Source organism: Astyanax mexicanus, chromosome 4, assembly GCF_023375975.1.
Source record: "Astyanax mexicanus isolate ESR-SI-001 chromosome 4, AstMex3_surface, whole genome shotgun sequence".
In the NCBI taxonomy this organism is placed as follows: Eukaryota; Metazoa; Chordata; class Actinopteri; order Characiformes; family Acestrorhamphidae; genus Astyanax; species Astyanax mexicanus.
In genome coordinates this window covers 56,128,750-56,200,838 of record NC_064411.1, presented here as the reverse complement: position 1 = coordinate 56,200,838, position 72,089 = coordinate 56,128,750, and the positions used below count along the sequence as shown (strand labels likewise).

At 39.0% G+C, this 72,089-nt stretch overlaps 2 protein-coding genes across 11 annotated transcripts in view; both read left to right on the top strand.

Moving 5' to 3' along the window:
• Positions 1-21,416, top strand: part of ptprfb (protein tyrosine phosphatase receptor type Fb) — a 189,703-nt gene extending 168,287 nt beyond the window's left edge. For all 10 annotated transcript variants that reach the window (XM_049478911.1, XM_049478913.1, XM_049478909.1 and 7 more), the window contains 11 exons: positions 584-707; positions 1,255-1,430; positions 5,346-5,465; positions 5,985-6,139; positions 7,341-7,626; positions 9,199-9,377; positions 13,556-13,682; positions 14,175-14,300; positions 17,166-17,320; positions 17,588-17,723; positions 18,876-21,416. In XM_049478911.1, coding sequence (XP_049334868.1) covers positions 584-707; positions 1,255-1,430; positions 5,346-5,465; positions 5,985-6,139; positions 7,341-7,626; positions 9,199-9,377; positions 13,556-13,682; positions 14,175-14,300; positions 17,166-17,320; positions 17,588-17,723; positions 18,876-18,944 — 1,653 coding nt within the window. In that variant the 3' untranslated portion in view covers positions 18,945-21,416. The remainder of the gene's footprint in view (positions 1-583; positions 708-1,254; positions 1,431-5,345; positions 5,466-5,984; positions 6,140-7,340; positions 7,627-9,198; positions 9,378-13,555; positions 13,683-14,174; positions 14,301-17,165; positions 17,321-17,587; positions 17,724-18,875) is intronic.
• Positions 21,417-26,070: 4,654 nt separating this feature from the next.
• Positions 26,071-68,221, top strand: kdm4ab (lysine (K)-specific demethylase 4A, genome duplicate b). Its single transcript, XM_049476625.1, has 23 exons — positions 26,071-26,182; positions 28,891-29,040; positions 29,263-29,438; positions 32,272-32,386; positions 32,543-32,736; positions 39,073-39,122; positions 39,221-39,324; positions 40,246-40,383; positions 41,448-41,662; positions 41,785-41,930; positions 42,170-42,208; positions 42,296-42,588; positions 43,929-44,040; positions 44,141-44,382; positions 44,484-44,667; positions 45,880-45,956; positions 47,659-47,714; positions 49,304-49,412; positions 50,630-50,818; positions 55,879-56,049; positions 60,640-60,759; positions 63,424-63,516; positions 63,615-68,221. Exons 2-23 carry the CDS (start codon positions 28,906-28,908, stop codon positions 63,753-63,755), a joined length of 3,099 nt encoding a protein of 1,032 aa, XP_049332582.1. The 5' UTR covers positions 26,071-26,182; positions 28,891-28,905; the 3' UTR covers positions 63,756-68,221.
• Positions 68,222-72,089: the final 3,868 nt, after the last annotated feature.

Here is a 72,089-nt window from a genome sequence, read left to right as displayed (position 1 = left end):
AAAGCCTCTCCTGAAGGAAGATTCTGGTCCTGCTGAACGCAGGGGTTCAGATCTGGTGCGGGGAAAAAGAGCATCTCTTTCTTTTACCTGAAAGCAGTGTAAGAGGAATATAGAGAATGCTACGTGATACCAAATACTCGTGCACCCTTTAGTGCATTCATAACCTACATGCTAATGTAGTTTGTCTAGTCCATAATAATGAAGTCTTGCCAGTAAGTCTTGCAAACAGAATAAATGAGACTCTTTGGAGATGCTAAATAGAGAGGCATGGCCTTGTTGGCATCATGCTTAATGCCAGGCAGGTGTGCTTTTGTGTCCTCTGGAATTATGGTTGTGTTCTGGCCCGTACTTTTTTGTTAGCTAATTTCTTTGAGGTTGAATTCAATCAAATCCTTAAATAATTGCAAATACACCATCTATTAGAAAGCATCACCTATACATGGGTTTTTTTTTTAGTAGCCATAATTTCCTTGACTGAAGCATGAAAAGAGGAGGCGTGTAAATACTTTTGACTGTTTTCTCACGCTCTTACGAGTTTTCTCTGTTAATGTTCTCTGTATCTCCCTCTCTCTTCCAAATGTAGTCCATTGATCCCGGCCAGCAGTTCACCTGGGAAAACTCGAACATGGAGGTCAACAAGCCTAAGAACCGCTACGCCAACGTCATTGCCTACGACCACTCCCGAGTCATCCTGACCTCAGTGGATGGTAAGAGTCTTAAAACTCAATTTAGTGTGATGAAAATTAGTAATATTCTTCTAAAGGTGTTTCCAAACTTGTCCTGAATAAGCGAGTCCACACCCAGGAAGAAATCTAGGCTTATTTTGTGGGAGAAGCTCATTATCACTGGTTTGTTTTCCAAATCGATTGCACAGTTCCATTCATCACTTATCGGCATGTAGGTTCACTAGGTTCACTGCTTTTTTGAGCATTAGGTATTATTATACTGATACTGATTATACAGAAATTGAAGTTATGCAGTAAGTGGAGGCTTTACATTACAAAATGAACTAATCATGTAACCACACAAGCAGTACCAGAAGCAGATAACTTCTACACCTTACGCTTGAATAAAAACCTCAGACCACCAATTCCAGGAGGACCAGAGATCAGTACTTTAGACCCCTCACTTTAGACCGCTCTGAAAGTACACTTGACCAAACATTCCTAAACCAACAGAGAAAGCTCAGGAAAAAAGACTAATGTGAAAATGCCGTAAGAGTCCTTTGTTTGATAAAATTGCTTCTCTCTGCAGCTGTTCCAGGTAGCGACTACATCAACGCTAACTACATTGACGGGTATCGGAAGCAGAACGCCTACATCGCCACCCAGGGCCCACTGCCAGAGACCCTGAGCGATTTCTGGAGGATGGTGTGGGAGCAGAGGACCAGCACCATCGTCATGATGACCCGACTGGAAGAGAAATCAAGAGTAAGTCTTTTAGCATTTAGCAGTTTTTGACTTCAACTTTTTGACCTTTTTCTGACATATGTAATTTAGAGCATTGTGTTTTACAATTATTTTGATACAGCAAGACAGTGGTTAGCTGACAATTTTGGCCCTTGATCATAGGATTATGGGTTTGATATCCAATCTATCTCATGACAAAGTTGTTGGTTCAACACTAAACATAGGGCTTTAGGTTTGATACCCAGGTCTGATAAGCTGCCACTGTTTAACTCTTGTTGTAAAGTTTTTGGTTCAATAAAAAGACTGTTCCCTTGAATACAGGGTTGTTGGTTCGATACCTGGGTTCAGAAAGTTGCCATTTTAGACTAGCAATCACAGTGTTGTTGGTTCAATAGCTGCTCTCTTAAATACAAGGTTGTGGGTTTGGGATGTGGGTCCACTAAACTGTTGGACCCTTAATTGCATAGTTGTGGGTTCAGTACCTGGGTTCAGAAAGTTGCCACTTTTAGACTCTCAATCACAGGGTTGTTGGTTCAATATTTTTCCCTTGAATACAGGGTTGTGGGTTCGATATGCAAGTCTGTTGGAACCTCATACACAGGGTTGTGAGTTTAGTACTCAGGGCATGCAAGCTACCACTATTGAACTCTTGACCACAAGGTTGTTGGATCAGCAATTAATTGTTTTCTTATATTAATATTCTTATATTTAATATAGTGTGGTATATTCGATACCTCGGACCACTAAGAGGCAACTGTTAGAGCCTAGATTACAGGGTTGTTGGTTTAAAACCCAAGGTGTTTCCTCAAACGCAGGGTTGTAGGTTTGATACCCAGGTCCATTAAGCTGCCACTTTTGGACTCTTGATCACAGTGCTGTTGGATCAGTAACTGGGTGTTCCCTTAAAAAAAGGGTTATGGGTTTAATTCCCAGGTCCACTAAGATGCCACTACTAGATCTTTGATTGCAGGGATGTGGGTTTAGTATTTAAGTGTTTCCTTAAATGCATGATTATGGGTTCAATACCCAGATACACTAAGGTGCCACTGTTAGATCCTTGATCCTTGATTGCTGGTTTCAATAATCAAGGTGTTCTCTTGAATACATGGTTATGGGTTCAAAACCCAGCTGGGTTTAACAACATGTTGTTGGCTCAATACCCAGAGTGTTGTAGGTTTGATACCCAGGTCAGGTAAGCTGCCACTATTAAACTCTTGAATACAGGGTTGTAGTTTTGATGCCTTGGTCCAGTAAGTTGCAGTTTTAGACTCTCGATCAAAGGGTCACTGGTTCTGTAACTAAAGTGTTTTCTTGAATACATGGTTTTGAGTTCAAAACCCTGAGCGATTCTGACAACTAGGAGAACTGTTCTTGGTGTTTAATGTTTAGTACCTACGAAAAGTGCTCCAGTGAAGGTAAGCATTGGCACCCAAGGAAAATTGATGCTCAAAAAAGTGCCAACTTACAACTTCAGGACTTTTTAAAGGAACTTCTGCTAAGGTTTTGGTGGCAGATACCATGGAACACCTGCTTTGGCAGCAATATGCGGCTGTGTGCATAATGCAATACATTTCAACAATAAATACACAAATATATTTGCAAAACGTCACAAAATGCCTCTCTCCAGTTAAAAGCCTGTTGAAGAAATGTCAGTAAGTGGTCTGGAGTTGCACTCTTCTCGGCTCGTCTTGGCTCGGCCTGGCTCGCCGCCCGTATTTGCCATCTCCCACACGTTCTCCTGTACAGCAGCAGGTCAGCGACCGGCGGAGCTTCCGTCCTCCCCACCTCCGAAATGTCACGTCTGATAGCCGGCGGGATGCGGCTCGTCAGCCTGCGGAAATTGCGCTCTCAGATTGAGATGATGGACAGAAGGTCAGATTGGAGATAAAGGAACATGGAGGAGAGGAAGCCGGTGGAGTGAAAGGAGCATGTCTAGTGGCTTAGCAACGGCGGGGCGCAAACTCAGCATCGTGCCCTGTGATTAGTCATGCTGCACACAGTCAGGAATACTTATAGCTCCGCATGCGCCCACCACCGACACTATTACATCTTCATTACCCTCTTCATTACCCTCTTTAACTCTTTATGTACTGTATCAGGCTTTCAGTTAACAGCTGTGCTGAACTCATCAAGAGTTAATTACTTGAATTTCTTGTCTCTTAATAAAGTGTTTGAGAGCATCAGTTAAAGTAAAGTAGTGAAGAGGTAGAGTTACAGGTATACAGTGAATAGTGAATATTTCAGTAATGTTCTAATCCAGTTATGAGAAGCAACAACTACTTAACTAAGTAAGGAAAAAAAGAAATTTGAAAGTATACTTTACACCATCAAAAACGTTGATGATGAAGAAACTGGCACTCATCAGGACCTTGCCAGGAAAGGAAGAGCAAAAGTTTCCTCTGTTGCACAGGATAAGTTCCTCAGAGGATAAGAAATCAGAAATCAGCCTTAGAAATTGCAAGTTAACAGAGTTTTTGGGTTTGTTTAGCTTTTTTAAGTTGCTACCTGATTCCTTATGTGTACCTTCACAGTCTGGATCACTTTACTATTCATTTTCCCAGCTGAAACCAATGAGTTTTAAGCTGCTAAAGACAAAGTGGGTGGGGCTACACTTCTATAAGACAAATCAATAGGACTGAATTGTTCTAGATTGAATAGACGAGGGTTGCCAATGAATGGCAAATTACTGAGGCTAAACTGCTTAAAACCGAATGGGCGTAACTAAGCTACTGTATAGGCAGGGCTAAACTGTGGTAGGTTGAATGGGTGGGGCTAAACTGTGGTAGGTTGAGTGGGTGAGGCTAAACTGTGGTAGGTTGAGTGGGTGGGGCTAAACTGTGGTAGGTTGAATGGGCGGTGCTAAACTGTGGTAGGTTGAATCGTGTAGCTAAACTGTGGTAGGTTGAAGGGTTGGGGGGCTAAACTGTGATGGGTTGAATGGATGGAACCAACCTACTGTATAGGCTGGGCTAAACTGTGGTAGGTTGAATTGTTCAGGGGGCTAAACTGGTTGAATCGGTGTAGCTAAACTGTGGTAGGTTAAATGGGCGGTGCTAAACTGTGGTTGGTTGAATGGATGGGGCTAAACTGTGATAGGTTGAATGGGTGGGAGTAAACTGTGGTAGGTTGAATTGTTGGGGGGGCTAAACTGTGATGGGTTGAATGGATGGACCAACCTACTGAATAGGCTGGGCTAAACTGGTAGGTTGAATAGACGGGGCTAAACTGTGGTAAGTTAAATGGATGGAACCAAACTACTGTAGGCTATATAGGCAGAGTTAAACTGTGGTAGGATGAATGGGAGGTACTAAACCCATTTCTTTTCCACCAATGTCCCATCATTGGGTGGGGCTAAACTGTGGTAGGTTGAATGATTGGGGCTAAACTGTGGTAGAAATCAAACTGCAATCAATGGCTAAACTACTGTAAATTGACGTTTCTGATTATTTAACAACATCTACATCGCCTACAATGTCTTTATTTATTAAAAACAGTAAATATATGGAGAAATGGGTCCTTTAAGAGGACATTAGTCACATGCGGAGTGTCCTTGCCGGACTGTTTGATGCGGGAGATGAACGAGTGCTGACTGATATTTGAAATTCTAATGTGCAGATCAGACGCTGTTGTTCTGAAGTGTTTTTAAGCAGCTGTGATGTTCTCTCTTTAAAACCGGCCTCTGTAAGCGATGCCCTGGATTCCGTCGCAGTTTTTGTCCTTGTGAGTTATGGGGCCAGGTGGCGTTCCCTTCTGCTCCCGCCGGCCATCCCGGATAACACATCGAGGGCTTTAGGAAGGCAGTGATGTGTCAGATTTTAAACTACGGGTTTAAATACTTTGAGTTTGTGATTTAAACGAACAGTCAGTGGCTAATTACTAGCGTTTTTTACTAACTTTTTTTTTTGTTCTGACTGATTCTTTTCAATCTTTGCACAGGTTAAGTGTGACCAGTACTGGCCAATCCGAGGCACGGAGACGTACGGGATGATCCAGGTGACCATGCTGGACACGGTTGAGCTGGCCACGTACAGTGTGCGCACGTTTGCGCTTTATAAGGTAAAAAAAAAAAACTGCTGACTGCAAGCACCCATGCAACTGCAATGCAACCAGCCTAAAAAACTAAAATACCATAGCATTTACCTTGCAACCATTTAGCAATGCAGTAGCCACCAATCTGGTATACCAAAGCAACCACCTGGGGCACAATAGCATGTGCCTAGCAATACCCTATCAATCACTTATAATGCAATAGCAGTCATTTAGCAACCCAATAGAAACTCCTTGGGATACCGTAGCAACCATATTTGGATATTGTAGCAACCACTGAACAACACTCTAGGAAAAACCCATAGCAACCAATAATAATGCTGGCACATAGCAGAGCAACACTGTTTAAAAGCCTTACAGTGATCACAAAGACAAAAAGTGTTTCCCACTTATGCACTATGTAGTAACGCCCTAGCAACCACCTGGAAGAGGGAATTGCTTAAGCTTTGCTTCAGTTCTGTGTTTATTTGTATTTATTGAAGCCTAAATTTATTAATGCTAAAGTGTTCACTCTGTTTTTGGAATCAGAACGGCTCCAGCGAGAAGCGAGAGATCCGGCAGTTCCAGTTCATGGCCTGGCCAGACCACGGTGTGCCCGAATATCCCACCCCCATCCTGGCCTTCCTGCGCCGGGTCAAAGCCTGCAACCCTCCAGACGCCGGACCCATGGTGGTGCACTGCAGGTGAGCCGAAACCCGCGCCGCCGCTGACCTTTTCAGCCAGTCAGATCCTGTTATTCAGCACCGGCTTTGGGAGGCGCTACGCTAAAACGATAGCGGCAGATCCGACTCGTCACCGTCACTGTCATCCAGATAACCTTCCCCGTCTCGGGGGGTTAACCCCTTATACGCCTCTTAGTTTAAGGCTACGTTATTAAAATGAACAGGAAATGATGCTGGTAAATGTTAAGGGGTTGACCTGTTCTACGACTGTCACAGTCTATTATACAGTGAGTAATTCATTCAGAGTAAAGTTAAATCTATACTTATAAACAATAAACTTATTTAATCTACAGCTCTGGAAAAGAACTGCTTGGATTTTTGCACCACGAGTGACATAAAGTGTATAATACCATAGCAGCTGTCTATAAAACAACACCATAGCAACCACCTGGGATACCATTGCAACGATGCGTAATGCCAGAGCCGCCACCTATAGCAGTCACACAATGTAACACTATAGCAACCACCTGGGGTACTCTTGTAACAGCATATGATAGCATAGCAGCCACCTATAATACTGTAACAACACCAGCTCTACCACCTGGGATACCATTGTAAGACCATATAATATCATAGCAGCCACCTTTAATACTATAGCAGTCACAGAGCACAACATCATAGCAAGCACCTGGGAGACAATTGCAGCAGCGTATAATACCATAGTAGCCATCTATAATACCATAGCAGTCACACAACGCATAACTATAGGAAGCACCTGGGACATCTTTGCAACAGAGTATGATATCATAGCAGCCACCTTTAATACCATAGCAATCATGCAACACAGCATCATAGCAAGCACCTGGGATACCATAGCAGTCATCTGCCCCCCATTAATCTGTCAGCCCAATCTTTTTGGATGTCTGTCTGTCTTTCTGTCTGTTTATTTGAACACCTGGGATACCATTGCAGCAGCGTACGATAGCATAGCTGCCACCTATAATACCATAGCAATCACGCAACACAATAGCAACCACCTGAGATACTAGTGTATGATACCATACCAGCCTCCCGGCATAGCAAAGCAACCACAAATGACACCTTAGCAACCACTTAGAGACGTAATAACAAACACATTGGCCGTGATTGGTCGTTGACCGTACTGTACTGTCGTTAGCTGCACCGTACCGTTAACCCGCCTGTCTCCCTCTCGTCCCCTCAGCGCCGGAGTGGGCCGGACCGGCTGCCTCATCGTCATCGACGCCATGCTGGAGCGCATGAAGCACGAGAAGTCGGTGGACATCTACGGTCACGTGACCTGCATGCGCTCTCAGAGGAACTACATGGTGCAGACGGAGGACCAGTATGTCTTCATTCACGAAGCCCTGCTGGAGGCGGCGACCTGCGGCAACACCGAGGTCCCCGCCCGCAACCTGTACGCCCACATCCAGAAACTCAGCCAGCCGCCGCCCGGAGACACCGTCACCGCCATGGAGCTGGAGTTCAAGGTGACGCACCTGTCTGTCTGTCTGCATGCCTGTCTCTCTACCTGTCTGTGTCTGTCTGTTTTTCCACCTGTCTCTGTCTGTCTGTCTTTCTAACTGTCTGTTTCTCTGTCTCTCTACATGTGTCTCTCTACCTGTCTGTCTTTCTACATGTTTCTGTCTGTCTGTCTTTCTACCTGTCTGTTTCTGACTCTCTATCTTTCTGTCTTTCTATCTATCTCTCTCTCTCTCTCTCCCTACCTGTCTGTCTACATGACTTTCTCACTACCTGTTTCTCTACGTCTCTCTACATGACTGTTCCTCTACCTGTCTGTCTGTCTGTCTTTCTGTCTGTCTTTCAACCTGTCTGTCTACATGACTGTCTCTCTACCTGTATATCTGTCTTTCTTTCGACCCTTCCTGTCTATCTGTCTCTCTACCTGTCTGTCTTTCTACCTGTCTGTCTATCTGTCTGTCTTTCTACCCGTCTATCTATATGACTGTCTCTCTACCTGTCTCTGTCTGTTTCTCTACCTGTCTGTCTCTCTCTAACTTTCTCTCTACCCGTCTGTCTTTCTACCTGTCTATCTGTTTCTAACTGTCTGTCTCTAACTGTCTCTATCTTTCTGCTTATGTACCTGTATGTCTTATTTCCTGTCTGCCTACATGTCTGTCTGTCTACCTGTCTGTCTTTATGACTGTCCACTTGTCTGTCTCTCTATCTCTCTACCTGTCTGACTTTCTTACTTGCCTGTGTCTGTCTGACTCTCTACTTGTCTGTCTACATGACTTTCTCTCTACATGTCTGTCTTTCTTGCTCCCTGTCTTTGTCTGTCTTTCTGTCTGCTTGTTTGTCTGCCTGCCTATTTATCTATGTGTCTTCCTATTTATATGTCTAGCTGTCTGTCTGTTAATCTAACTGACAATCTGTCTACTCGCTTGTCTGTCAGTCTAGCTGTCTGTCTTTTTTTGTATTTCTTTCTATCTGTCTGCCTGCCTATATTAGTGTATAGTGTAGTATTGGTGTTGAAAGTGATGTATATAGAAACAGTGTGAAAGTAGCATTTGGAGTCAGCAGTGTGTGTGTGTGTGTGTGTGTGTGTGTGTGTGTGTGTGTGGAAGTGTGTGTGTGTGTACTACACTCACTCCTGCTGTCCATCTGTGCTCTCTCACTGCCAGTCACGCCTCCACTCGCTCGCCCAGCCTGCTCCAACCAGCAACACACACACACACACACACACACATACTACCACACACTTCTACACACACAACCACTAACACACAAGGTACCATTACCACACACTAACACACACACTAACACACACACACTTCCACACAAGCTACCACTTCCACACATACACACTCATTCACACTACCACATACACACTGCTACACAACCACCAACACTAACACACTATCTCACACTTTCATACACACACTCAGTTCTATTCATTTTCTGCCAGTAGATATCACTTTAGAGCACCAGCATCTCAGGTGGTGTGTCTGTTAGCATAGTGGCTCTAAAGCTGCGAAGCCCAGCTGTTAGCATGGCGGCTAACCCGCTCTAACTCTGCTGTGTTTGGTGTGTTTCTGCAGAGACTGGCGAACTCTAAAGCCCACACCTCGCGCTTCATCAGCGCCAACCTGCCCTGCAACAAGTTCAAGAACCGGCTGGTGAACATCATGCCTTTCGAGACCTCCAGAGTGTGCCTGCAGCCAATCAGAGGCGTGGAGGGGTCCGACTACATCAACGCCAGCTGCATTGACGGATACAGGTAACAAATCTGTTCGTTTTTCATATGGTTTAGAGTTTATACTTCAAATTCTCCATGAGGGGGCGCTGTGAACAGTAAAATATCTGCTGAGGGAGTATAACTATTCTTCTTAAGTGAAATTAAACAATTTGTGTGCTTGAATAGGCTTAAATATGCAGCTGAAGTTTTGAAGAATTTAATTGGCTGCTTTGGTAATAATGCAGTCTGCGCAGAAACACACTCCTTGTAACTTCAGTGTGAGTGGGCGGGGCTAAACTACTGTAAGCCTACTGTACTACTATAAGCTTATTTAGCTTAGTTATCATTTTACAATGATTTAAAAAGTTAGAATTTCTTTGAATATAATAGGATTCAGAATAAAAGTCCTATATATATATATGTAAAGTGTCTTTATTTATTTTTATTTTTATATTTGCTTGCTTCATTAAAAAAAACTACTGTGAGCCCTACATTTCTGATGTTTAAAATATGGTACAAAATAAAAGTCCCTTATGAAAAGAATGACAAATAGGCAAACACAAACTTTAAAATAATTTTCTTTAAATTATTTGAAGAATTTTATGTTTTTTACTGCAATTTGTGAGTTTTTAGGCTTTATTAAAGGGTTAAATTAAAGAATCTCAAACCAATAAAAGGCTGTTTTTTCATCATAAAGCTCATAAGCAGGAAATGTCACCGGGCGTATACGGAGCCGGCGGCGAGGGGCTCGACTCCGAGACCCCGTTTCTGTGGAATTAAAACTTAATGAAATGTTCTCCTCTGAGACCTGCTCCTTTTATCAGTGTGTAAATATGTGAAATTACCGGCGTTCCCGGTGCGGCAGGGTGTTAATGAAGTGTTTTTAAATGTTCCGGCTGCACCGCCGATCCCGCCGGACCGGCCCGACACGCCTCCGAGCCCATCTGCTGCAGGATACGTCCAACAAGTGGAAAAAAGGGGGCGGGGCTTACTTTTTTTTTTCTTTCAAGAAGAAAATGAAGGTCGGTCAATCTGAAAAGAAGAATTTCAAGAACTTTGAAAGCATCCTCAAGTGCAGTCACTACAAAGAACATCAAAAAGGTTAAAAATAATGGTGAAACTGGCACTCATCAGGATTGCCCTAAGAAAGGAATAGCAAGAGTTTCGTCTGTTGTACAGGATAGGTTTATCACAGTTACCAGCCTCAGAAACAAACGCTTAACAAAGTTACCAGCTCCCCAGATAGATAAAAATATAAAATATAAAAACATTAAATGAGAGGAAGTGTCCGAACTTTTGACAACAATCTCTTACCTGGAGGTGCACTACCCAGAAGTCTCAGTTACACTTTATTTTTAGGCTACAAGAGGCTTTCATAGGCATAGATAAATGTATTTATAAAGCAATATATGGATATGTATGCACAGTTTATGCTAATTACATCACACCACAAGTTCTATGAATAATTTTAAGGCCCTGAAACTACACCACATTTTCCATTTATAACCTCTTCAATAAGCAGAGTTCGGAAGACGACAACAAATATCGCCACTGCATGATACTACCACCACCAAGTTCAGCTATATCAGCTATAGGAATGTGCAGCTGAATGCCTTTTGTACCTTCAATCCTTATATTACAACACCATAGCAACCACCTGAGGACAAATTGTTGGTGCACGTCTTGCTGGAGCATCTGTGACCAAGACAGCAAGACAGTCTTTGTGATGTATCAAGAGCCACGGTATCCAGGGTAATGTCAGCCAGCATACCACCAAGAAGGACCAACCACATCCAACAGGATTAACTGTGGACGCTGTAAGAGGAAGCTGTCTGAAAGGGATGTTCGGGTGCTAACCCGGATTGTATCCTCAACTCTCCTGTTTCCACCAGAACTGTCCGTCACCACAATCAATTATTGTGCTCTACAACCAGGTGTTTCAGTTTTATTGTCCGACACCTGTACGTGAGACGTGTCTGAGACAGCGCTGGATCAGCGGTGGTACAGAGTGGAACTGTGTGGAACTGAGGATCTTGTGCTGTTTGACTTTAAGCAGAGCTTCTCTCCCTGTGGAGCTTTTAATTAATCCGTCAGTGTTTCTGCTGCTGCTCTCGGCTGCGGAGAGCCGAGCCGAGCCGAGCCGAGCCGAGCCGAGTGGAGTGGACGGCTCGGGGAACGACTCCACGCCCTGACATGTGTTTCTGTAGGTCGTGGAGAGGGAAGTGTGTGTGTGTGAGTGTGTGTGTGATGTAATGAGGCGTTGAGTGGTAGAAGAGGAGGAGGAGGGGGGGGGGGATGAGGAGGTCTGTTCTCCCTCTTTTCTCCTCTCGTCTCGGCTCCTTTCTTCTCGCCTCTTCTCTCCGTTTCTTTATTTGTCGGAACAAGACCCTGAGCAGACTTTAATCTCCAGCTTCCACGTTATTGCTTCGCCCGCAGCACCTTCATTAGTTGCTAACCCGTGGCTCCGAGTGTGTGTGTGTGTGTGTGTGAGTGAGAGTGTGTGTGTGTGTGTGTGTGTGTGTGTGTCGGTCGTGTCACACCGACTCAAGACAAGACTTTTGGTATCCTGTATCATTGTTGCGTTACGTTGCTGCCACCTAGTGGCGGCACCGGTATTGCATTATTCCTAATGCAGGTAAAAACATATACTATATTACATAGTAAATGAATAGTAAAGTGATTTTAAATTTTAAAGTTGGAAGATCTAAGAAAAATACTTAAAAAAAGTATTTTTTCAGCATGAAACTTCTTCTGCTTGCTTAATTAGTGTAATCAACATATTATATCAAAATGATTCATCTCACATATTTGCAACAAACACCCCCTGCAAAAAACTAAACTAAAACTAAATTGCAGTAAGTTTTTTTGATGTTATGTAAAACTATTGTGGTAAAAAAAGTTTGAACATGTATTTTTTATGAAATACGACTACATTATCCCTAATTGAATCATTACCTGTTAAAAGTAAGGAACAGAACTGCACTATATATTGATAGAATAATAAGTAATAAAGTTTGTAATTAAATATTTACACTGGTACGCTGGTAACTCTGATGAACACATCCTGTACAACAACATTTTGGTGCTGATGAGTGCCAGTTCCATCATCATCATTATCATAACGTTTTTGATGGTCTTTTTTTGTATTTAATGTGACTGCTCTTGAGGATACTTTCAAAGTTCTTAAAATTCTTCTTTTTCGTATTGACTGACCTTCATTTTTCTTAAAGTATTTTTTAAGTAATTCTTGCTTTTTATAATATGGATTAGAACATATTAAGTATATAAACTCTACCACCAACTCAAGACTTCTGTGTTCTCTGTTATCATTGTGCTACGTTGCTGCCACCTTGTGGCGGTACTGTTATTGATTACCTTCTTCCTTTAAAGGGTCTTCTCACTTCATCTCACCATTTCTCACTTTTTCTCATTGTTTCACACTTTGTCTTGTCACATGTGTGCAAGGTCTTTCTTACTTTATTTCAATCTTGCAATGTCTCATTCTTTTTCACTTTGTCTCACTGTTTCTTAGGTCTGGAGACAAACAGTACTTGCTAAGTTCTCTCTGTCTCAAAGGGTCATTGTTTCTCACTTTCTCTCATTGTCATATGTGTGCAAGTTCTTTCTGAATGTGTTTTATTCCTACAATGTCTCATTCTTTCTCGCATTGTCTCATTGTTCCTTATCTGCATTCTCCTTGAGGATGCCCCACAGGTGCTCAATTGGGTTTAAGTCTGGAGACATACAGTACTTGCTCAGTTCGCTCTTCCTCAAGGGTATTCTCACTTTGTCTCACTTTGTGGTCTTTTCACGTTGTCTCATTGTTTCTCACTTTATCTCAAAGGGTCTTCTCACTTTGTTTCATTTTTTTCTCACTTTGTTTCATTTTTTTCTCACTTTGTCTCATTGTTTCTCACTTTGTTTCATTTTTTTCTCACTTTGTCTCATTGTTTCTCACTTTGTCTCATTGTCACGGGTGAAAGGTCTTTCTTACTTTATTTAATTCTCACATTGTCTCATTGTTCCTTATCTTCATTCTTCTTCACTTTCTTGCTTGAGGATCTCCCACAGGTGCTCAATTGGGTTTAGGTCTGAAGACATACAGTACTTGCTCACTTTGTCTTACTTTGTCTCATTGTTTCTCACTTTCTCTAATTGTCACAATTTTGCAAAGTCTTTCTTACTTAATTTTAAAATGTCTCATTTTTTATCCTTCACAGACAGCAGAAGGCCTACATCGCCACGCAGGGTCCCCTCGCCGAGACCACCGAGGACTTCTGGAGGATGCTCTGGGAGCACAACTCCACCATCGTAGTGATGCTGACCAAACTCAGAGAGATGGGACGGGTAAGAGCTGCCCACACAATTACACAGACTCATGCCTAAACAAATGCTTTTACCTCATGTAGTTCCTTATGTTGTTTCATTATTTCTCACCTAGACTCATTGTTTCTTACATAGTCTCATTCTTACATCAGTTACTCTCTTTGTCTCATTCTTACATCATTTCTCACAATGACTCATTTTTACTTACATAGTCTCATTCTTACATCATCGTTTCGCACTTTGTCTCATTGTTTCTCACATTGTTTCTTATGTAGTTTCATGGTTTCTTGCATTGTTTCTCACTTTGTCTCACTGTTTTTTACGTTGTCTAATGGCTTCATGCATTTGTTCAAAGCTTTCTGGGTCCCAGCCAGTTGGTGGAGCCCAAAAAGAGAACAAGCATTGAGATCTGAAAGCACAATAATATTATAAATAATAATTTTACTTGTGACTGTTCACGTGTTACATGCTAATATGCTAATGCTAACTCTGTTTTGCTCTCCGTTTCTGCAGGAGAAGTGCCATCAGTACTGGCCGGCCGAGCGCTCCGCACGCTACCAGTACTTCGTGGTGGATCCCATGGCGGAGTACAACATGCCTCAGTACATCCTGAGGGAGTTCAAAGTCACAGACGCCAGGGTACGTACTCTAAACACACAGCCCAGGGTCTCCTCACTGTCTCAGAGGGTCTCCTCACTGTCTCAGAGGATCTTTTTACTGTCTCAGAAAGTCTACAGGTCTTCTCACTATCTTAGAGGTTCTCCTCACTGTCTCAGAGGGTCTCCTCACTATCTTAGAAGATCTACAGGTCTTCTCACTATCTCAGAGGGTCTCCTCAGTATCTCAGAGGGTCTCCTCACTGTCTCAGAGTTTGTTTCTAACCAGCTCAGAGTGTATTTTCACTGTCTCAGAGAATTTCTCACCAGCTCATAGTCTCTCTTCACTGTCTTAGAGGGTCTGCTCACTATCTCAGAGGGTCTCCTCATTGTCTCAGAAGATCTACAGGTCTTTTCACTGTCTCAGAGGGTCTCCTCACTATCTCAGAGGGTCTCCTCACTGCCTCAGAGGGTTTCTAACCAGCTCAGAGTGTCTTTTCACTGTCTTAGATGATTTCTCACCAGCTCATAGTTTCTCTTTACTATTTCAAAGGGTCTCCTCACTGTCTCAGAGGGTTTCTAACCAGCTCAGAGTGTCTTTTACTGTCTCAGAGGCTTTCTCACCAGCTCATAGTCTCTCTTCACTTTCTTAGAGGGTCTCCTCTCTGTCTCAGAGGGTTTCTAACCAGCTCAGAGGGTCTCCTCTCTGTCTCAGAGGGTTTCTCACCAGCTCATAGTCTCTATTCACTGTCTCAGATTGTCTCCTCACTGTCTCAGAGGGTCTTCTCTCAGCTGTCTTACACTGCCTTTACATAATTAATTCAAACTTTATCTCATTGTTTCTTACATAGTCTCATTGTTTTTTTATTTTCTCATTGTTACCTAATTTTATTCTTTTGTAGATTGTCTTTTCGTCTCATTTTACTTTTGTCATTTGTTTTGCATCATTATTTCTTTTTTTGTTTAATGGTTTCATGCATTCTGGTTGTTTGCTATCTACATCTTACTTTCTCATTCTTACATCGTCTCACATTTTATCTTCTCATTTTTTACAGAGTTTTTCACGCTCGCTCATTGTTTTTTGCATTGTCTCATTTTGTCTAAATTTTTTTATTCTTAAACTTTCTCATACTTGTTTCTGCATGTTCTCTCCTTTTTTATTCCATCTCATTCTGTCTTGCATAATCTGATTCTTTCATTTGATGTCTCATTCTTTCTTATATTTTCATTATTGTCTCATTTTTGTTACAGGTGCCATTTCTTTCTTACTTCATTTCATTCTTATATTGTCTCATTCTTTCTCACATTGTCTCGTTGTTTCTTATCTGCATTGTCTCATTTCTCATTTCCTTTATCTCATTATTTCTATCTGTGATTGTCTCTTTGTTGCATCAGCTCATTATTTTATTCATCCTTTCCCCGTTTCATTCACACCTCCGTTCGCGTCATGTCCTGTGTACATCCTTTCTTCCTGTTGTTGGTTGTCTCACATACTTTTGTTCATTGTTTCTTTTGCTCCTTCGTCTCATTACCCAGCATCCCTCAGCTCTTCTCCTCTGCTGTCACCACCAATCAGAGCTGCTCTGAGTCTCTCTCTCTCTCTCTGTATCTCTGTCTCTCTCTCTCTCTCTCTGTCTCCTCTGTTTGTCTCTTTGTCTCTCGCCCCCTGAGGCGTGAGCTGGTTGTTCCTCTGGACCTCAGTGCTTCTGTAGGCTATAAATAGGGCCGTGTAATGAAAACGCTCTGAACTCAGTACAACACACACACACACACACACTATACACACACACACAGACACACACACACACACATGTATAACCTCAACACATGTTTATACAGCAACCATATGGAAAGAAGCTCCTGCGGTGTCCCACTCTGATAGGGAGGGCTCAGCTGTGTGTGTGTGTGTGTGTGTGTGTGTGTGTGTTGCTGAGTGTTATTATGTTTTTTGTTGGAAGACGTGCCATATATTATGTTTCAGTGTTTAAAATGTTTTGCATTGTAAATTAATATTAAGTGATCCTAACTATGAATAAAACATGCAATTATTTAATAGACGTTTTATAATATACGTTTTATATATTTTACATCTTTGCCGGATTTTCTCAGTCAGCTGTATGAATTCAGTCTTTCAGTTAACAGCTGTGCTGAACTCATCAAGAGTTAATAACTTGAATTTCTTGTTTCTTAATAAAGTGTTTGAGAGCATCAGTTAAAGTAAAGTAGTGAAGAGGTAGAGTTACAGGTATACAGTGAATAGTGAATATTTCAGTAATGTTCTAATCCAGGTTATGAGAAGCGAGAAATACTAAATAGAAATACTAAATAAATAAGTAAAATGAAAGTTATTAAGAGTTCCTTTTACTGGAACTAAGGAATCGTGCCCAACTCCTGAAAACGACTAATGATCCCCCCTCTACCAAACGTTACACTAGACACATTGTACAGTCAGACAAGTACCGTTTTCCTGGCAACCACCAAATTTTGGACTTATTTAGAGGTTTACTAGACATAAAATTGTGATTCATCAAACATATTATGACAAGAACTACTTAACTAAGTAAAGAAAAAGTTACTTTACGAAAAATGAAGGTTAGTCAATCCAAAAAGAAGAATTTGCAGTCACCACAAAGACCATCAAATACATTAGAATGTTGAAACTGGCGCTCATCAGTGCCGCCCCAGGAGTATTTTGGTTTGTTTAACACTGTTTTTAAGTTACTACATGATTTATTATGTGTTCCTTTATAATCGGATAGATCACTTCACTATTCATTTACTATGTAGAAAAAAATAACTAATAAAAACATTAAATTGGAAAGTTTGTCTGAACCTTTGCTGTTCATTTACTGAAATAAATGTCATTTATTAATATAGGGCACATTTCTATGTGTTTTCACCCTTTTAGGATGGCCAATCGCGAACCATTCGCCAGTTCCAGTTCACTGATTGGCCGGAGCAAGGAGTGCCAAAGACTGGTGAGGGATTCATCGATTTCATTGGCCAAGTGCACAAAACCAAGGAGCAGTTTGGGCAGGATGGACCAATCACTGTGCACTGCAGGTATAGCCCCTCCCACTTCGCTTCTGAATATGTTTTGCTCTATAGTTAATAATGTATTTAATGTGTTGTTACATTGTTACATTATAAGACTGTATAATATATAATATATACACAGGGATTTGTGTTGACTTGACCACTTCTGACACCAATCTTTACATCTAAATAAGCCTTAATATCACAATATTTTAATATATATTGATATTTTGTTACACCCCTATATGGTGGCACTGCTGTGTAATAACTCCGCCCTGTTTTGTGATTGGTCAGTGCGGGGGTGGGCAGGACCGGGGTCTTCATCACGCTGAGTATAGTGCTGGAGAGGATGAGGTACGAGGGCGTGGTCGATCTGTTCCAGACTGTAAAAACCCTCCGAACACAGAGACCTGCCATGGTGCAGACCGAGGTACCGTATACACACACCCATATATACACCTATATACGCCTATATATACACCTATATACACACCTATATACACCTGTATACACACCTATATACACCTACACACCTATATACACCTACACACATCTATATATACACCTATATATACTATATACACTTACACACATCTATATATACACCCACACACACCTATATACACACATACACACACCTATATACACCTAAACTATTACTAAAACATACTTTACTGTGCTATACTATACTGTACTGAACTGTACTATATTATACTATATTGTACTATACTGTACTACACTATACCATACTATACTATACTATTCTATGCAATACCATGCTTTGCTATACTGTACTGTACCATGCTTTAGATTCTATACTATACTACACCATGCCATACTATACTATACTATGCTTTACAATACCATACTATACTATACAATATTATACTATACTTTAATATTTTATACTATACTATATAGTATACTATACACTATACTATACCATAAAATGCCATACTTTACTATACTGTTCTATACTATAGCATTTTGTACTGTACTTTACCATTATATAGTCTACTATACTATACTAAACCAATACATACTCCACTATACTATACTATACAATACCATTACATACTCGTACTATACTATACTATAGTGTACTATATATTGTATAGTATAGTATTCTACTATACTGTAGCATACTATACCGTACCGCACTATACCATACTATACTATACTATGCCATAAGATACCATACCATACTATACCATTACATACTCATACTCATACCCTACTATGCTATGCTATACTATACTGTCATACTATACCTTACCATATTATACTATAACATAATCATACTATACTATACTATGCCATACTATACCACTCTATACCAGACCATAACTATACCATACTATGTCATACTATACTATATTATATTACTATACTGTACTATACAATGCAAAATTATACCATACTATAATAAACTATATTATACTATGTTACACTATAATATACTATACTGTACTGTACTATACTATACTATACTGTACTGTACTATACTATACTATACTGTACTGTACTACACTATACTATGCTATAACCCTAATCCGGTTCTCCGGTTCTCCTCCTGTTTCAGGATCAGTATCAGCTGTGTTACCGGGCTGCTCTGGAGTATCTGGGGAGTTTTGATCACTATGCAACGTAACGGAACCGCTCTCGGACCCGCGGCCCCCCGGACCGGAACCGTCAGGAGTACCTAACACTCCTGCTGAGCCACCGTCCACACAGACCACCCTCACCCCCCAGAACCGAACCAGTGGGGCTGAATATTCCGCCGACTGCTCCACCAATCGCAGCGGCCCATTCTGACTGGAACACCCAGATTTATCAGATTTAACCAAGTTACGAAGTTTCGTAGTCAACGACAACGACAACTCTCCTCCAGAAGCAACAGATTTCGCTTGTTTTTTGTTTTTGAGAACATTATTAAACGTCTCCAGCTCACAATGCCACTCATTTTCGAAAGCTACTGGTAGCATTTTTATATAGATTTTTATTTTGTTTTGTAATTTTTATTCAAGTTCACATTGTCATTGTTGATGATATTATTATTTCTTGAAATCATTTAGAATAATTTTGTTTTTTAATAATCATTTAACGTGATTTTCTTGCCACAATAAAAAAAATCCGGATAAAAAGGAGGATTATTGGAGGATACTTTCAGGTAGTGTACCTCCTGGTGAGAGAACGTTGAGTTTTTGCCGAAGTTAAAAGTCAAAAAATTAAACTTTTTTTTTTATCTCCATCTCATAATGCCACTCATTTTTGAAAGCTACTGGTAGCATTTTTTTTTATATATATATAATTTTTTGGTCATTTTTAATCAAGTTCACCTTGTCGTTGTTGTTATTGTTATGTAATTCAACTTAAAAAATATTATTATTTCTTGGAATAATTTAGAATAATTGGGTTTTTTCATTGTTTTAAGTTTTTGTTTAATGTATCATTTAGCATAATTATCTTGCCACAATCAGAAAATCCAATTAAAAAAAAGGTTCTCAGAGGAGAATCTCGGGTAGTGTTCCTCCTGGTGAGAGATCGTTCCTTCCTCCAGAAGCGAGATTTTTTTTTTTCGTCTTTTTTTTTTTTTTTGAGAAATTTTACGGTTAAACGAAATTTAATCGTTTTTTTTTTTTGTTTGTTTTGTGTCTTTTTTTTTCTCATCTTCACACAGCCACTCGTTTTAAAAAGCTACTGGTAGCATTTAATTTTTTTATATATTTTTTTTTTTCTTAAATCAAAATTTTCACATTGTTTTTCCTGTTGTTGTTCTATAACTTGACGATATTTTTATTTTCTTGGAAAATTTAGCTTTTTTTTTTTTTAGAATTTCTTTAAAAATAATAATCATTTAACATAATTGTCTTTTGTCTTAACAGCCTTTTTCTGGGTCTCTGTTTTTATTTTATTTTTTTCTACGTTTTCTGCATTTTCCACGACAGGTACTGTGTTTTACTGTACATTTCTCCTTTTTTTTTTCAAATTTCTTTTATTTTATAGGTTATTTTAGCACAAGGGACATGTATTTTTAACACGTCTCTCGATACTAACACTGGGGGACCTGTGGGTTCTCTGAGCTGCTGTCTGTTTTACTGTTTTATTACCGTTTTATTGATTTACTTTATAACGTTTTACTTTATAACATCTATTATTATGATTTCTATTGTTTCTTTTATCTTTTTTTATTTTTATCTTGATTTTCTTTATATATATGTCTATAACTGTTGGTTATTGGTGAAATCGGAGGGGTTGCTTTGGAAAAGCCGAAAAGCCTTGTTTTAATTTTCTTTTTTTTTCTATGATTTCTTTTGTATTTTTACGGTACTAAATATATAGATATAAATATTATATACTGAACGTAACCCTGGAGGAAGGTTTATTGATACTGAATGAATGACATGCAAGAAAGACTAAATATAAAAAAAAATAATAATAAAAAAAAATTCAATGCTGAATATATAACGATAATTCTGAGGATATATATGTATTTAAATATATATATATATATAGAAAAAGAGAGCGATCAGTTCAGCACTGTACAGAAACAGAAGCAGGAGGTCAATTTTCACGGGACACTACAAACTGTACAGTATTGACCACTCCCCCAAAAAGGGCAAAAAGCAAAAAAAAAAAAAAAAGACTCCTGCATAAGTCGCCCCAACTGACCCGATACCCCTTTTTATACGGAAATATAGATATATAAATATATAAATACGAAGAATTATAAATACTACTATTCATATAGTATATCTACAGCTTCAGATATATCGTCAGTCACCCTCTCGACGGAAGTTATCGTGGAATTTCACCGAAATAAAGGACAAAAACGCTGCGAGACTGACGTCCGTCAACCTGTATCCACGGTATAAAGTTATATCTACTGTATTCTCATCACCCCGGACGGGGGGCGGGGCCTTCGAAGGGGGCGGGTCAGCACGCACTCGGCGGGGGCGGACCCTCGGCCAAGGTGCTGATTTTTACCTTGTGGAATATTAGTGCTGTAGGGGTTCACTCTGTTGTACACAAGTCTGTTTTCTATTGTTAATAAGAAAAAAACTGGAATTCAATTGTTCGGGACAAAAGAAAAACTTGATGTTAATAAAGTTGAATAATTGTTTTTCTTTTTCTTTTGTACAAAACAAGAACAAAAAAAAAAACAACATTTCTCTGTGTCTTTATTCTCGTTCTTTATTTTTAAAAAACTGAGCTAACTTTTGCTTCTCCTTCCTGGGAAGGTCCTGATGAGTGCCAGTTTCACCATCTTTAATTTTTTTAAAAAATATGTAACTTATTTGAGTAGTTCTGGACTAGAAGATGACTCAACTTTACAACTGAAGCTCTCCCAAACACTTTATTAATAGGCAAGAAAAATTTGAGTAATTAACTCTTGATGAGTTCAGCACAGCTGTTAACTGAAAGCCTGAATTCCAGGAGACTCTACCTCATACCGCTGACTTTCTTGGAGCAGACCTGATGAGTGCCCATTTTATCATTATATTGTTTTAGATGAAGGTCTTGTCTGACTGCACTGTGCCAAGTGTAAAGTTTGGTTGAGGGGGGATAATTAGTTGTTTTCAAGATTTGGGCTCGGCCCCTTAGTTTAGTGCCAGTTTCATCATTATAACGTTTCCGATGGTCTTTCAAAAGTTTCAAAATTCTTCTTTTCAGTTTGATTGAGCATCATTTCTTAAGGTATTATTTTTTCTTACTTAGTTTAGTAGTTCTTATTATAAAATGGCTTAGAAGCTGCGCCATGAACTTTAGAACAGTAAAGATGCCTAGTGTAAAGTTTGGTAGAGGGGGGATAATTAGCCGTTTTTCAGGAGTTGGGCTCGGTCCCTTAGTTCTAGTGAAAGGAACTCTTAATGACTTTCATTTTTACTTAAAGTATGTTTTTTATTTGCTTAGTTAAGTAAAGCTGCTCCCCCTTTGCCGGGAAGGTCCTGATGAGTGCCAGTTTCACCATCTTTAGTAGAAGAAAAAAATGTTGGTACATTATTTGAGTAGTTGTGGACTAGAACTTTACTCAACTTTACAACTGATGCTCTCAAACACATTATTAAGAGGCAAGAAATTCAAGTAATTAACTCTTGATGAGTTCAGCACAGCTGTTAACTGAAAGCCTGAATTCCAGGTGACTCTACCTCATAAAACTGGCTTTCCTGGAGCAGAGCTTATTAGTACCAGTTTCATCATTGTATTGTTTTAGATGAGGGTCTTGTCTTGTCTGACTGCACTGTGCCAAGTGTAAAGTTTGGTAGAGGGGGGATAATTAGTTGTTTTCAAGATTTGGGCTTGATCCCTTAGTTCCAGTGAAAGGAACTCTTAATGACTTTAATTTGACCTGAGTAGTGCCAGTTTCATCATTATATTGTTTCTGATCGCCTTTTAAAAGTTTTTAAATTCTTTTTTAGGTTTAGAATTTGCACTATATAATATATAATAGAAAATCTTTACATTTTTAAAAATATTTTTCATATAATATATACCAATAAGCAATAATTCTTCTTTTCAGATTGAATGAGCATCATCTTTTACTTAAAGCCATTTTTTTCTTAACTTAGTTGAGTTGTTTTGACCGCAATATGGTTTAGAATATGCACCATGGGCTCTAGAGCAGTGAAGATGCCTAGTGTAAAGTTTGGTAGAGGGGGGATAATTAGTAGTTTTTCAAGATTTGGGCTCAGCCCCTTAGTTCCAGTGAAAGGAACTCTTAATAACCTTAATTTTTTTCTTTATTTAGTTGAGTAGTTGTTGCTTCTCATAACCTGGATTCGAACATTACTCAAATATTCACTATTCACTGTATACCTGTAACTCTACCTCTTCACTACTTTACTTTAACTGATGCTCTCAAACACTTTATTAAGAGACAAGAAATTCAAGTAATTAACTCTTGATGAGTTCAGCACAGCTGTTAACTGAAAGCCTGAAATCCAGGTGACTCTTCTTTATAAAGCTAACTGAGAAAATAAAGCCAAGATGTGTAAAACTGTCATATTTTATAGGTTACTAAATAATTACATATGTTTTCTTAATAGTTTGGATGAGTGTAGTATTAATCTAGAATGCTGAACATTTTAAAATAATTAAAAAAACACTGAAGTTAAGGTGTGTCCAAACTTTTGACTGGTACTGTTTATCACAATTCTGTGAACAGCTTTGTCTCAGATAATATGGAAGATATATCACATATGCTGTTTACAATAATTAATATGTATATTTTAATAAAATAATTGAATATGTGCTGACTGCAATAAAGGACATACATTTCTGAACTTTCTTTATTATATTAGTATAATATAAAATTATGTAAAGAAACCGGTATGTTTTATATTGTGTGTATTTAAGTATTTTTAAAAGAATAAACAAGAAATTAAACTTGGATTTCAATCGGATTTAAATTTCTTAAAATCCTAAAATTGGTATGTACTATATAGTGTATAATAATAAAAATAATACAAGGATAAAACAGGAATGTTTTCAAAATCATATATTCTGATTATACTAATACACATGTACAGCTATTTAGAATAATAATAATAAATGTAGATTTAAATGAATATTTATCCACTGTAATACAATACTAATTAGTATGTAGGAAAAAATAGAATAGTGTTGATTAAAATCATTTTATTTTTTTGCACTATATAATATATATTAGAAAATCTTTTCATTTTTTAAATCTTTTTTATATAAAATATACCAATAATTTAGAAAGTACAATAAAACTGTAACGCGTGAGCAGATGGGAGGCGGACGTTTAAACGGGTAAGACATGACTTTATTAAATAACAAATAAACAAGTAAACAAAACAGGGGAATAACGAAAATATCTATATACATAAACAAACAGGGAAAACCAACAAAGAACTAAGCTAAACTAAACAGATAATAACAAAACAAGGTAAGGGAATATATACAAAGGAATAATACGTAAATATATACAAAATAAACAAAGAAACAAACAAGAACTAAACGTGACTAGAAATATACAAGAAATAAAGGGAACTAGAAATAAACAAGAAACAAGCAGAGCGTGACGAAACCGTGAATAAACAATAGCTACCGTGGAGAGACAAAACGACAGAGGAAGGTGCAAAGACCGACAGCAAACATAGATTAACAGGTACTATTTATACTAAACATGAAACAATGAACACCTGGGGAAACAGGTAACGAGGGGCGGAGCTACAAATTACACACGTAATGGAAAAGTACAAGAGAAACACACTAGGAAACATAGCGAGGGCGTAACAAAAACTAGAATGTATTTTATTTCACAGTTAGGAAAAACACAGAAAGGCGTTATCTGCCATTCTAAATAAATAAAATAATGGAAGAAAAATACAGGAATATATTTTGTATCAAGTACACACAAATAAACATTACAATGATTAATTAGGCTTATTTCAGTAGTTCTGGACTAGAACATTACTCAACTTTACAACTGATGCTCCTAAACACTGTATTAGGAGGCACAAAAAAATTCAAGTAATTAACTCTTCACGAGTTCAGCACAGCTGTTAACTGAAAGCCTGAATTCCACTACCTCATAAAGCTTACACAGTATAAAGTTTGGTAGAGGGGGGATAATCAGTCGTTTTTCAGGAGTTTGGCCTGATTTCTTAGTTCCAGAGAAAAGAACTCTTTATGACTTTCATTTTTCCTTAAAGTCTTTATTTTCTTTACTTAGTTAAGTAGTATATTCTGATTATAATAATATACATGTACAGCTATTTATAATAATAATAATAATAAATTCAAATTTAAATGAACATTTTTTTCACTGTAATACAATACTAATTATTATGTGAAACAAAAAAGAATATTGTTGATTACAATCATTTTTTATTTTTAACGACTTTTTTTGCACTATATAATACATAATAGAAAATATTTACATTTTTAAAATATTTTTCATCTAATATATACCAATAAGCAATAATTTAGAAAGTACAATAAAATTAGAATGTATTTTATTTCAGAGTTAGGAAAAATACAGAAAGGCGCATAAATAAATAAATAAAATGGAAGAAAAATACAGGAATATATTTTGTATCAAATACACACACATACACATTACAATGATTAATTAGAAATTTAACAGAATAATATGATGCAGATTTATATCATACCTTTTACTGAATCCACAGCTCAATAAATGCAGTGACAAAAGATCCACAACCAAAAATTTACAACTATACAAAAGAGAGAGTTCCTCATAAACACTCCACAACTGAAAACAAAAGAAGAGCTGAAACATAACAAAACAAAACAAATCCCTAAACCAACTTAAAAAAAAAACTAACTACACTACACTACACTAAATTTCCTAAATTTCCTTCGAGATAAATAAAGTATCTATCTATCTATCATCTATCTAAATATAATTAATAAAACATGCAGAGGAAGGCTAATCGATATAGGATAGATCATCATTATAAAAAAGATAACAGAATTACTTTTTTAGTAATGATTTTGCTTAACGATTGGAGAAGTGAATTAAACTCGATTAAATAATCCTGCATTTATTTATATATTTATTTATTTATTTATTTTTATTTTTTTTTGCGCAACTCACAATCCAAACACTAATTTAGGTCACAAGCAAAATTCTAACAACCATCATTAAAAAAAATGCAAAGGCAAAAAAAAAATATATATATATAAAAAGCATACATATATACTGTATTTTATTATGTATTACAGTAGCGGCAGTGCGTGTCCGCGCATGCGCGGTGCCGTGTTTCCGTCAGTGAGCGGTGGTGAGGGCGCATGCGCGGTGGTGGTGTTGGAGGTTGAGGATAGTCGGGCTGTGTGTAACCGGAGCGACTCCGCGGACTGTGCGGCTCAAACCCCGCGGTTTACCCGCCGTTACCGGTCAGTACTGGCTTTACTCTCTTTATTACACCCGTATCAGACCCGGGCCGGGGCTAATCCGCGGGTTTAGGCTGGGTTTAGCCGCGGGATTAGCGGCGGTTTAGCTCCGGGCTCCGCTGGCGGCCGGGCCGTGCGGAGAGTGAGCTCCAGCGCCGAGTTTAAACTCCGTATTCTCCGCTTTTAGACCCGCCTTAATCCCGCCTCAGATATTCCGCGCTAATCCGGGCTGTTATAGTGTGGAATTAAACTAATTCTGACTTCATTAATCCCGATATTTGCTGTTCTCTCCGATTACAAACACGCAGCTAGTTAGCCTAGCCTAGCCCTGCTACTTTTAAAGAGACGCGGGCTTCAGCCAATCAGCGCTCAGGGATTTGCGTAAGGGGCCGGATAGTGGGAGTGGGCGGGGCTTGGGTTGTTTATAGTCTACGCTGGAGTGAGTAGTGGTAGTGCTGTATATCTGTGTATATTTATATGTATAAATACTAGTGTCTCTCAAAATTAGAATATCATTGAAAAGTTATTTTATTTTAATTTAATTTCTTTTACTGTTTAATATTCTAGTTTACAGCTAATGAAAACCCAAAAATCACTGTCTCAGAAAATTAGAATATCATATAAGACCAACTGATACTTTTGGCAGTGTGGGCAGTGTGCCAAATACTGCTGGAAAATGAAATCTGTGCCTGCATAAAAGTTATAAAAGCATGAAGTACTGTGAAATTTCCCTTCAGACTCCTTCAGTCCCCTTATTTGGTCAGTGATGGTTTGTTTGGAGAGTCATGTCTGTCATCTGCTGCTGTTGATCCACTGTGTTTTATTATCAAGTCTAAAGTCAGTGCAGTTTTGTTTTCCCACAAAATCTTACAGCACTTCATATCTTACAGCTTCCCTCTGCTACTGACAACTTTTATGGAGATACGGATTTTATTTTCTGCTATGCTGATTTTCATGTTTTCATTGGCTGTAAACCATAATCATCAACAATAATAGAAATAAACACTTTAAAATAGATCACTCTGTGTTTAATACATCTCTATAATATGAGTTTGATTAGAATTACTAAAATAAAGTAACTTTTCAATGATATTATATAATTTTATAATGTAGGAAAAACAATACCAAAAAATAAAAACACTGAATGAGAAGGTGTGTCCAAACTTTTGACCATAGGCACATAGGCACATACCCACGAGATGCCTATAAAACACTTATCTATACCAAACTATGAAAAGTGTATTAAGTCAAATTGTGCCTAATTGCTGTGTTTTATGTTAAAAATGTTCAGTTTTAATTTAGTAGTTTTGTTTTTCACTTTTATTGGCTTTTTTTTTAGAAACAAGATACAAAAACATATAATCTGTTTTATTTTTAAGGTCAGTGGTGAAAGGAGAGCAGTGTTTAGTGTTCAGCCTTTGCCCAGATGTTTAGTTTAGTTTCAGTTTTAGCCAGAAGTTTCATTTTCATTTCATTTCAAGATTTTGTTCTGTGAAAGAAAACTATTTTCATTACTTTAAGAGCTGGTGTGTAATAGGGGTGTGCCATATTGTATGTATCATACATGCAACATTTTTTGAATATGGTGAACAATATTATACCATAAAATATCACCCCATATAATCCACCCCTAATTATCATATTAGGGTTCTACTTTTTTACTGTTTTTAGCAAAAGAAAAGTTTACACTGTTCTCATTTCCCGTTATATATCTACAGATTATATCTGTCCATTATCATTTATTTTACTTTAATCCTGGATATATGGAGATATTTGGAGTGCATTTTTATTATTAGTATCATGATATTCTGGATCATTGACTTCTGTAACAAATCTTAATTTTTTACAGAGCTGTATTGACCTTAAAATATTTGCAATAAATAATACTGTTATTTTAGGTCCAATGCTGTCCTATCCTCTTAACAATCATTGAAATGTTAATGTTTAAGTGTCTAAATATATCGAAACATGGAAAATTTTATATAAATGTCTAATTTTGTAGGATCATAAAATATCCTAAATAAATAAAACGCAACAGCTATTTTTTGTAAGAAAACTGATGGAATAAAGCTGATATTTAGGCCAAGTTCACCAAACATTTCTCCATATATTGTACAATTTGTCATTCATGTAATTATCATGACAGATGGGCCTAAATCTAATATAAATAAAATCAAATAGAATAAATATAGCATTTTAAAACAAAGTAAACATACATGTTCACACTTTTAGACTCGATATGTTAAATTATTGAGGGCATTTTCAGTTGTTGTATGATTAGTTGATAATGTAATAATTGTGACAGGTCTATTTAAAACAATAACTATTGTTGAAATATACTGAATAGTTGTTGATGATATAAAACACTGCCAGAACTACTATAGGCTTCTTCACTATACAGGATATAAAGCACTGAATCATGAAAAAATTTCTAACTCAAACGAACTGAATTCTAATTACACATTCTAATGCCATAATATATGCAATAATAAAATGTAATTTTCATTTTGCTGCAGTAGTGTATTCTTGAAATATTTTATGTAATTCAGTGTTTTGTCATATCACCAAGAGTATCGTTATCGCAAAAATAGCATGAAATATCGTGGTATTATTTTAGGGCCGTATCGCCCACCCCTACTAGTGCATATGTACGTAATGCATAAATTCATATTATTAATGTGTAAATAAGTAATTGTTGTGTCTGTGTTCAGGACTGATCGGGCAGGATGGCGTCCGACGGGCAGAACTCCAGCTCCAGGGCCATCATGACGTTCCGGCCCACCATGGAGGAGTTCAGGAACTTCAGCCGCTACATGGCTTATATAGAGTCTCAAGGAGCTCATAAAGCCGGCCTGGCCAAGGTCAGCTCTCTTCACTCTACAGGATTAAATATGAGTTATATCTGCTGCCTGCTGAAGAACGGGAGCTGCGTCTGTGGTTGAAGGAGCTCGATTTCATTTATAACCTCCATACGACTGCTCTATCTCTTCAACCACAGACGCAGCTCCCCTCTGTTAAAGTCGCTGGATATAAGTTATAATTCTTTTCTGCGTCTCCGTTTCTCTGATTTCTCTGATCTACAGATCATCCCTCCGAAAGAGTGGAGCCCCACAGCTTCCTATCGTGATATTGATGACCTGGTGATCCCTGCCCCCATTCAGCAGGTGGTGACGGGCCAGTCCGGCCTCTTCACCCAGTACAACATCCAGAAGAAAGCCATGACCGTCAGAGAGTTCCGCAAAACCGCCAACAGCGACAAGTCAGTGTCCTCCTCCTCCTCCTCACTCTTATAGTTAGTTAGGGTGGTAGCTCTGTTGAGGTAATAGCTTTGTCAATAAATTATCTCTGTCAAGGTGGTAGCTCTGTTAAGGTACTATGAAATGTAGCTCTGTGCAATTGATAGCTCTATCAAGTTGGTAGTTCTGTTAAGGTGAATGAATTATCTCTGTCAAGGCTCTATCTGTCTTGAGGTGGTAGCTCTATCAATGTTTTATCTGTTGTAGCTCTGTTAAGATGGTAGCTCTGTCAATGTCCTGTCTCTGGCATCTTTGTTAAGAGGGTAGCTATGTCAAGGTGGTAGCTCTATTAAGGTTCTATCTATGGTAGCTGTGGTGGTAGCTCTATCAATGTTTTATCTGTTGTAGCTCTGTTAAGATGGTAGCTCTGTCAAGGTACTGTCTCTGGTATCTCTGTTAAGAGGGTAGCTCTGTTAAGGTGGTAGCTCTATGAAGGTGCTGTGTCTGGTATCTCTGATAAGGTGGTAGCTAAATAAAGGTTGTATCTCTGTTAACTCTGTCAAGGGTTTAGCTCTGTTGAGGTCATAGCTTTGTCAATGTATTATCTCGGTCAAATTGATTGCTTTGGTTCTTTCTGTGATAGCTCTGTCAAGATACTATATATGGTACTGCTGTCAAGATGGTAGCTCAGTTAAGGTACTTTCTCTGGTACCTCTGTCAAGATTGTAGCTCTGTCAAGGTGGTAGCTCTGTTAAGGTAATAGCTCAGTTAAGGTACTTTCTTTGGTACCACTGTCAAGATTGTAGCTCTGTTAAGGTAATATCTCAGTTACGGTACTTTCTCTGGTAGCTCTGTTAAGGTGGTAGCTCTGTTAAGGTAATAGCTCAGTTAAGGTACTTTCTTTGGTACCACTGTCAAGATTGTAGCTCTGTTAAGGTAATATCTCAGTTAAGGTACTTTCTTTGGTACCACTGTCAAGATTGTAGCTCTGTTAAGGTAATATCTCAGTTACGGTACTTTCTCTGGTAGCTCTGTTAAGGTGGTAGCTCTGTTAAGGTAATAGCTCAGTTAAGGTACTTTCTTTGGTACCACTGTCAAGATTGTAGCTCTGTTAAGGTAATATCTCAGTTAAGGTACTTTCTTTGGTACCACTGTCAAGATTGTAGCTCTGTTAAGGTAATATCTCAGTTACGGTACTTTCTCTGGTAGCTCTGTTAAGGTGGTAGCTCTGTTAAGGTAATAGCTCAGTTAAGGTACTTTCTCTGGTACCACTGTCAAGATTGTAGCTCTGTCAAGGTGGTAGCTCTGTTAAGGTACTTTCTCTGGTAGCTCTGTTAAGGTGGTAGCTCTGTTAAGGTGGTAGCTCTATTAAGGTACTTTCTCTGGTACCGCTGTCAAGATTGTATCTCTGTTAAGGTAATATCTCAGTTACGGTACTTTCTCTGGTACCTCTGTTAAGGTGGTAGCTCTGTCAAGGTGGTAGCTCTGTTAAGGTACTTTCTCTGGTAGCTCTGTTAAGGTGGTAGCTATGTTAAGGTGGTAGCTCTGTTAAGGTACTTTCTCTGGTAGCTCTGTTAAGGTGGTAGCTCTGTTAAGGTAATAGCTCAGTTAAGGTACTTTCTTTGGTACCACTGTCAAGATTGTAGCTCTGTTAAGGTAATATCTCAGTTACGGTACTTTCTCTGGTAGCTCTGTTAAGGTGGTAGCTCTGTTAAGGTAATAGCTCAGTTAAGGTACTTTCTCTTGTACCACTGTCAAGATTGTAGCTCTGTCAAGGTGGTAGCTCTGTTAAGGTACTTTCTCTGGTAGCTCTGTTAAGGTGGTAGCTCTATTAAGGTACTTTCTCTGGTACCGCTGTCAAGATTGTAGCTCTGTTAAGGTAATATCTCAGTTACGGTACTTTCTCTGGTAGCTCTGTTAAGGTGGTAGCTCTGTTAAGGTAATAGCTCAGTTAAGGTACTTTCTCTGGTAGCTCTGTTAAGGTGGCAGCTCTGTTAAGGTGGTAGCTCTGTTAAGGTGGTAGCTCTATTAAGGTACTTTCTCTGGTACCGCTGTCAAGATTGTAGCTCTGTTAAGGTAATATCTCAGTTACGGTACTTTCTCTGGTAGCTCTGTTAAGGTGGTAGCTCTGTTAAGGTAATAGCTCAGTTAAGGTACTTTCTCTGGTACCACTGTCAAGATTGTAGCTCTGTCAAGGTGGTAGCTCTGTTAAGGTACTTTCTCTGGTAGCTCTGTTAAGGTGGTAGCTCTGTTAAGGTGGTAGCTCTATTAAGGTACTTTCTCTGGTACCGCTGTCAAGATTGTAGCTCTGTTAAGGTAATATCTCAGTTACGGTACTTTCTCTGGTACCGCTGTCAAGGTGGTAGCTCTGTTAAGGTGGTAGCTCTGTTAAGGTACTTCCTCTGGTATCTCTGTAGCGGTGGTAGCTCTGTCAAAATACTGTCTCTGGCATCTCTGTTAAGGTGGTAGGTCTGTCAAGGTACTGTCTCTTGTAGTTCTCTTAATGTGGTATCCCTGTCAAGGTGGTAGCTCTATTAAGGTTATATCTGTTGTAGCTCTGTTAAGGTGGTAGCCCTGTCAAGGTTCTATCTCTGGTAGCTCTGTCAAGGTTCTATCTCTGGTAGCTCTGTTAAGGTTCTATCTCTGGTAGCTCTGTTAGGGTTCTGTCTATTGTAGCTCTGTTTAGGTGGTAGCTCAGTTACGGTACTTTCTCTGGTACCGCTCTCAAGGTGGTATCTCTATGAAGGTTCTATTTCCGGTAGCTCTATCAATGTTCTATCTTTTGTAGCTCTGTCAAGTTTTTTTTTTTCTCCTGGTTGCTCTGTCAAGCTGTAAACACATCTGCTCCTGATGTAGGTTCTGCAGTCCTCGATATGATGATTTTGAGGAGCTGGAGAGAAAATACTGGAAGAACGTCACTTTTAATCCTCCCATCTACGGCGCTGATGTGAACGGGACACTGTACGACCCAGTGAGTGACATCTTAATATGTTTTATTTTCAGATAATTAGGATTAGGATTCTGTATCTACTGTAACTCTAGATTAAAAAATGTTTATATACAGAAATAAAGGAATCTGTGGGGAATCTGTTATTCATTCTTTTTTTCATTATGTTTATCTCTTCAGGATGTAGATGAATGGAACATTGGCCACCTGAACACCATCCTGGACACGGTGGAGAACGAGAGTGGCATCACCATAGAGGGCGTGACCACCCCGTACCTGTACTTCGGCATGTGGAAGACCACCTTCGCCTGGCACACTGAGGATATGGACCTCTACAGCATCAACTACCTCCACTTTGGAGAACCCAAGTCCTGGTAAGTGCTGGTTATCCTATTAATGACATTATTACTGCAGTTCTTCATCTGTCAGTCCTCTTATTCTTCTCTTCTCTGCTGAAACTGAGACTCAGTTCTTAATCATGTTAATCTGAGCTAAAGGCTAAAGCTGCTGTTTCCATGTGGGTCAGCCAGACGTCTTCCTGTAGCAGTCTTTTTATTTGAAGTCTTCTGTGTTTCTTTGTCTTTTTCTAGTTATTATGATGAAGTTTGAATGTGCTGTAAGTGTGTAAATGCTGCAGTAACATCATCTGTTCTAGCTTTACTACAGAGAAAGATTTTGTAAATTAACATTTTAAATCAATTTTCAAAGCTCAGTTTATTTCCTTTACTACTTACCAGCTATAAGCTTTTAACTCATGAACTGCTGGCTAAAAATAAGCTTTTGTGTTTTTTTCTGTTTGTAAATATATATGTATTTTTTTACTATATTAAAATAGCATTTTTCAGTTTTTAGTTCTTTTTTTTAAGTCTGTGGCAGTGTTTTTTCAATCATTTATTGTTATTAACTGGACCTGAAGAGCTAAAATGGAAAAAATAAAGGGAAAAAAAATAGGGCGTTTTTGCACCAGGAGTAAAGCAGCATAAAGTTATCCAAAAGCAGTGTGTAAGACTGGTGGAGGAGAACATGATGCCAAGATGCATGAAAAACTATGATTAAAAACCAGGGTTATTCCACCAAATATTGATTATTTCTGATCTCTTAAAACTTTATGAATATGAACTTGTTTTCTTTACATTATTTGAGGTCTGAAAGTTCTGCATCTTTTTTGTTATTTCAGCCATTTCTCATTTTCTGTAAATAAATGCTCTAAATGAGAATATATTTATTTGTAATTTGGGAGAAATGTTGTCTGTAGTTTATAGAATAAAACAACAATGTTCATTTTACTCAAACATAAATCTATAAATAGCAAAATCATAGAAACTGATTCAGAAACAGAAGTGCTCTCTTCATTTTTTTTCAGTGCTGTATTTTATTGTAATAATAATTATTGTTATTCCTATTATTTTTTTTCTCCCCTTAAATGTGGCATAAGTCAGACTGTAATAGGTATATAGGCATATAAATGTCTATAAAGGGTCCTTTTAACCAGAGTGGTTAAAAGGTACATGTTATGTTCAGGTACATTTCTGGAGTTTTGCTCAGTTTCCTCTGCTGAGAAGAGTTTGTTGAACACGTCCAGGTAGCTGCACCGTTAAAATAGCAATCCGCCAAAGTCAGAGCTCACCTGATTCTTAAAGAGAATGATGAGCAAGTGATTCGCTCATTGGTTTATTGCATGTTAAGTCCAAAATTAACCACATCCATTATTAATTAAGACAATTTACTTTTACGAGATTCGAGCTTCGCAGGTGTACTTTTCCCGTCGTTACGATAGCGAAGACACACTCACACTCCCTAAATCAAGCTGCAGGGTAGATGGTTCACCTGCTTGTCTCTGGTATAAGTAGAGAGTAAGAGCTGAAGTATGCTGCATCTGCGGGAGCACAGTTAAATAAAGGAAATGGATATTTGCATGTTGTTTTTACAGGAAAGCAGCTGTTTCATGCTGTACAGGATGATACGCGTGGTTGAGTGCTGAAGCCAAATATTTTAAGAACTGAATGTTATTAAGTTATTAAATTTAATATTTTTTTCAATTACAATGCTGCTTAAATCATCATATCTGCCTGTAGTGTCCGTTATTTAGAGAGCGGGCACACTACGAGAGCAAACAGGAACTGAAGCTACACCAGACTGCGCTTTTTACTCCATTTTAACTGCAGCTACGCTGTAAGAGCAACAGCAAACACGCTTTTCAGCGCGCTTTTTCGGACAAGGCTGAGCGATTCTCACTTGAGCGGGGCGTGGCAAACCCCCTCATTCACACATTCTCTGTCTACACACCTCAGGGGCGTTACTCACGCTTTAAAAGACAGTCTGGTGGAGCTGATTTCCTATATCGCCCGCACCTGCGCGCAAATTCAGACTCCTATGTCGTCACTCACACTCGCCGAGGCGTCAGCCGAAGGCGTCAGCTGTTGTGTGAAGACCTAACTCGGGTAAAGACCCTCTCGTGTGAAGACCTAACTCGGGTAAAGACCTGCGAATCTACCTGCGCGAGTCCACCGAGCAAGGCCACCGACAAGGCAGCCCGTCCTACTGCCTCACAAAATGTGCTCCCATCACATTCCTGTTATCTCCGGTACGCACAGAAGGCGTAAAAACACACATAGGCGCCAGGACCATACTAACCTGCGTCTTCTTAAGCAAGCCATGCCCACTACTACCTCATTCTCTGTTGGGCTGTGGAACTGCCAGTCGGCGGTTAATAAAGCAGATTTCATCGCCTCTTCTGCAAATCATCTCTCACTACAACTACTGGCTCTGACTGAAACCTGGATTAAACCTGAAAACACTGCTACTCCGGCGGCTCTTTCAAATAATTATTCCTTTACCCATACTTCTCGTCTCTCAGGACGAGGAGGTGGAACTGGCCTATTGCTCGCGAATGGCTTAAAATACACTCCACTATTACCTGCAAACTCATACAACTCGTTCGAGTATCATGCCACACTGGTTAATACTCCATCAAAACTTGCTGTCGTTGTCATCTACCGTCCTCCTGGACAAATGGGCGAATTCACACATGAACTTGACATGCTACTGTCTTCTATCCCCGAGCAAGATGGCCCCATGCTCATTCTAGGGGATATGAACATCCATCATGACAGTACCAGCTTCACAGACTTCTCATCCCTCATGCAGTCTTTCGATCTGGAGCAGGTCCCCAGCCCTCCAACACATAAAGCTGGCAAACATCTAGACCTGATCTTCACTCGTAACTGTGACACCGACTCTTTAACTGTCACTCCTCTACACCTCTCAGACCACTTCTTCATGCAACTCAACGTTCGCATTTCGAAAAAACCCACAGCTACTCCTACTATGGTCTCGTTCCGCCGAAATCTTCGAGATCTCCCAGCAGACCAGTACTCCTCGCTGGTGACTGACAATATGCCTCCATTAGGCTCATTTTCATCACTCAATGTTAATGATGCCACTGATACTCTTTGCTCCACCTAAAGCTCCTGTTTGGACGACCTCTGTCCTCAAACATCTCGAGCCATTAAACCAAGCAAACCGCAGCCATGGCTCAAAAATGACATGCTCAGGGAACTACGCTCCAAACTCAGAGCTGCTGAAAGAAAATGGCAAAAAAAAAAGCAAAACCAGACAGACCTAAAAAACTACCAACTGCTCCTGGCTTCTTTTTCAGCCAGCCTCACTGCTGCTAAAGCTGAATTCTATCACAAAAAAATCAGCTCCCTCACAGACTCCCGGAAACTATTTGCTACATTCAAAACACTACTCAACCCTCCACCTCCTCCTCAGGCTACCTGCCTTACGGCTGAAGCTCTTGCCTCATTCTTTACTGGGAAAGGGGCAGCTATCAGCAGACAGTTTACTGATGCGACATGTAACAGTCCTACATCATGCTCTGCTGCCCGGTATCCCTCTACCGAAGGCGTCGCTTTCTCCTCGTTCGCTCCTCTCACTGAGAACGAGACACTGGCTCTCCTAACGCGTAGCCGTCCTACTACGTGTTCACTTGAACCGATTCCTTCAGACCTTCTGCAAACCATTGCACCTGCAATCATTCCGGCTATTACTCACACGATCAATGCCTCTTTAACATCTGGTGTGTTCCCGACTGCTTTTAAACAAGCACATGTGACACCACTGCTTAAAAAGCCTTCTCTTAACCCCGCCCAGGTTGATAACTACAGACCGGTCTCACTACTGCCTTTTCTTTCTAAAACATTAGAAAGAGCAGCTCTCAATCAAGTCTCTGGCTTCCTCACCCAAAATGACCTCCTGGACCAGAACCAATCTGGTTTCAAGAAAGGGCACTCTACTGAGACGGCTCTGTTGTCTGTGACAGAAGCGTTAAAAACTGCTAGAGCTGCAGGACAGTCCTCAGTGCTCATTCTGCTGGACCTCTCGGCTGCTTTCGACACAGTCAACCATGACTTCCTCCTAACTATACTCTCGAACATGGGGATCTCAGACAATGCGCTGTCATGGTTCAGATCGTACCTCACTGGGCGCTCGTTCAAGGTGTCGTGGCAAGGACGGCTGTCGCCAGCCCACTCGTTACCCACTGGGGTTCCCCAGGGTTCGGTACTGGGACCTCTTCTCTTCTCAATATACACCACCTCTCTAGGTCGGGTTATCCGCTCACATGGTTTTTCCTACCACTGCTTTGCTGACGACACTCAGCTATACCTGTCGTTCTCACCAGATGATCACTCAATCTCTGCACGGATATCACAGTGTCTCTCAGACATATCCGCATGGATGAAGGAACATCACCTCCAACTAAACCTCTCAAAGACTGAACTTCTGGTCATACCAGCAAAACCTTCTATTCAACACAACTTTGCCATAACCATCGACTCTCTCTCTCTCTCACCGACAAAGGTTGCTAGGAACCTGGGTGTTCTGGTTGATGACCAGCTTCTCTTCACGCACCATGTGGCCTCAGTTGCTCGATCCTGCCGCTTTGCGCTTTACAACATCGGAAAAATTCAACCGTTTCTGACGCAACAGGCCACCCAACTCCTGGTACAAGCTGTGGTAATCTCACACCTCGACTACTGCAATGCCGTACTAACTGGCCTCCCGGCCTGTGTAGTAAAACCACTACAGATGATTCAGAATGCAGCAGCACGTCTGGTCTTCAACCAGCCAAAACGGGCACATGTCACCCCGCTGCTCATTGACCTCCACTGGCTATTGGTTGCTGCTCTCATCAAATTCAAAGCGCTTACAATCGCCTACAAGGTGATGACAGTACAGGCTCCTTCCTGCCTGCACTCGCTCCTGAAGGCTTACGCTACCTCCCGGCCGCTGCGCTCCTCCAATGAACGTCGCCTCGCTTTGCCAAACATTCACACAAAGCAATCCAGACTGTTCTCATACAGAGTTCCCCAATGGTGGAACAAACTACCTTCCACTACCAGATCAGGAGAATCTCTCACTATCTTTAATAAACTCCTGAAGACAGAGCTCTTCAAAGAGCACCTACTCTCCTAACACCTCTAACTAACTACCTTCCACTACCAGATCAGGAGAATCTCTCGCTATCTTTAATAAACTCCTGAAGACAGAGCTCTTCAAAGAGCACTTACTCTCCTAACACCTCTAACTAACTACCTTCTACTACCAGATCAGGAGAATCTCTCACTATCTTTAATAAACTCCTGAAGACAGAGCTCTTCAAAGAGCACTTACTCTCCTAACACCTCTAACACACTAACTACTTCTAACCTCATCTCCTTCTTCCTCTTCTCTACTCCTCTATCCCATTATTTCCCTCTGACCTCCTTAAGGCCCTATCTATAGATGCTTTATTTTTAACTTCTATTATTTTTGTACTTAACCTCTTCTATTATTTGCACTTCAATATTGTAAGTCGCTTTGGACAAAAGCGTCTGCCAAATGTAATGTAATGTAATGTAGAGTGGTACATTTATGGCCGTGTGAAAATAGAGTTTTTAAAAATCTTTTTAAATGGCTTAAATAGTTTCATGATTTGTGAAATATTAGCATTGCTAGCATGCTAATTGTTAATTGATTATTTTTATTTATTAATTTATTGTGGCAAACTTTTGACAGACTGTACAGTATATATACCTCAGCAGTGCCATTCTAATCATAAATTTACCTGAGCATTGCTATTCTAATCATAAATTTACCTTAGTAGTGCTATTCTAATGATGAATTTACCTCAGCATTGCTAATCTAATGATATTTTTTTCCTCAGCAGTGCTGTTTCAATTACAATTTACCTCAGTAGTGCTAATCTAATGATACATTTACCTCAGCAGTGCTGGTCTAATGATCTTACCACAGCATTGACCTCAGCAGTGCTATTGTGATCATGAATCTATGTCAGTAATGATGTTCTAATCCTACTTTACCTTAGCAGTGCTATTCTAATGATACATTTACCTCAGCAGTGTTGTTCTAATGTTAAATTTACCTCAGCAGTGCTAATGTAATCATGAATCTACCTTAGCAGTGCTATTCGGACCATACTCAATCATTGTCGGTTTCGTAAAAATGCCCTTTAATTGTAATTATATCATTCATAGAAATTTGTTTTTGGTACATAATCCAATAAAAATAAAAAAATACAGTGACTAGTCAGTCATATGACTGCATAACTTTAGTCATATATTAACTTCACTTGAAACGCACAGCACTGTGTTATAATAACATGTTTTTTATATATATATATATGTTTTTTTTTATATATCTTTTAGGTATTGTGTGCGCCCTGAACATGGGAAAAGATTGGAACGCCTGGCCAAAGGTAAATTTAGACAATATAGTTATTTTTTTTCTTTCACATATATAATTCACTCTAGTAAAATGTCCTGATTTAATATTTTACCCCGTTTTTTTATGCAGGATTTTTTCCTGGAAGTTCTCAAAACTGTGAAGCTTTTCTTCGACACAAGATGACCCTCATATCCCCCTCCATTCTGAAGAAGTACGGCATTCCGTTTGAGAAGGTACGTCATATGCATTACCAGTCAAAGTTTGGATGCTATACAGTGCTATTCTAATCATACATTTACTTCAGTAGTACTACCCAACTTAAAATGCAGAGTTAGCCAGATAGCTACGTTAGCTCAACTAATGTTACTATCCTAGTCCTGTACAGCTCATACCTTTCAGCTGGAAAACAACCAGTTTATGAAGAGGTAGTAGACTGATACGTAGCATCATACATTTACATCAGCAGTGCTAATCTAGTGATGAATTTACCTCAACAGTGCTATTCTAATGATGCATTTATCTCAGCAGTGCTAATCTAATGATAAATTTACCTCAGCATTGCTATTCTAATAAAACTTTACCTCAGCAGTGCTGTTCTAATCATACATTTATTAGCAGTGCTATTCTAATCATACATGTATTTCAGCAGTGCTATTGTAATCATGAATCTACCTCAGTAGTATCAACTAATTAGCTCATCATTAGCTCAACTAATGTTACTATCCTAGTCCTGTATAGCTCATATCTTTCAGCTAGAAAAACAGCCAGTTTGTGAAGAGGTAGTAGACTAATAGGTAGCCTTAAAAATTTACCTCAGCAGTGCTATTCTAATCAAAAAATTATCTCAGCAGTGCTATGCTAATCATGCATTTACCTAATGATAAATGTACCTCAGTATTGCTATTCTAATTTAAATTTACCTCAGCAGTGCAATTCTAGTGATATATTTACCTCAGCAGTGCATAGCATCACTTCACCACTGGTGGAGAAGTGTGGTGTGCAATATGTTGTAAACTGAATGGGCTATTGTTCGGAAAGCGAAAGCCTGTTTTTTCTGACATATATTTTTGGTTGCTATGTATTTTCAGTTGCCAAGTATTCTGTGCATTCCTACTTTTACGGTATGTTGTAATATTGTGCTGTCTGTGTTTCAGATCACTCAGGAGGCGGGAGAGTTTATGATTACGTTCCCGTACGGATACCACGCCGGCTTTAATCACGGATTTAACTGCGCCGAGTCCACCAACTTCGCCACGCGTCGGTGGATCGATTACGGAAAACAAGCCATACTGGTGAGATCATCAAAATCTGCTTAAATTGTAATGCTTCTGTTGGACATCTGATTATACCTTTACCTCAGCAGTGCTGTTCTAATCATAGATTTACCTCAGCTGTGCTGTTCTAATGATAAATTTACCTCAGCAGTGCTGTTCTAATCATAAATTTACCTCAACTGTGCTGTCCTAATGATACATTTACCTCAGCAGTGCTGTCCTAATGATCAATTTACCTCAGCAGTTCTATTCTAATGCTTAATTTACCCCAGCAGTGCTATTCTAATCATACATTTACCTAGAGATATTCTAACCATACATTTACCTTAGCATTGCTATTATTAACAAACATTTACCATAAAAATGTTCTAATGATAAATCTACCTTAGCAGTGATATTCTAATCATACATTTACCTCAGCAGTGCTATTCTAATCATAAATTTACCGCTGTGGTGCTGTTTTTATCCTACATTTACATCAGCAGTGCTATTCTAATCATTAGTTTAGCTGTGCTATTCTAGTCATAAAATTATAATAGCGTTGCCTTTTTAATGATGTTCTAATAATAAATCTACCTTAGCAGAGATATTCTTATCATACATTTACCTTAGCAGTGATATTCTAAGCATATATTTTACTCGCCAGTTCTATTTTAAAGATAAATTTACCTTATCCGTGCTATTCTAATAATACATTTATCTCAGCAGTGCTATTCCAATCATGGATTTACCTCAGCTGTGCTGTTCTTATCATACTTATCTAATTCTAACCTTAAATTCACCTTAGCAGTACATCATAAAAGGTTAATAATACCACTCACAGTGGACATAGACAAGCGTCTGTGGCAGAAATCCAAATTTCACGTCCACATTAAATATAGGGAACCTCGCCGACATGTGGCATAAGTCATGGGACACTGCACTGTATATTTGACATGCATACCTGTGAAAGCATAGTGATGCTTATGTCTGATATAGACCAATTAGTGTCCAAAATGTCAATTTAATTAATTTATAACTCAATTAGTCATCATATTAATTGATCTGTCAAATCTACTGACTGTTTGATCATGTGTCCGCAGTGTTCGTGTAGGAAGGACATGGTGAAGATCTCGATGGACGTGTTCGTGAGGAAGTATCAGCCAGAGCGTTATGATCTGTGGCTGGCAGGAAAAGACAACGCACCCATCGACCACTCAAAACCCACCCCCGAGGCAGCCGAGTTCATGGGGGGTAAAGCCGGGGAGTTCGGCCCCCAGGAGCCGGAGCTCCAGAGGAACGAGCAACATAAGAAAAGGTTCATTTTTTAATTAATGAACGTTTATTTATGATATATGTTCACACTTATTCTAAACACACTGAGATTGCAATCGTACCGTGTTTCACGAGTATCAATACTGTGTGTTCTGTATTCTGTAGCGGCGTGGCTAAGCAGCGAATCGGAACGAAGCGACACCGTGTGTGTTTAGAGGTTCCTGAGGACGTTCTTCCTCCTGATGAAGAGGTGGATTATGGGAAAAAGGGCCGACTATCTCAGCGGGCAGGACTCTGCAGAGAAGATACAGGTACTGGAGATTACAGTGCTGGTGATTCTGTATCTACTGTAACTGTAGATTAATTACAGAGCAGTACGGGTACAACAGATTACAGTGCTGGTGATTCTGTATCTACTGTAACTGTAGATTAATTACAGAGCAGTACGGGTACAACAGATTACAGTGCTGGTGATTCTGTATCTACTGTAACTGTAGATTAATTATATAACAGTACTGTAATGTAAAATTGTTTTATTTTATTGTTTCAGATTGTCGTCACCAGTCGTCTCTGAAAACTCCAGATGGCAGTAAGTGCGCTGTGTTGGGGAACCGAGCAAAAAGCATAAGTTGCATTAAATCAGACAGTGCTGTGCTAAGCTCCGCCCCCTCTTCAGTCTGTTCTCAGGCTCTCAGGAAGAACCCCCTCTCCATCGCAGCGGTGCCCACCGCCCTGCACTGCATCTCTGCCCTGCCCTGGACCTCCTCCAAGCCAGGGGTGGCCAGCCTGCTGTTCCACAGGACGCTGAGCCCCTCCGACGCTCTGCAGGTCCACAGCTACGCCGCCAAGATGACCGTCTGTACGCCTCAGACCCCCAGAGTAGAGGACCTGAAACGCGAGCCGGAACCAGACACCGGACCGGACCACCTCAAACCCGGCGTAGAGACACAAACACCAGACCTGGACCAGGTCAGTAATAGAGCTGCTGCATGAGTAGCAGGTTCCCCATTAGATCATGTCCAGTATAGGGCAAATATAATATGGTATAAGGTAGTATAGAATAGTATGCTGAAGAATGATGTAATATACGGTAGTATAGCATAGTACAGTATAGTATAGATAAGTATAGGGAAGTTGTAAAAAGAATAGGACAGTAAAGTATAGCTTGGGGTATAATAATATAAGGTAGTATATGTTAATATAAGGGAATATAGAATAGCATAGAGTAGTATAGATGAGTATATGGTAGAATAGGGAAGTTGTAAATTGAATATGATAATATAAGGTAGCATGAAGTAGTGTTGGGGAGTATAGGATAGTATAGGATGTGTAGGATAGTAAAAGGTTATAAATAAATTTCACCCTATAGGAATTAGAGGGTGATATAGAGGTGTATAGGAGGGTCTAGGGTAGTATAGGATAGTATAGTGTAGTATAGGAGAGCACAGTATAGTTTAGATGAGTATTGGAAAGTACTAAAGGGAATAGGATAGTATAGGATAGCTAGGGGGGGGTACAGGAGGTAGTATATGTTAGTATAAGGGAATATAAGATAGCTTAGGGTAGTATAGAGTGATGTAGGACAGAATAGAGTACTATAAATGAGTACATAGTAGTCTAGGGGAGTAGTAAATTGAAAAGGATATTATAAGGTAGCATGGAGTAGTGGTGTATATAATTGTATAGGGCAGTATAGAATAGCATAGTGTAGTATGGGGAGTGCGGAGTATTGTATAGTATATAAGCGTGTATATGTTAGTATACAGGAGTATAGGATACTGTAGAGGAATAATATAGGGTATTATGAGGAGTATAGTATAGGGTAGTATGGGGGAGTTAAGTAAGGTTTTGTATAGTTGGTATAGGGTGATGTAGGATGGCATATACGATAGATAGTGTAGTTTAGTAAGCTATAGATGAGTATAGGGTGGCATGAAGGAGTATGAGGTACAATATGGTAGTATATGGGAGTTAAGTGCTTCATAGGTAGTAAAGGATAGTATATGGTGGTGTAGGGTGTTATGGATAGTATATGGGAGTATAGGGGAGCATTGGATAGCATATGGTAGTGTAGGAGATTATGGATCATATAGGATGTTATAGGGAATATAGGATAGCATAATAGCATAATGTAGTTGAGGATAGTATAGATGTGTATAGAATAGTATGGGGGAGTATTAAGGTAGTATAGTATAGTATAGTATAGTTTTTCTTAGCTTGTCTTTTGTCCATTCAAGGTTATTTTATGCACTTCTTTCTAATCTGCCAAAACCAACTTTTTAACAATTTTAATGTGATTTTATTTCCAGTTGGAGATTAGCAGCGCTGATAAGGAGAACCTGAGTATGAAGAGGAAGCTGCAGCCCGTCAGTACCGTCCTCCCGCTGCACCCTCTGCTAAAAGAAAGCTCCAGTGATGAAGGTGAGAACTCATCTCCATCACCATCTATTGCGGTGTGGTGCCGGTGCCTGTCTTCCTCCCTCAGTAACCTGTATCTCTGTGTGTATTTCTGTGTGTTTAGAGCTACAGGAGGAGCATGAGGAACTGCTGGAGCTGGAGGAGGTGGAGGAGGAGCTCGAGGAGCTAGAGGAGGTGGATGAGGTGGGAGTGGACTCTCAGGAGTCGGACCCCTGGGCTCGGCTGCTGGCCCCGGTTTGGCAGGACAGGCCGCGGAGCTTCAAGGCTGAGAGGGATTTTAACCGGCGGATGGGTCTGCAGCCCCCGTACTGCGCCGTGTGCAGCCTGTTCCATACATACGAACCGGTATGAATTAATCCCACCTCACCTTAATCCACCACTCCACCACCACGGTCAGCTACTGGACTGTTGATCATGCATTTCTGCGTTTGTGTATTTGTGCACAGAGTGAGCTGGTCAGTCTGACGCAGGGCAGCGCAGCGTCTGAGGAGCAGCTGAAGACGAAGCCGTTAATCCCGGAGATGTGCTTCACCACCAGCTCAGAGGGGTCGCTCTCCACCCCGCACCTGGAGCCAGACGGAACCAGCCGGCTGGTCAGCTGCTCCAAATGCAGCGTTCGTGTTCACACCAGTGAGTGTAGACCTTGTACACCTTACGATGTAGGGTACGCGTCTATGATGTAGGGTATGCGTCTTACGATGTAGGGTACGCATCTTAAGGTGTGGGGTACGTGTCTTACGATGTAGGGTTCATGTCTACGATGTAGTGTTGGCATCTACAATGTTGGATACACGTCGACAATGTTGGATACACGTCGACGATGTAGGGTACACACCTTACGATGTAGGGTACGCATCTATGATGTAGGGAATATGTCTTACGATGTTGGGTACACGTCTTACGATGTAGGGTACGCGTCTTGCGATGTAGGGTACGTGTCTTGCGATGTAGGGTACGCGTCTACAAGGTAGGATACGCTGCTACAATGTAGGGTACATGTGTATAGTGTATGGTACATTTAGGTTCTACAATGTAGGGTACGTGTCTATGATGTAGGGTACCCATTTTACGATGTTGGGTACGCATCTTACGATGTAGGGTGTATGTCTTACGATGTAGGGTACGCGACTGTTATGTAGGGTACACGTCTAAATTGGGGGGTAGCTGCTACAATGTAGGGTACATTTAGGTTCTACAATGTAGGGTACACGTCTATGATGTAGGGTACACATTTTATGATGTAGGGTACACATTTTACAGTGTAGGGTACGCATCTTACGATGAAGGGTATGCGTCTTTAATGTGGGGTAAGCTGCTACAATGTAGGGTACGCATCTTAAGGTAGAGTATGCGTCTTACTATGTTGGGTACATTCCTTACGAGGTAGGGTAAGCTGCTACAATGTATGGTACCTGTGTGCAGTGTAGGGTACATTTAGGGTCTACAATGTAGGGTACGCACCTTTTGATGTAGGGTACACATCTACACTTTTGCAGGATTTTTGCAGGATTCACGTCTACTTTGTAGTGTGCATGTTATCGATGTAGTATTTGCTTTTACAATGTAGGGTTTGCATCTACAATTTAGGGTTCGCGTTTGCAATGTACTGTTTGCATCTTACGATAGTGTTTGCATCTACAATGTAGCATTTGTGTATACGATAAAGGGTACACGTCTACAATGAACGGTATGCTTTTACAATGTAGTATTCGCGTCTACGATGTTGTGTTCATGTCTATGATGTAGGATCTGTGGCTAAAATGTCGGTTACGTGTCTGTGGCGGACGTTACGCGAGTTTGACGCAACTTTATTTCACTAATGCTTGTTTTGTCTGTTCTCAGGTTGTTACGGGGTGCCCAGGGACACCAACTTAGAAGGTTGGCGGTGTGCACGCTGTGAGGCTAACGCTATTACTCAGGTGAGCTATAATCAGATTTTGTTTTTGGGCTGCAAGGAACTCCAGCTCATTTACGGGAACAATAACGTTATTTTATTTACTATTCGTTGCCAAGATAGCAATGAACGTCTGACTGTTGGCCTCTGTCTAGGTTTTATTCAGTCAGTGGAGCTCCTGTGTTTTCTGTTACCAAGATAAACAAGATAAAACTCCAGAAATGTACCTGAACACACCTCATTTCCAGAACACCACGCCCATCAGTGTAGATATATTCAGAAGCTCTGCTGCTGTTTAAACCAGACAGGATCATTTTAGAGGAAATAAGAAGCGTTTCTAGTCTCTGTTATTAGAGAGCGTTTTTCCGGCGCTGTAGACTGGCGGGTCAGTTGGCAGTGCCAGCCTGGCAGCACTGAGCTTTAGAAACCAGCGGGAAGAAACTCAACAGCCGGAGAAATTTAAGGAAAGAACGTAGCAGCAGAAATCTGTGTGTGTGTGTTCTATATGTAAACACTGTGTAAACAGGGCAGAAGAAACTGAGAGTACTGGGTGGGGTGGTGTTTAGAAATATACCTTTTATACGTAGTGAAATATATGTACTAGTTCATCTAAAAAAATTACAATATCATCGAAAAGTTACTATATTACAGTAATAATTCAGTTCAAAATGTGAAACTCAAATATTATATAGATGTATTAAACACAGAGTGATCTATTTTAAGAGTTTATTTATTTTATATATTTTATGATTATGAAGCTTACAGACAATAAAAACTCAAAAATCAGTGTCTCAGAAAATTAGAATATTAGAATATTATATAATAAGACCAATTGGTACTTTTGGCTGTAGTGTTGGCAGTGTGCCAAGTCCTGCTGGAAAATGAAATCCTCATCTCCATAAACCTGATCATCACTGATTGGTGGAAACTTCACACTAGACCTCGAGCAGTTTGGACTGTGTGTCTCTCCACTCTTCCTCCAGACTCTGATCCCTTCATTTCCTTTAAATTAAATGTAAAATTCAGTTAAAAAATCAGTAAAACTCAGTGTAGTTTTGTTTTCCCACACTTTTATGGAGATGTGGATTTCATTTTCCAGCAGGACTTGGCACACTGCCCACAAACTGCCAAAAGTACCAATTGATCTTATATAATATTCAAATTGTCTGATAAACCTATTTTGGTTTTTTTTTATTGGCTGTAAGCTTCATAATCATCAACGATAAAATAAATAAATGCTTAATGTGTTTAATACATCTATATTATATAAGAGTTTCACATTTTCAACTGAATTAATGAAATAAAGCAACTTATCAATGATATTCTGATTATTTGAGATTCACTTATTATTTATTTTATTTATGTTTATATCTTATTCTAAAGTTGCTTAAGATTTGGTATATAAAGAGAGAGAGAGAGACAGTGTTGTTTTTATCGTATTTTACCACTAGAGCGCACCATTACACCAGGATATGATTATTGAATCTGTTCACAGTCCTTTAGAATTTAGGAGGAATTCGTGTTCAAGATGTCCTTGTCTAAATAAACAACGAAATATAATTTACTAGCAGAAAATATAGTGGAGTAAAACAGTAGGCCCAGGAGTAATAGGGCAGAAATACTAATAATATATGCTTATGTGTAGTAAGTGAGGGTTTGCTCTTGGGTTTTTTGGGCTCATTCTGTTGAAAGAAACTATATTACTGTTGTTTTCCTTCTCTTTGCAGGATTGCTGTTTATGTTTTTTAAGAGGAGGAGCCCTGCAGAGAACCAGCGATAATCAGTGAGTAAAACACACACACACACACACACACACATTGTAAATGAAGTCCTGATGCCGATACGATATGATTGTAATATTAAGAGCAATTTCCGTCACTGATATAATGGTAATTTGACTGCATAATAATATAATTACATAGTTGTAAAGAGTAATGAACATTTAATTAGTACAGTGTTTTTTTTTGTTTGTTTTTAAAGTCAGCTTTCTGGCCAATTACATTAAAGTGTATTTCTCTCCAACAAAAACATAATGGGACTAGGGGTGGGCGATATGGCTCTCAAAAAATATCACGATATTTCAGGGTATTTTTGCGATAACGATATACTTGGCGATATAGGAAAACAGAAAAATTATTTATTGATTTCAAGAATATAGTATAACAGTATAATCATAAGCCTTCAGCCGCTCTGCTCCCCAACTCTGGAACTCTTTACCACCTCATATCAGACAAATTAACTCACTCTCACAATTCAAATCCACACTCGAACTCGCCTTTAAACTTGCCTATTCCATTGTTTTATCTTTTTTACCTGTTTTTAATGTTGTGTATTTTGTGTGTTTTATTTAATGCTTATTTTGCACTTTGTAAGGTGTCCTTGAGTGACAGAAAGGCGCCTGAAATAAAATGTATTATTATTATTATTATTCTTATTATGATTATTATTATAATGTGGCAAAATAATATAGCATAAAATAATAAAAGAATATTTAGTGCATGCATATAAACTGCAAACTAAAACAATTCTGCAAAAAATACACTTAGCTTCACAGTAAATAGATTACTTTCAGAACAGAACATCCCTATTATCACGATATGGATTTTTAATATCATGCTATTTCTGTGTCACGATGTATTGTATATGATATAATATTGCCCACCCCTAAATGGGACATAGTTAACGTGCACAAGTCTGTATATCGAATGATTGAATTGATAATGTAATTATAGTGAGAAGTCTAGACATGGGAAAGACAAAAAAGCAAATACAAAACTTCAAATACAATACTGTTTTTACAGTATAATTTTGGTCACAAAGTATTTGATTTGTCCCACGTAGCTTGTTTTAACACTGTAAACACACAGACTACAGTCCGATATAGTCACCTCTGAATGGAGAAAGAGCTAGCGCTTAGCATGGTTAGTGGCTAATGCTAATGCTGCTCCAGCAGTGCTAGCCAGGGTTAGTTAGCAGCAGGCTACAGGCTGATAATACTCACTTCTAAACGACGAAAGAGCTAATGCTTAGTGCTTAGCACAATAAGCTGCTAATACTAATGCACAAGTCTGTATATCGAATGATTGAATTGATAATGTAATTATAGTGAGAAGTCTAGACATGGGAAAGACAAAAAAGCAAATACAAAACTTCAAATACAATACTGTTTTTACAGTATAATTTTGGTCACAAAGTATTTGATTCAGTTATCTTTTTTTGTATTGTAATTGTATTGTATTATTTATATTATTACCAACATCAATATGCTACTTAGATTCACAGTTAGGTGTTAGTCACAGTTGCTATTTAAATAAACAGATATGTATAAATATGTGTGTGTGTGTGTGTGTGTGTGTGTGTGTGTGTGTGTAGGTGGGTACATGTAATGTGTGCAGTAGCAGTTTTGGAGGTGAGGTTTGTGAACATCGCTGATCGAAGACCAGTTGATCTCAATGGGATTCCACTGCCCAGATTCAAACTGGTGAGTCTCAGAATACTAAAGTCAAATAAACACAATGAGAGTGTCTACCTGTAATTAACTCTATATAACATTAGAATACTAAACCCTAATGAACATATAGAATAAAGTCAGTGATCAGTGAGATTAGAGTGTCTACCTGTAAAACTAACTAACTCTATATAACATTAGAAAACTAAACCCAAATAAAGATTAATAAAGTCAGTGATCAGTGAGACTGTCTACCTGTAATTACCTCTATATAACATTAGAATACTAAACTCAAATAAACACAATGAGAGTGTCTACCTGTAATTAACTCTATATAACATTAGAATACTAAACCCTAATGAACATATAGAATAAAGTCAGTGATCCGTGAGAATGTCTACCTGTAATTAACTCTATATAACATTAGAATACTAAACCCTAATGAACATATAGAATAAAGTCAGTGATCAGTGAGATTAGAGTGTCTACCTGTAATTAACTCTATATAACATTAGAATACTAAACCTTAATGAACATATAGAATAAAGTCAGTGATCCGTGAGAATGTCTACCTGTAATTAACTCTATATAACATTAGAATACTAAACCCTAATGAACATATAGAATAAAGTCAGTGATCAGTGAGATTAGAGTGTCTACCTGTAATTAACTCTATATAACATTAGAATATTAAACCCTAATGAACATATAGAATAAAGTCAGTGATCAGTGAGAGTGTCTACCTGTAATTAACTCTATATAACATTAGAATACTAAACCCTAATGAACATATTGAATAAAGTCAGTGATCCGTAAGAATGTCTACCTGTAATTAACTCTATATAACATTAGAATACTAAACCCTAATGAACATATTGAATAAAGTCAGTGATCAGTGAGATTAGAGTGTCTACCTGTAAAACTAACTAACTCTATATAACATTAGAATACTAAACCCAAATAAAGATTAATAAAGTCAGTGATCAGTGAGAGTGTCTACCTGTAATTAACTCTATATAACATTAGAATATTAAACCCTAATGAACATATAGAATAAAGTCAGTGTTCAGTGAGTGTCTACCTGTAATTACCTCTATATAACATTAGAATGCTAAACCCAAATAAACATAAAGAATAAAGTCAGTGTTCAGTGATATTAGTGTATCTACCTGTAATTAACTCTATATAACTCTATATAATCTGTATAGATATATAGATGAACGTATTTCTCTCTCTCTGTATATATGTAGAAGTGTCAGTACTGCAGGAAGAGGATGAAGAAGGCGTCGGGATGCTGTGTTCAGTGTTCGTACGGACGGTGCTCGTCTTCGTTTCACGCTACTTGTGCTCAGGCTGCAGGTGTGCACATGCACCCGGACGACTGGCCCTTCTCCGTCTTCTTCACCTGCTGGAGACACAAAGGAGGGACACACGCTGAGGTACGGACAAGATAACACTGATCCACCTGCCTGCTCACCTGAGATCCCAACACCTGGACATTTATATCATTGTAACTTTCTGTAATTTACGCACTATAAGGCGCACTGGATTGTGAGGCGCATTATGTGACACTAGTAAGGAACAGGAGTGCCGCCATGTTTTCCTTCTAATTCAGCCTGTAAAGCTAAGCTAATTAAACAAAACTGTAATTCTTAAGAAAAACACCATTTTATTTTAAAGTTAAACGAGATTTCTCTCCTGAAAACTGTTTATTTGGGTGAGTAAAGTTCTTCAGTTTATTTACAGTAAGCTTAGATTTCCAAATTTCTCCAGCACTAAAGCTGGAGCATTAGCATGCCACCTAATTGCGTTAGACTGAGGACTATAAGCCAGGGTGATATCAGCTAGCGGTTTGTCCCACGTAGCTTGTTTTAACACTGTAAACACACAGACTACAGTCCGATATAGTCACCTCTGAATGGAGAAAGAGCTAGCGCTTAGCATGGTTAGTGGCTAATGCTAATGCTGCTCCAGCAGTGCTAGCCAGGGTTAGTTAGCAGCAGGCTACAGGCTGATAATACTCACTTCTAAACGACGAAAGAGCTAATGCTAAGCTGCTAATACTAATGCTAATGCTGCTCCAACCTTAGTGCTGTAGAAACTTCACTGAAACTCTTGTATAAAGCTGTACTTAAGTGGAGTGGATTTACTGCTCCTTAATACCTGACTGATAAAATTCATACATAAGTCAATTTCTGGTAACATTAAAGGATTTTTAAGGATTTTAAATGCACCTTATAGTGCATAAAAATATGTTGACGCACTCAGCTGGACTTTCTTTCTTTTGCTTTAGAACAGGGGTGTCCAAACTACGGAGGTATTTTAGAAATAGAATGAAAGTTGGCCCGCTGTTAAGCAGGTTTTTATAATGTGAGGTTTAAAGTTTGAACGCTAGATGTCAGAAACGGACCCAAGAGTCTAAAAGCGGAGAGGGTGCGCATTTCTAGTGCAGAAAAACGGGCCAAAGAGTCTAAAAGCAGAGAGAGTGCGCATTTCTAGCGCAGAAAAACGGGCCAAAGAGTCTAAAAGCAGAGAGAGTGCGCATTTCTAGCGCAGAAAAACGGGCCAAAGAGTCTAAAAGCAGAGAGAGTGCGCATTTCTAGCGCAGAAAAACGGGCCAAAGAGTCTAAAAGCAGAGAGAGTGCGCATTTCTAGCGCAGAAAAACGGGCCAAAGAGTCTAAAAGCAGAGAGAGTGCGCATTTCTAGCGCAGAAAAACGGGGCAAAAGAGGCTAAAAGCAGAGAGAGTGCGCATTTCTAGCGCAGAAAAATGGGGCAAAAGAGTCTAAAAGCAGAGAGAGTGCGCATTTCTAGCGCAAAAAAACGGGGCAAAGAGTCTAAAAGCGGAGAGAGTGCGCATTTCTAGCGCAGAAAAACGGCCAAAGAGTCTAAAAGCGGAGAGGGTGCGCATTTCTAGTGCAGAAAAACGGCCAAAGAGTCTAAAAGCGGAGAGAGTGCGCATTTCTAGCGCAAAAAATGGGGCAAAGAGTCTAAAAGCGGAGAGAGTGCGCATTTCTAGCGCAGAAAAACGGCCAAAGAGTCTAAAAGCGGAGAGGGTGCGCATTTCTAGTGCAGAAAAACGGGCCAAAGAGTCTAAAAGCAGAGAGAGTGCACATTTCTAGCGCAGAAAAACGGGACAAAAGAGGCTAAAAGCAGAGAGAGTGCGCATTTCTAGCGCAGAAAAACGGGGTAAAAGAGTCTAAAAGCAGAGAGAGTGCGCATTTCTAGTGCGCGAAAAACGGCCAAAGAGTCTAAAAGCGGAGAGAGTGCGCATTTCTAGTGCGCGAAAAACGGCCAAAGAGTCTAAAAGCGGAGAGAGTGCACATTTCTAGCGCAGAAAAATGGGGCAAAAGAGTCTAAAAGCGGAGAGGGTGCGCATTTCTAGCGCAGAAAAACGGGGCAAAGAGTCTAAAAGCGGAGAGAGTGCGCATTTCTAGTGCGCGAAAAACGGCCAAAGAGTCTAAAAGCGGAGAGAGTGCATTTCTAGCGCAGAAAAATGGGGCAAAAGAGTCTAAAAGCAGAGAGAGTGCGCATTTCTAGCACAGAAAAACGGGCCAAAGAGTCTAAAAGCGGAGAGGGTGCACATTTCTAGCGCAGAAAAATGGGGCAAAAGAGTCTAAAAGCAGAGAGGGTGCGCATTTCTAGCGCAGAAAAATGGGGCAAAAGAGTCTAAAAGCAGAGAGGGTGCGCATTTCTAGCGCAGAAAAACGGCCAAAGAGTCTAAAAGCGGAGAGGAGTCTAAAAGCGGAGAGAGTGCGCATTTCTAGCGCAGAAAAACAGGCCAAAGAGTCTAAAAGCGGAGAGAGTGCACATTTCTAGAGCAGAAAAATGGGGTAAAAGAGTCTAAAAGCAGAGAGAGTGCGCATTTCTAGCGCAGAAAAACGGGGCAAAGAGTCTTAAAGCGGAGAGAGTGCGCATTTCTAGCGCAGAAAAAACGGGGCAAAAGAGGCTAAAAGCAGAGAGAGTGCGCATTTCTAGCGCAGAAAAATGGGGCAAAAGAGTCTAAAAGCAGAGAGAGTGCGCATTTCTAGTGCGCGAAAAACGGCCAAAGAGTCTAAAAGCAGAGAGAGTGTGCGCATTTCTAGCGCAGAAAAACAGCCAAAGAGTCTAAAAGCAGAGAGAGTGTGCATTTCTAGCGCAGAAAAACGGGCCAAAGACTCTAAAAGCAGAGAGAGTGCGCGTTTCTAGCGCAGAATAACGGGGCAAAAGAGGCTAAAAGCAGAGAGAGTGCGCATTTCTAGCGCAGAAAAACGGGGCAAAAGAGTCTAAAAGCAGAGAGGGTGCGCATTTCTAGCGCAGAAAAACGGCCAAAGAGTCTAAAAGCGGAGAGGAGTCTAAAAGCGGAGAGAGTGCGCATTTCTAGCGCAGAAAAACAGGCCAAAGAGTCTAAAAGCGGAGAGAGTGCGCATTTCTAGCGCAGAAAAAAACGGGCCAAAGAGTCTAAAAGCGGAGAGGGTGCGCATTTTTCTAGCGCAGAAAAACGGTGCAAAGAGTCTAAAAGCGGAGAGAGTGCGCATTTCTAGTGCAGAAAAATGGGGCAAAAGAGTCTAAAAGCAGAGAGGGTGCGCATTTCTAGTGCGCGAAAAACGGCCAAAGAGTCTAAAAGCAGAGAGAGTGTGCGCATTTCTAGCGCAGAAAAACAGCCAAAGAGTCTAAAAGCAGAGAGAGTGTGCATTTCTAGCGCAGAAAAACGGGCCAAAGACTCTAAAAGCAGAGAGAGTGCGCATTTCTAGCGCAGAAAAACGGGGCAAAAGAGGCTAAAAGCAGAGAGAGTGCGCATTTCTAGCACAGAAAAACGGGCCAAAGAGTCTAAAAGTTGCCGTAATTAAGGAGTTTAATATTAAGAGACATCATGAAATGAAACATCAATTTGAAAAATCTTAGTTTACACAACACTGTCAAAGATAAAGATAGTAAGTCAAGTAAAATGGTGTGTAAATGAAATAATCAGGAAAATGTATTATTTAAAGTGGTATATTTCATTATTTGTTTTATTACAGAGTCTGTGGTCCGTGACTTCAAATATATTTCTCCTTCTGGCCCCCAACAAAAAAAGTTTGGACACCCCTGCTGTAAAATGTATAATCATTGAAACACTGTTAAATAGTAAATGTGCGTTGATGTTTTCCATTGCCAACACTGACCAATCGTTACAGCCCTGAGGTCCAGTAATATGGGAGTGTGGAATATGTGAGCTGAGTCATCAGACACTCAGCTTTTCTGGGCAGTAATGATGTAATGATGTCCTTCAGTGGTGGAAAACATAATAATAATGCTAAGCGCTGAAGATGACCACAGGTCTAGCTTTGGGTTTATCTGTGGAGGAGTGCTGAGACTGAGCGTCTGTGTGACTACCGTATTTATCGGGCTATAAGCTGCACTTAAAATCCTTTAAATTTCCCAAAAATCATCAGTGTGCCTTATAATCCGGTGCTCCTTATGTATGAATTTTACCAGTCAGCTATTAAGGAGCAGTAAAGCCAATCCGAACACTAAAGTACAGAGTTTGTTATAAAGGTGAGTTTTCAGTGTTTAAGTTTCTCCAGCACTAAGGCTGGAGCAGGAGCATTATCAGACTGTAGTCTTCGTGTTTTATTGTATTAAAACAAGCTAAGTAGGGCGAACTGCTAGCTGATAGCACTTACTAGCGGGTTGCTAGAACACTCTAGACTAGTGGTTTGTAGCTAATGCTAATGCTAATACAGCTAATGCTGCTGCACCCAGCCTTAGTGCTGGAGAAACTTCACTGAAAACTCACCCTTACATAACAAATACTGGAAATCTAAGCGTATTGTAAATAAACGTAAATGCGTTACTCACCCAAATAAACAGTTTTCAGGAGAGAAATCTGTGTAGAATAACATCCAGCACTCGTTTAACTTTAAAATAAAATGTTTTTTTTTAAGAATTACAGTTTTGTTTACTTAGGCCCCTCCCCCAGGTTCCCCCAATTAGAAGGGAAACATAGCGACACCCTTGCTCACAATGTAGGCATCCTTACTAGTGTTGCTTAATGCATCAATATCGACCAATCATTCATTACAGCTCTGAACTTCAGTTTTAATAGTGTTTAAAAGCCTTTAAATTGGTGTAATAATGTTATTCTTTAATTAGTGTGTAGCCAATTCATTAGGAACGCTGTGTGACAGGAGCTTTCTAATATTATTGGAATTATCAGATCAATACAAATATATTTATGAGGTCTGTTTTCTCATTTTTCCACCACTGAAACCCTTTTCGCCGCTGTTGTCCATTTTTCCGTCTACTTATGCTCACTTTCTGCTATTCTCACTATCGTTTTTCATCTTGTTTGACAGTTTTCATCACATTTGGGACTGAATTTTTGTTTTTTTCAGATGATTAGTCTTAATTTAGATAACACATTAGTGCCCATTCCACCATTAAAGAAATTGCACATTAAATTTACATATAGCGTATCGGCTTTTTTAAAATAAGGATGACTGTTTCTGATGCGTTTCCTGTCTCTGTCCTCCTCACAGCGGAACACGGCGTCTCTGCAGGGTCTGGACGAGGGACAGAGGGTCATCTGTAAACACAAAAACGGCCGGTACTACCAGTGCGAGGTGGCCGAGCTCACCAAGGCCACCTTCTACGAGGTTGTGTTCGACGACGGCTCCTTCAGCGACAACCTCTTCCCAGAAGACATCGTGGTACGCTTCTGTAATTATTCAAGGGTTTCTGTCATTTTACAGTAGCCACATTAGTGCCCATTCCATCAGTAGAAAGATAAAACACATAAAATTTGCAAATAGCATATCAGCTTTTTAATAAAACTACATTTGGGACTGAATTTCTGGCTTTTCCAATGATTAGACTTAATTCAGAAGGAACCTGTCTAGATAACACATTAGTGCCCATTCCACCATTGGAGAAATTACGCACAAAACATACAAATAGCGTACCGGCTAATAAATTGAAAATAAGCATGACCACTTGGCTGTTTGCTTAGCTTAGCCGCCCATATAAACAAATTAGTGCCCATTCCATCAGTAGAGACCTACTGTCGTCAATAGCATATCGGCTTGTCATTAAAACAGCTTATTGTATGGATATTTCACTAGCTTAGCTTCCCAGCTAAACAAATTGGTGCCCATTCCACCAGTAGAAAGATTACCAATAAAACTTGGTTTATTTAAAATATGGATGACCACATGGCTATTTCCTTAGCTTAGCTACACAGATAAACAAATAGGTGCCCTTTCCACCAGTAGAAAACATATTAGCTGAATTTTACAGTAGTCACATTAGTGCCCATTCCACCAATAGATAGCTTACACATAAAACTTACAAATAGCATTTCAGTTATTTCATAAAACTGTCGCATGGTTATTTTATTAGCCTTCCAGCTAACAAATTAGTGCCCTTTCCACCAGTAGAGAACTCACAAATAGCATATTAGCTTTTCATTAAAACAGCTTATCGTTCAGATATTTCATTAGCTTAGCTTCCCAGCTAACAAATTACTGCCCATTCAACCAGTAAAAAGATTACACAAAACCAGCTTTCTAATAAAACTTAAAAATTTGGGACTGAATTTATAGCTTTTCTAATAATTAGTCTTAATTCAGAAGAAACCTATCTAGATAACACATTAGTGCCCATTCCACCATTAGAGAAATTACACATAAAACATACAAATAGCTTATCTGCTTTTTTATTAAACTGGCTAGCCATTTAGCTAATTATAGTGAAAAATGGTTAGAATTAGCATCTTACATTAGATTAAAGCTGTCTAGCTAACAAACTAGTGCCCATTCAACCAGTAGATCAATTACACATACAACTTACCAGTATTAGCTATTTCCTTAGCATAGTTTCCCAGCTAAACAAATTAGTGCCCATTCCACCAGTAGAGAACTCACAAATAGCTTATCTGTTCTTATTTAAACCAGCTAGCCATATGGCTATTTATTTTTAAAAAATGTTATAATTAGCTTCTTGCTTTAGAATAAAACTATATAATCTATAGGAACAAACACATTTTTGCTTATCTTTCCAGCTAAACAAATTAGTGCCCATTCCATCACTAAAGCATATCAAATAGCATATCAACTTTTTATTAAAACAGATTATTGTTTGGATATTTCATTAGCTTAGCTTCCCAGCTAAACTAATTAGTGCCCATTCCACCAGTAGACAACTCACAAAAAGCATATCAGCTGAAATTTACAGCAGTCCAATTAGTGCTCATTCCACCAGTAGACCAATTACACATACAACTTACCAGTAGTAGTTTTTTATTAAAACAGATTATCAAATGGCTTAGTTTCCCAGCTAAACAAATTAGTGCCCATTCTACCAGTAGAGAACTCACAAATAGCATATCTGTTCTTATTTAAACCAGCTAGCCATATGGCTATTTATTGTAAAAAAAAAAATGGTTACAATTAGCTTCTTACTTTAGAATAAAACTATCTATAGGAACAAACAATTTTTGCATATCTTTCCAGCTAACAAATTAGTTCCCATTCCATCACTAAAACATATCAAACAGCATATCAGCTTTTTATTAAAACAGCTTGTTTGGATATTTCATTAGCTTAGCTTCCCAGCTAAACTAATTAGAGCCCATTCCACCAGGAGAGAACGCTCAAAAAGCATATCAGCTGAAATTTACAGCAGTCCAATTAGTGCCCATTCCACCAGTAGAAAGATTACAAACAACTTAAAAATTTCATATCAGCTTTTCATTAAAACGGCTTGTCGAATGGGCATTTTGTTTCTTTAGCTTACCAGCTAAACCATTCCGTTGGTAGAGAATTAAAACAGCTACAATTGGTGTCTAACTTTAGAAGAATACCATCTATAGTAGCAAACATAAAGTGTAAAAAAGTACCCATTCCACTTACAAATAATATATTACCTTTTTATTAAAACTGCTTGTAGTATTGGTATTTTATTACCTTAGCTTTCCAGCTAACAAATTAGTGCCCATTCCACCAGTAGAGAACTATCAAATAGCATATCTGCTTTTTATTCAATTGGCTAACTGTATGGCTATTTATGGTGAAAAATGTCTGAAATTAACATCTTTTATTTTGGGAAAAGACTATCTAGCCAACACATTAGTGCCCATTCCAGAAATAGAAAGATAAAACTTACAAATAGCATATCAGCTTTCCAGCTAAGCAAATTAGTGCCCATTCCACCAGTAGAGAACTCACAAAAAGCATATCTGTTCTTATTTAAACCAGCTTTAGAATAAAACTATCTATGGGAACAAACAATTTTTGCTTATCTTTCCAGCTAAGCAAATTAGTGCCCATTCCACCAGTAGATAACTTAAAATGTACTGCTGTATGCCCTTCTAAAAACCTATCATTGTTGAGCATAGAGAGTATAGAGAGACTCCGCCCACATAGGTGATGATGACAGGATGTAGTAAAGTTGTTTACTGTGGTCAATCACTAAACTACAGTGTGAATAAATGTAATAAATGTACAGCAGACAATGTAACAAGCATTTTAACCTTGATCCAGATTTTCAGGTGTAAAAACGCATCCTAAAAGCTCTTACTCCACCCAGTCTGGTAGTAATGGTGTATCATTAGCTCTCTCATGTCGCTGGCATTACTCCACTGACCCATGTAACCTCAGAAGTACCTGCGTTTTGCTCCTGGCACCAGAATTCCCAAACGTCATGTGTCCGTCCACATTATGAACACCTGAGAAGTCACATGTTTCCAGCGCAGAGCGACTGGTGGCATCGTCTTCAGCTCTGTGGTCGGAACAGCAGCCAAGCTCTTGATTCTCCACGCTTGTAGATGATTAATGAAGGAAAAAGTAAACTGCTCTTCTGATCCTTTAAGCAGCCATGAGAACAGAAAAGTCGAGAAACTGGATAAATTGATTTTTACTTTAAATAAGGCCTTAAAAAGCTTATGCAGTTGTTCTGTTTCAGGCCAAAGACGTAGATGTTTCAGGTGTGGTCTGATTACACACTGGGTATTGCCATAAGAGGGTGTAAAAAGAGCTTCCAACACTAATTTTAAAGAAGGATGGCTTTTGGAGGCAACTTTTGGGTAGTGAACCTCCTGGTGAGAGATCATTGCCTGCTAGAAATGCCTCTACGATGCACTAAAAGACTCAAAATCTTGTGGGTTTTGCCACAAGAGGGCAAAAAATAGCTTCCAACACTGCATTAAAAGAAGATTCGCATTTGGAGGCAAATTTTGGGTAGTGTACCTCCTGGTGAGAGATTGCACTCCGCTAGAAATGTCTCTATGATGCACTCGAAGACTCAAATTATTGTCGCTTTTGCCACAAAATGGCATAAACAAGCTTTTAACACTGCTCTAAAAGAGGGCTGGCTCTTGGAGGCAACTTTTGGGTAGTGTACCTCCTGGTGAGAAATTGCTGTCTGCTAGAAATGTCTCTATGATGCCCTCAAATACTCAAATTATTGTTGGTTTTGCCACAAAAAGGCGTAAAAGAGCTTCCAACACTGCACTAAAAGAAGATTCATTTTTGGACGCAAATTTTGGGTAGTGTACCTCCTGGTGAGACATTGTTAACTGCTAGAAATGCCTCTACAGTGCATTCAAAGACTCAAATTATTGTTGTTTTTGCCACAAAATGGCATTAAAAAAAGCTTTCAACACTGCCTTAAATAGAAGATTTGCTTTTGGAGGCAAGTTTTGGGTAGTGTACCTCCTGGTGAGAGATTGTTAACTGCTATAAATGGTTCTAAGTGGTTGTTTTGTCCAGTTGCCCTCCATCTAGGCCAACCACCAGCCAGCCACCATCACTTGCCATCATGAACTGCTATGGACTGGTACCATATCGTCTTTAACACAAGATCCAGGTTCTCTTTGGGATCCAACGATGGTTGGATTTGAGTATGAAGGTCTTGTGGTGATCTCTTTAGTCTCTTGCCTTTGTTGTGGACTGAAGAGTTCGCAGTGTAAACTGCAGATAATAGTGATGATCTGGTTAGCATTGCCTACGACAGTCAGTCACCCCTAGTAGTGATAAGAGGAACACACTACTTATAGTTCAGAGTGTAGAGCTACAGGATCTACAGGTCCAGCTGTAGCAACATCTGTGGGTAAATGTGCTGCAGGATCCATACGGAACCTGTAGAACCTTCTCCATACCCAACCGACTCAATCTAATTTTATATCCAGGATAGAGAAACCAATCAGGTCTAAACTAGAGCCTCCTTTCAGTTGGACCAAATGAACAGTTTTCCTCATCCTTTCACATTAATAAAATATATATTTTTTTCTTTATTCCTCATAGAACAGAGATTGTTTAAAGCTGGGTCCGCCTGCAGAGGGCGATGTGGTGCAGGTACGCTGGACAGACGGACTGATCTATGGCGGGAAGTTTGTCGCTTCTCACGTCATTCCCATGTATCTGGTGAGTAAAAAACACACATGCATATCGTATTTTTAATAATCTAGCCTTTTAATCTGGTGCATTATGTATGAATTCTACCAGTCGCATATTAAGGAGCAGTAAAGCCCCTTTACTGAAATACAGCATTATACAGCAGTTTCAGTTAGTTCTCCAGCGCCATGGTAATAATCAGATACGGTACATCTGCTCCTTTGCTGTCATTGATTGCAGTTTATGTTAGCTTATCTCAATTATTTCAAATATCTTAATTGTGAATGCAAACACTTTTTGCCATTTTAAAATGCTGTCCCTATTAAGCTAGCCTGGTGGTTGTGATGAATGACCTGGCTAAATTAGCGTAGCTAAACTTTTCTTTTTCTCCTAAACAGTTGCAGCTCAGCATCTGTCTTGTTGTCCTTCTGGTCTCTTAGTCTTCTCCATTTATCCATTTCACTGCCAGTTTTTACTCACGTTTTTTCATCTTTGAGCTTTTTTGATGAATGCTGAGTCTATTTAGGCTGTGTAACAACGTAGCTATGATTTGCTCGCCAGCTTCCATGGCTGAAGCACTGCTGTTCTGTTGTTTTTTTTTTTTTGCTTTTGCTTTTGCTTTTTAAACATGGCGACCTCAGGGGTGGAGTTAGGCCACACCCAGACATATTTCTGTGACGTACTGCACAGTTCTAGTGATAAAATACTGGCCTTAGCTCTACTGATGTGAATGTTAATCATTCGTGTTTGGCTCATTAGCGCAACTAGTGTTTAGGCATTAAATTGCATCCATCTATTATCTATAATCTATAATCTGTAACCTAAATAATCGCTTTTGGCTAAAGGACTGATGATGGACAGGACAGGGGTGCTTCAGGGGGCCAATCAGATTTTTTAGTTGGGGTCAGTGCTGCTGTGGCTCCGCCCCCTCAGCACAGTTGGCCTTGAAAAGCAGCAGTTTTGGTGATGTCTGACTGCGATTACGTAAAAGTTAAACAAGCAAACAAGCCGAGCAGGAGGAATGTGTGCAGTTTACGCAATGTAGGACCAGTGGACTCTGGTCTGACCAGTGATTTATATCGTTTTAGTTACTGGTTTTGCTGGTTTTGCTCCTTAGAGCTTCCAGTGTGCTTTGTTTGCTTGAGCTGGATTTACTTTACTGAACACACTGAGCAGTGAATTACAGCAGGAATAAAAGTGTGTGTGTGTGTGTGTGGAATGTATCTGGCTCTGAGCCCAGTCTTGCCCCTTTTCCTCTCGTTTGCTGAAAGCCTTTCTGTTCACTCAGACGTTTTTTTAGTCACATGTAAGAAAAGCCGGAGTGTAGAAATGATCTTTGTTTTCAGCTCCACTGATTATATAGTACACTCTGTAGTTCTGTAATTACAGAAAGTGTGAAGGTAGAAGTATGTTGTAGATACGATAGGATTTCAGCTTTGCTCATGAATATTCGTACATGCAAACATATCGCCTCTAATTGGCTAAAAGCACAGCGACACCAGGAGTCACAGACAAGACAAATAACAGTTAGAAACATTTTAAAATAAAGACATTTTTACACTAATAACAGTCTTTGTATAGTCATATGTTACTTTACAACATGTGTAATAATGCTAATCCAGTGCAGTTCTGCCACTGACCTAGTGACCTTAGAGTCTCTGTTAAAAAAAAAAAAAAAAAAAAAACGCCAAATCCACCGGAGATCCTATTTAAACCTATAGTTACTCACACACACAGGTGGGCACTCCAGGTCCAGACAGTAAAAATCCAGAAAGTGGAACCCTTAGAACCCTACAGACAGATTTTCCGTCCAAAATCACACCTTGTGTTCTCAGCTTAATTACTCAGGAATCCCTTCACACATTAACATAATCCATATATGGTTAGAAAGGTTGGAGCTTACTCTTTCTTAAAATAGCGATCATATCCCAGTGCAGTAAAGCTAAATCTACAAGAAACCCATTGAGAGAAAAACACCTCCTTCCCCAAACAATATTATTTACCTTTAGTGCTTGAAACATATTTATATGATGTTTCAATCAAACCAAATAATATCAGTAAATAAAGACTCAAAAGTGTCCACAGAAAAAGTGTGAACTTAAGTGTGAAAAATAGTGTGCGCACTATTTTACACTATATAGTTTTTATTTTACTTGCAGATTTTCACTAATAGTTATTTTGCACTGAGCATTTGTATATATTTAGACTAAAAAGTTTACTTTTTTGTATCTAGTTTTCTTTGTGTGTCCTGATTAAAATACTGAAAGGCATAGGCTGCTCTGAGTGTCAGGTTTTTAGTATCTACATGTATCCTAGAGGTGTGATTATTGATTATCAAGATAAATAAATCCACATAATGCTGTTTCTCTGTGTATTTTAAACTCATAAACACTCTAGTCTAACCATTTTTTTAAAGATATCTTAGGTGTGAATATATTTAAAGTTTATACATTCAAAAATATGTACAATTTTGACTAAAACATGATCAGTTCCAGGAAAATACAACAATTCTGCCTTCTTTTACATTTGAAATGATGATATTTTTGAGCAGCCGTATGTCTTCTGGAGTAAAAGAGATCAGGGCATGTGTCTGTCTGATATAATTACTGTGTTATAAGACTGATAAGAAAGAGAGAAACTGATAATAACTGAGAAAAAGGTTTAAAGGGTTAAAGCTGTGTTTCTCTGGTTCAGGTGGAGTTTGAGGACGAGTCTCAGCTGACGGTGAAGAGGGAGGACGTCTACTGTCTGGACGAGGAGCTTCCCAAACGTGTTAAAGCACGACTGGTGAGTGAACAAAGCCGTGAGAGATACCATCAGTGACTCGTCTTCACTCGACTGAGTTCCTTTGATCTTCTGACCTGCGTTATCTCTTCCCGTTACAGTCGGTGGCGTCAGACATGCGCTTCAAAGGCGTCTTCGTGGAGAAGGAGGTGAAGGAGGACTCCAAACGACAGCGAGTCGTCAACTCCCGATACAGAGAGGACTATATCGAACCGTCCGTCTACAGAGCCATCATGGAGTGATCTGTTCCTGCAGCCAGAACCCACCAAGAACCTCCTAGAACCAACCTAGAACCACCACAACCACAGCACCACAGGAACTGGAGCGCCGGATATTCAGGATTTACCGTTTTAAGCACAGAATAATCTGAATTATATTATGTTGAGAGCCAAAACGATGGTGCAGAACCTTTTTTATCGTTCTAAAACTGAAGGAACCTGCAAATCATTCATTAATATTCATTAATAGCCATTAAATTCTTCTTTATTGCAAACATTTTAGGCACCAGCTCATGAGATTGAGTTTTCTAATTATATTACCGTATTTTACGGACTATATGGCACACCATCAATGAATGTCTATTTTCTGGTCTATTTTCATACATAAAGCTCACCAGATTATGGGGTACATTTTAAGAGATGCTATAAAGAACTTCTAATTCAGCAGGTCTCACCGCTGGGTGATGGTGCGGGTTTGTGTTTAACTAAAGTTAAGTAAAGCTAAGCTAATTAAACAAAACTGTAATTCTAAAAAAAAAGAAAAGAAAAAAAAACGAGCGCTGGATGTTAATCTACACAGACTTCTCTTCTGAAAACACAGCACTAAGGCTGGAGCATTAGAATTAGCATTAGCTGCTAGCCATTAGCGGCTAATGCCACCCAACAGCGCTACAATGTTTTTAAACATCAGCTTTGGTAATTTAGCATTTTTGCAGTTTGTTTTGTCGGTTCCTTCAGTTCTAGAATAAAACTTTAACCTAATGAAGAGCTTTGGGTTCCCATTTAAAGAGCTGTGAAGAACTTTCTTTTATGTTTTTTGAAGGTTAAATTTCCTACATTTGCAATAGAGCCTTAAAAATGTTACACAATATAGAGGTTCTTTATTATCCTAGAACCTCTTCATCTATTGAACCACTAGAGGGTTTTTTAAGGTTCCAAAACCAGGTTTTTTAACATCAGCTTTGGTAATTTTCTCAAAAAAAAAAAAAAAACTTCAACCCAATTGAAGTTCTGATGCTACAGAAAAACCTAGAAGAGTTTCAGGTTCCCATTTATTGAGCTTTAACCGTTTTTTGAAGGTTAAATGTTCTTCATTTGTGGTAAAACTTTAAAAACATTTACAACATTACATTACAGAATAAAGAGGTCCTTTAATCGTAAACCAACTTTCCCATTCCACCTTAAATGATGTGACAGCCAAAAGCGGCTTCTTTATTTAAGGTGGAACCAGAAATTTTAAATTGAAATAAAAGCTAATCAATGCTAATTTCAGCTCCCCATCATAAAAAAATTAAGAAATGGACAATAATAACTAATTTCTGCACCATCACCTTCCCCCTTTTGCTGAAGATATAAAAAATATGATAACATTTAGAGAGCTTTAACCTTTTTTTGAAGGTTACATTTTCTTAATTTGCAATTGAACCATTTAAAACATTGCATTACAGGATAAGGAGGTTCTTTAATCCTAATCCAGAAGGTTCTTCACACTCTTTAAAGTGGTTCTTCCATGGTGTTCCTTAACTAAACCCTTTTAAAAGCTGGATTTTAAAGCGTAAAGTTCTCTAAAAGCTGTCCTCAGGAGTTCAGACCGTGAGCGGCGATGTCCTCGGCGGTCGGGTCACAGATGGAACCCCCGTGATGAAGCGTGAACTCTGGAGAACCGAGCCGACACATGTTGTTGTTCTGGTGTTTGTGCAGAACCCAGCTGAGCGATGCGCTGCTGGTTCTGGTCGTGGATGTTGGTGTTTTTTAGGATTACAGCTGTGCTTCAGGATTGAATAATGAGAATTCTGAGTTTTTAGGGCTGTAACGGTACTCAGTATACAAAAATCACGGTTCTGGACGAGTTTCTTAGAACCGAAGGAAAGTATTTTTCGTAAAAAAAAAAAAATCGCACTATAAGGCACATCAGAATTGGGCACATTTTATGAGAAAACTAGTAACTAGAAAGTAGTAGTAGAAACACGAATATCAACATGTTTTCCTTCTAAATTCAGCAGCTGTAAAGCCAAGCTAAGTAAACAAAACTGTAATCTTAAAAAAATAAAAAAAAAATCAGAAGTGACAGACAAGTTAAATGAGTGCTGGATGTTAATCTACACAGATTTCCCTCCTGAAAACTGTTTATTTGGGTGAGTAAAGCATTTACAGATTTCAATTAAAGCTGTATAAGCATTAGCATTAGTAGCTTGTTTTAACATGGTAAATAAGCAGACTGCAGTTCGATATACTCACTTCTAACCAGTGAAAGAGCTAGCACTAAGCATGGTTAGTGGCTAATGCTAATGCTGTTCCAGCAGTGATATCCGGAGTTAGCAGCAGACAACAGGCCGGTAATACTCACCTCTGGATGGCGAAAAAGCTAGCACTTAGCGTGGTTAGCGGCTAATGCTAATACTGCTTTAGAACTAAAATGAAACTCCTGTATAACTCTGAGTCTTGTATGTTATAGTGCGGAAAATACAGTATTTGAAAGTTGTTAAGTTAAACAGAGAATATATTTTTACCTAAAGAGCTTAGCGCCCCCTTGTGGACGTCAGAATGCAGCGTATTGTGTGTGAACATTGCATAGAATATAGCGTCTACATCAAATGTTTCTTGTCTGACGACACGTTATACGTGATTTCATTAGATGGTACAAGCTAGAAAGTTGCCAGAATATCGTAAACACTTTATTTTCACTTTTATTTTCATGCATTTCACACTGCAGTCAGAAAACATTGAAAGATAAAGAATAAAAAGTTTAATGGGGGAAATAAATGTTAGTTTAGCTCCATATTCCACACTCAACATCCTGAAAAGTGTTTGTGTAAGAGATTTTTCTGAGGAACACTCAAAACATCGCTAAAAGAATCGCTAACAGGATGGTTCGGCACAAGTGTTCGAAAAAAAAAAACAACAAATTTGAGTATTTTCCTTGTTAAAAATGACGATAATCACTATATATTTCATGCTGTTTAATGTGTAGTTTCATTTCAGTTTTATGTCTATTTTCTTAATAACAAGCTTTAAAACATGATTGGTAGTTCATCTCAGTAGCTAGTTAGCTAGCTAACTTTCCCGTTCCACCTTAAATGGTGCAACAGACAGCAGAAGCTGCTTCATTTAAGATGGAACGGAAATTAAAAAAATTTTTAATTTAAATAAAAGCTAATAATTGCTAATTTTAGCTCCCTATCGCAGAGGAATTAAGAAATGGACATAATAATTAATTTCTGCACCATAACCTCCCCCCTTTCTGAAAACATATGATAAAATACGATAAAATTTGCACTAAAATTAACTAGTTAACCATCATCTGTATCACGCTCTTGAAGGGTTGTCCGAATTCTTAGTTATTTTAGGGGTTTAGGGTTTAGCAAACATTTGCTAACCCTAGCTGAAGCTCAGTGCTTACCTGTTCAGGAGAAAATGAGCAACTCGGCTCCGTCTTGTAGTCCTTCTGGGATCTAAGCTCTCGAAGTCTGTATTAAACGCAATATATTCAGCTGCATAATAAATTGTTTTAGAATGCAGTTGATGAAGTTATGATCAACGTAAAAAATCCATATACATCTCGTAAAGCTTCCTTAGCTTACATAGGACATAGGACAAAAGTCACGGGACATAGGAAGTAGAATACTATTGTAATGCTAGTACTGTTACACCCCTATAACCAGACAGTGCTCAATAGCTAATTGCTAAGCTAAAAGAAAAAAAAAAAAACTTGGTTGGTGGGGTTTTGTAGCAGATTTGCAGGATGATTTTTTTTTTTTTTTAAGTATCAAAAAAATGTTTTTTTTGTTGTTTTTTTTGGGGGGAGAAAATGCTCTGCAATACAACGTAAATCAGAAGAATGGATGGATGAATAGAGTGATTGGTTGATTGATTGGTTGCCTCCTTTACAGCAGCTCCCACTGTGTAATCTACTGTATAAAATGAATAAAAAAAGGGGGTGGGTTTTTTTTTTTTTTTTTCTGTTATTTTGGGGCGGGGCAGTAGCTCTATTATTATTATTATTATTATTATTCTATTATAATTTTTGTTTGTTAATAGGAATGGATTGGGATTTCTGAGCTAGCTTTCCTCTTTATTTAATATAAGGTTTGTTGGCGCATTACTGGTTTTTGATGCATTACTCAACTCGATTCGCAGGTCAATTCAATCCCAAACTCTGTTTGTAAAAAGATGTATTTATATATGTTATGAACTCTACTTTGTTTTTTGTTGTTTTGGTTGGTTTTTCCTCGATTTTCTACTCTTTCTACGCTGTCGATAGATAGGAATGAGTTCCGGCAGTTTCCGTTTCAAAAACGGAAATGAAAAATCAATGCACTTAAAGGACATTTACCCTGGTGTATAGTGGATCCATTAGCCGAGCAGGGAAAGGGCATTTTTTCCCAGAATGCCTGAGTTTATAGAGGAAAAGTGCCTGGTCTGAAGAGTACAGTCACTTCCACCTATTGCTTAGTTTCTTCATTAAAGCCGATTGTGTTGAATCTTTGGAATTTCTTGTTGTTTCAGCTTTTTATTGATCATATTCCTTATTTTTTTGCATTACTATGTTTTTTTTTTTTTACATAATACAGAGCTAAGCAATCAATATATAGCAATAAACAGCTTTGGGGACAATAAAATAAGAGAGCACTTAAAAATGATGAGTTTCTTTGATTTTACCAAATTGAAAACCTCTGGAATATAATCAAGAGGAAGATGGATGATCACAAGCCATCAAACCACCAAACTGAACTGCTTGAATTTTTACACCAGGAGTAAAGCAGCATAAAGTTATCCAAAAGCAGTGTGTAAGACTGGTGGAGAAATGAATATGAATATATTTGCATTATTTGAGGTCTGAAAGCTCTGCATCTTTTTTGTTATTTCAGTTATTTCTCATTTTCTGTAAATAAATGCTCTAAATGAGAATATTTTTATTTGTAATTTGGGAGAAATGTTGTTTGTAGTTTATAGAATAAAACAACAATGTTCATTTTACTCAAACATAAACCTATAAATAGCAAAACCAGAGAAAGAGCTGTGTAAACAAATAAGATGTAAGAGTAGGTAAGAAAATGCAGCAATAGATAAATACCAAAAAAAATATTTTAACAGATAAAAAGCAATAACTGAAAGAAATAAATATGTGATTGAAGGAACGACAACAGCTAAAACAAACCAAAATGTAAAAAAAAAAATCAGCTAAACCATTCGATTTGTATGAAAACTCATATCACGTTAACACAAAAATGTGATTTGGTTTGCATTCTGCATTAATTTTTACTCTCTAATAAGTTCAGAAGCCAGTAGAAGCTGGAAGACCTTGGAGGCTAAACAGGTAAGGACCATAAATATATATCTTCTTTTGTTTTTTAAGTATTTCTTTGAAAGCTCCGCCCACTTCTGCTTTATTTGCATGTTTGTTTCACCGACTGTAACTCGGGTTCTCCGATCAAGAGCAGCTTTTCTGAGGAAAACCTCGTCCCTCACCGGCTCTGAGTGAAGTAATGAAGCGTAAAGGTCACTTCAAGTGTTCAACGCCTTCCAGTCTGACCGTACAGACCATAATTACCCCCGACTAATAACAGCATGCTGAACTGCAAAAGTATTCATACCCCTCGAACACCATGCACCTTACGTATGAATTCTATCAGTCAGGTATTAAGGAGCAGTAAAGACACTCCACTGAAGTACAGAGTTATACAGGAGATTCAGTGAAGTTTCTCCAGCACTAAGGCTAGGTGCAGCAGCATTAGCATTAGCCGCTAATTATGCTAAGCACTAATTGGCTCTTTCACCATTCAGAGGTGAGTATATTGAACTGTAGTCTGCGTGTTTACCGTGTTAAAACTTTAAAGCTACATTGGACGAACTGCTAGCTAATATCGCCCCGGCTTACCGGAACACTCAGGGTTCCTCAGTGTAGCACTGTTGGGCAGCATATGCTGATGCTAATGCTGCTGCACCCAGCCTTAGTGGAAATCTGGAAATGAAAGCTTACTGTAAATTAAATTAAGCGCTTTACTCACCCAAATAAACAGTTTTCAGGAGAGAAATCTGTGTGGTATAACATTCAGCACTCGTTTAACTTTAAAAGAATTACAGTTTTGTTTACGTAACTTACTTAGCTTAGCGAAACCTTACTAGTATCGCATAATGCACCTTATAGTCCAGTGCACTTTATATTGCGAAAAATACAGTACATACAAGAGTTGGAGAATGAAACTGAAACACCTGGTTTTAGAGCACAATAATTGATTGTAGTGATGGACAGTTCTGGTGGAAACAGGAGAGTTGAGGTGAACATTGAATTCTGCGTGATTTGATCAGCCGTGGTTTTATGTTTTTTGGATACGATCCGGGTTAGCACCCGAACATCCCTTTCAGACAGCTTCCTCTTACAGCGTCCACAGTTAATCCTGTTGGATGTGGTTGGTCCTTCTTGGTGGTATCTCGCTGACATTACCCTGGATACCGTGGCTCTTGATGCATCACAAAGACTTGCTGTCTTGGTCACAGATGCTCCAGCAAGACGTGCACCAACAATTTGTCCTCTTTTGAACTCTGGTATGTCCCCCATAATGTTGTGTGCATTGTAATATTTAGAGCAGAACTGTGCTCTTACCCTGCTAATTGAACCTTCACAGGTCCTGAACATGCTTGTGTTCACATAGCTTTGTCCTATTTAAGCTGGTCACACTGGATCTTTGTCCTGGTCCAGCTCCACCTGACCCCACACTCTGCAGGTTTGGCATCTCCACCAGCCGGAGCTCCAGTTACACACCTCACTGTTTCTGCTTCAGTGCACTGGATACTGGGAAACTGTGCACAACTGTGGCTAGAGCTGAAAGTATATGATTTTCTATACTTTACTGGAGTAATTATTTTACATTTTCACACAATTATCTAAACTTTCTACTCCTTACATTTTATTAAAAACAGCCTCGTTTCTCCTATTTTATTTCAGCTGGTTTTCATTCTGGCTTCTCATCCTTCAATAAAACCCCTATCCAGATAAATCTCTCCATCCAGATAGAGTGAATCTGATTGTGATTGGATGTAGAGATTTGGATTTTTTTTCTCCTTATATTACTCTTACTTTTATGCTTTAAGTAGTTTTGAATCCAGTACTTTTTTAAAAACACTTTTACTTAAAGAGTAAAAAAGCTTGAGTCAATTCTTCTTCAACTTCAACGAAAGTATTTTAAATCCAATTTTCCAATTTATTTGTATAGCGCTTTTTACAACAGGTGTTGGCACAAAGCAGCTTTACAGAAACATGATCACAGGACAAAGAATCAGGCAAAACATTACACATAGAAAATACAGAATACAGAACCCCCAGTGAAAAACTCCCTCAGAGCTGCAGGAGGAGGAAGAAACCTTGGGAGGACCAAGACTCACATTAAAGGGGGGACCATCCTACCACTGGTCAAATGGCTTTTAAATTAATTTTAAAAAGTCTTTCATACATCCATATAGGTTTTATATATTCAGGTGTATAGCAGCGAAGAGCTGACTTCAGAAACTTCCAGTCTGGCCAGACAGGGGACATGAGAGCCTGAGGGTCCAACATCCCTCGGTATCGGGTCAGACAGGTGGGCAGTCAGTAACTCGGAGGAAGGCAGAGAGATGGAATTAGTTTTGACTGGATTTATGTAAAACAGAGAATATAAAACATTATCAGAGTGTGGCAAATGACTCCGGCAGAACTGAATAAAACAGCCTAACTAAAGGCAGAGAGCCAGAAGGTAACATAGACATGGAGGCTCCCTGAAACACTGGCATCCACCCACTCCACCGTCCACAAACCTGAGTGACCGTGTGCAGTGGGAGAACAGCAGCACCAGCATCTCAGTTTACCACAATTCCCTCTGTCCATGAACCCCTGAATCTGCAGCCTTATCTAAAGGGAAAAACATTAATTATCAAAAGCTAAACTAAACAAGTAAGTTTTCAGTCTAGACTTAAAGATTGAGACTGTGTCTGAGTCCCGAACATATTCGGGGAGATTATTCCAGAGTTGAGGCGCTTTATAAGAGAAAGCTCTTCCTCCTGCAGAGCTCCTCTGAATTTTAGGAACTACTAATAAACCAGCACCCTGAGATCTGAGTAATCGCGGTGGTTCATAACAGGAGATGAGGTCTTGTAAATACTCAGGAGCGAGTCCGTGTAGGGCTTTATACGTTAACAGGAGAATTTTATAGTCTATGCGGAATTTGACTGGAAGCCAGTGCAGTGCTGATAGTACTGGACTAATATGGTCAAATTTTCTAGTTTTAGTAAGGACCCTGGCTGCAGCATTTTGAACTAGCTGAAGTTTATTTAAGTTACTGCAGGAACATCCAGACAGTAGCGCATTACAATAATCTAGCCTTG

Excerpts from the sequence above, each read along its gene's own strand:
- kdm4ab (XM_049476625.1), top strand. The coding sequence starts at position 28,906 with ATGGCGTCCGACGGGCAGAACTCCAGCTCCAGGGCCATCATGACGTTC. Across the intron at positions 45,957-47,658 it reads AGGCTAACGCTATTACTCAG|GATTGCTGTTTATGTTTTTT; the intron begins GTGAGCTATAAT and ends TTCTCTTTGCAG. Across the intron at positions 50,819-55,878 it reads AAGGAGGGACACACGCTGAG|CGGAACACGGCGTCTCTGCA; the intron begins GTACGGACAAGA and ends TCCTCCTCACAG.